This window comes from Petromyzon marinus, unplaced genomic scaffold (assembly GCF_048934315.1).
Source record: "Petromyzon marinus isolate PM22_M1 ecotype Great Lakes invasive population unplaced genomic scaffold, UKy_Petmar_22M1.pri1.0 PM_G_Scaffold_37, whole genome shotgun sequence".
Classification (NCBI taxonomy): domain Eukaryota; kingdom Metazoa; phylum Chordata; class Hyperoartia; order Petromyzontiformes; family Petromyzontidae; genus Petromyzon; species Petromyzon marinus.
The window spans coordinates 1,096,956-1,167,755 of NW_027422950.1; the positions used below are offsets into that span (position 1 = coordinate 1,096,956).

The 70,800-nt window shown below is 50.6% G+C and overlaps 3 protein-coding genes and 1 pseudogene across 5 annotated transcripts; all 4 read right to left on the reverse strand.

The window, feature by feature from the left end:
* Window positions 1-6,165: 6,165 nt before the first annotated feature.
* On the reverse strand, window positions 6,166-9,166 carry LOC142915925 (lysophosphatidic acid receptor 1-A-like; annotated as a pseudogene).
* Window positions 9,167-23,127: 13,961 nt separating this feature from the next.
* On the reverse strand, window positions 23,128-25,333 carry LOC142915955 (lysophosphatidic acid receptor 1-A-like). Its single transcript, XM_076061589.1, has 2 exons — window positions 24,565-25,333; window positions 23,128-23,610 (listed from the first exon to the last, which is right to left on the reverse strand). Exons 1-2 carry the CDS (start codon window positions 25,298-25,300, stop codon window positions 23,279-23,281), a joined length of 1,068 nt encoding a protein of 355 aa, XP_075917704.1. The 5' UTR covers window positions 25,301-25,333; the 3' UTR covers window positions 23,128-23,278.
* Window positions 25,334-29,471: 4,138 nt separating this feature from the next.
* On the reverse strand, window positions 29,472-38,282 carry LOC142915956 (lysophosphatidic acid receptor 1-A-like). The gene is made up of 3 exons (XM_076061590.1): window positions 38,164-38,282; window positions 30,907-31,679; window positions 29,472-29,952 (listed from the first exon to the last, which is right to left on the reverse strand). The coding sequence occupies exons 2-3, from the start codon at window positions 31,640-31,642 to the stop codon at window positions 29,621-29,623; spliced, it is 1,068 nt and encodes a 355-aa protein (XP_075917705.1). The 5' UTR covers window positions 31,643-31,679; window positions 38,164-38,282; the 3' UTR covers window positions 29,472-29,620.
* A 7,262-nt stretch (window positions 38,283-45,544) lies between these two features.
* On the reverse strand, window positions 45,545-54,483 carry LOC142915957 (uncharacterized). Of its 3 annotated transcripts, none has more exons than XM_076061592.1 (8): window positions 54,293-54,483; window positions 51,476-51,612; window positions 51,255-51,332; window positions 50,030-50,122; window positions 49,748-49,853; window positions 48,834-49,000; window positions 48,134-48,373; window positions 45,545-46,293 (listed from the first exon to the last, which is right to left on the reverse strand). In XM_076061592.1, the coding sequence occupies exons 2-8, from the start codon at window positions 51,564-51,566 to the stop codon at window positions 46,133-46,135; spliced, it is 936 nt and encodes a 311-aa protein (XP_075917707.1). In that variant the 5' UTR covers window positions 51,567-51,612; window positions 54,293-54,483; the 3' UTR covers window positions 45,545-46,132. The 3 variants fall into 3 exon arrangements, with proteins under 3 accessions (XP_075917707.1, XP_075917706.1, XP_075917708.1); XM_076061591.1 differs by having other exon boundaries at window positions 51,243-51,332; XM_076061593.1 differs by lacking the exon at window positions 51,476-51,612 and having other exon boundaries at window positions 51,243-51,332.
* Window positions 54,484-70,800: the final 16,317 nt, after the last annotated feature.

Consider the following 70,800-nt stretch of genomic DNA (forward strand, 5'->3'; position numbering starts at 1 on the left):
AAAACATGAATAGTGAGTCCAACTGAGTGGCAGATGTTGTCTTTAGGAGCAACACTTTCATTAAACTATTAACACAACATACCCTAGGGTGGTGACCACCCGACTAACAACGCTACGGCGAACCACCCATATAGGTTTGCGATCGCGTTCCGTACCACGAGCTGGGTCCCGTACCACTTGGCTGGAGGCTTCTTTAGCTTGACGTGGATCTCCTGCCTCTCCAACAGTAAGAACCCCGCGCTCCTCTCAGGGGAACCCCCTTATATTGGGCAGGGCTGGGGCTGCCTCCGCCTCTCTCTCGCCCTTACCCGAAGGCTCTCGAAAGCTCTTCCCGGACCATGTGACCACCTACTGGCCCCCTCCACTGGTGGCCCCCCTCCAGTATCATCCGGTCACGTGTCCCCAAGTCAGCCAGAGTATCACCACCGATCGTAACCTTGGCTGACTCTCGCTCCCTCAACGGGAGCCCGCACCGCACGCCGTGCGTGGTGTCCCCATGCTTAACCAGCGCTCGCCCAAGCCCCCACTAGGGCTGGTACTACACCCCGTATCTGTGGTGTCCACAACAACAATGTAACATCTGCCGTGGCCTCGCAGGCTCGGCACCACACAGCGATATTCTCAGTCACTACACAGGTAACATTCATGGTATGAGACGTATTCCCTAAGGATTTTTAAGACGGAGAGATATTTATATGGGGAGTTGGGGGGGGGGGACAATCGTGACGCTAGCACGTTGATGTTAGAGGTTTGATATTTGTGTGTACACTTATTTGTTAATGGTTTAATAATAAATAGTTATTGGCAGTTTGCAGTGTTAATATTGTTAAACTCACCTTTTGCCCGTCCAAGGACAGGTGTATTGCAGTAAATCTGAAACATACAAGCGAAAGGCATATCGCGGCGTCTTATTAATTGCATCAATTCGTGTGCAATTTGTGAGGCCGCAGTGACACAGACCTGTTTCACGTCAAGGTTATAATCCCTTGTTTATCGTGACCACCTTTTTACTTTGATGTCTCAACAACAACGTTACGGAGATCGCGTGATGTGATGAGGGTTCTGCCTTTGTAGTGAGGGTTGTAAGTTGACGCTGAGGAGGGATGAGGCGTCTCCCCCCCCCCCCCCCCCCCATGTGGAGTGACGTCAGCTGCTCGTGACTTTACCTATCCACGTGATTTTAACGAGAGACCCAACAATGTCGTTGATGCCGTCGTCACCAAAGTTTTAAGTCGACATTTATCGTCGGTATGTTTGGCTGCCACAATTGAGGCCTATATGCTTATTGGTTGCTTACAGTTCGGGATGAACTTTCATCTTAAGGCCTCGATCTGCTCGGCAATGTATCGTCACATTCCCGAACACAGCACGAGGTTGAGTTTCCTTACTGGGCCAACTAATCGCTCGGATGTGGACAAAGCAGTCGCAGGTGGTGACTATGACGAAGTCGCGTGATTTTCGAGAGCATTTCAATTGCAAGATTGATCTCCGTTATGTGTGTGTGTGTGGGACCCGGGTTTATGTTTGAGTCTCTAAGGCAGGGGTGGGGAACGTTCGGCCCGTGGGCCGCATGAGGCCCGCAAAATCATTTGGGTCTGGCCCTGCCAAGGCAACCGCAGGCTGGACTCAAAATTAAATACATCTAGGAGCAAACCTGGAAAAGCAGTTGCGAGTAGCAGCAACATCAATACCAGCTAACATCATCACACGCCTCACCAAAGAGAAGCAGTCCCAGCCATCGCATTATGGGCAAGTTAATAAAATGTATGACCAAATATGACGGGCAAATTTTTAAGTGGATGATTTTGTATGGCACGCGAAAAATGTTATATAAATATCCAAATGGCCCTTGGCAGAAAAAAGGTTCCTCACCCTTGCTCTAAGGCTTCCAGTGATTTCTTTTCAACCGACATTGCTTCAAGGAAGGCAAGAGGGCAGCTTTACAAGAGGCACTTAGCATAACAAGCTGCAACAATAACCTGCTATACCAGCTGGGTTGTGATGAGTGTTGTCATGGTGTCATTGTGCATGGTACGATACCAGTTCTCGCTTTTAGGTACGACGATTGTCGCGATATATGAACGTTCCGTCAAGGGAGACTATCAGAAACCACAGACTCGGTATTGATATCCGTTATTAACGTTTTAATGTTCGGTTTTGTACGACTGCAACAGACGTCAAAAAAACTTTACCATCAAAATATGCGAAATGTATAAACACTTGAACACGTGGTAGTAGTAGGAAGCTTTTGCGACCAATTTTATCCATGAGGGGGTTTTTTGGGGGGGGTTAGATCACTTAAATGTCGTGAAACCCGCCACTACCCGACAGCCAATGAGGAAGGTTTGTCACGTGAACAAGACGTGCCATTTCGTTACGAGTGCAGCATGACACCGGTTGTGTGTTGGGGAGCCAAATCTGGCTGTCGCCTGATGATGCCGGCTGTAATTACTGGTGAAACAGCGTCCTCAAATAGTAAATGTTGTGGATTTACCCTCAAACTCACCGGTGTGCTGTACTATTAAAGAATTAGCCACGTTCTAATTACCCTCAAACACACTGGTGTGCTGTACTAGTAAAGAATTGGCCACGTTCTATTTACCCTCAAACGCACCGGTGTGCTGTACTAGTAAAGAATTGGCCACGTTCTATTTACCCTCAAACACACCGGTGTGCTGTACTAGTTTTGAGGTGCAACTGACGACACGGACACGGTTCTTTAGTAGGGGCTGATGCCAAGGTTTATTAAGGGCTACTGCCGGTAACTTATTAAAGGCTTACGCCCAACAGGTGACAACCCTAATATCTCCCCAGGGGAAAGGGTACTGGGAGGTCCCCAGCTCCCCACAGGCTATACGTGATCTCCCCCCCCCAGCACCGACTGAGGGATCACCCAACTCGGTCGGCCGAGTGAAGTATCACACTCGCCTGGCGCTGATTCCCCCTACCCTGGATCCCGACCCCCCAACTCTCTCCGTTCCTGGCCCTTCACGACGACCCCCTCTACGTCACGGGTTCCCCCTTATATACCCCCCATAACTTCTGACGTCATCCCTTTTCACCCCCCTGCGTGACATGACGTCCTCCACTACTCCTCTACATTACCCCCCCCCCCCCGTGAAAAAAACCCAGCCGACCCATCTGCAACAATTATGCGAACCCCAAGGACGCATGCGTATAGAGACAACCCCGGCTGCTAGTAGAACACAACACTAGGGCAGCACGGGATCAGAAAAGTCTGGACAGTCACCACCCGGCAACGTAAGTGGCGACATGGCAGGGGATCGAAGTAGACGACTTCGCGGGCCGTCAGTGTATGCGCACGCCCCTTGAGTGCGTGCCCGCCGCCTGCCCGCTCCCCCATGTGTTGTCGGCCGCCTGAGGCAACGGTGCGCCGGCCAAAGCCGAGCCAGCCGGCACGTAGCCGAGCTGAGGCGTCGCCGGCGGCACCACTGGCAGGGGCTCAGCTGGCGCCTCTAACGGCGGCCCACTGATCCCTGTGGCGTCGGTGTCTGAACCGGGCGGTGGCCTGGAGGCCGGGTCGCCGCCGGGACACCCCCCAGACGGCCCGCTGTTGGCGGCGTCACTGTCGGTGGCTCTGCGGGCATACACAAGGGCAGGACATCGCTCGCATTTCCACAACCCCCGCGGCCCGGCTCGTCGGACACAGCAATCGCCGACCGCTCCAAAAATGGGGATGAATCAGGGAGCCCCGGTGGCATCACCCGCTTGAGCCGCGACGGGTGCACAGTCCAGTGACGACGGCCCCACCGGATACGGACACATTGCGAACGGCGGACCTCCGCGACCTCGACAGGGCCCTGCCATGGGCGATGTAATTTAGGAGACGTACCCACCGGCACTTGGGGGCAGTGCAGCCACGCCAACTGGCCCTTTTCCCACGGGCGGCCGACAGCCTGGTGTTTGGGCAGACGCTCGGAGGCCGCCTGTCGGCTGGCCGAATTATCTAACGCCGCCTACTGCGCCTCGCGCAGCTGATCGAGCGCGATCCTCATCTGGATGGGAACAGGCAAACCCTTTTTGGCAGGCCCGAGGTCCAGTTGGACGTGCATCAGGGGTTCGGGTTCTCTCCCATACATGAGGCAAAATGGTGAGAACCCCGTCGAGGCATGAGGAGCTAACCTGTACGCAGCCAGCACCCCCGGGATGAACAGGTCCCAGTCCGATTGGGACGTGCTCACATGATGACACAGCATGGACGTGAGTGTGCGGTTTAATCGCTCTACCATCCCGTCGGACTGGGGGTGGTAGGGCGAGGTGCGGACCTTCGTCCCAAGGAGGTTACAGACCTCCTTGAGCAAACGGGAAGAAAAATTCTGCCCCTGATCCGTCAAGAGCTGTTCTGGCGCCCTTTGTCAAGGACGTACCCCTGAACAAACGCCTCAGTGATGGACGAGGCCGATTGGTCCACCAGAGGCCACGCCATAGGCCAACGTGTGAGATATTCCACGCCCACCAAGAGGTACCTATGGCCCCGTTGGGATGCAGGGAATGGCCCCAGAATGTCGAGTGCCACGAGCTCATTGACATGAGAAACCCGGATGGACTGCAGCGGCGCCCGATCCTGACCAACAGGGGCCTTCCGCCGCGCACAGTCGTGGCAACCTTTCAAAATCAGAGCCACATTATCCTCCACACCCAGCCAATAGTAATCCCGTTTAAGGGTCAACAAGGTCTTATGGTAGCCGAAGTGCATAAGTTTCTCATGAATGACCAGGGTCAATTTTCCTCGTAAGCCAATGGGCACCACCACACAATAGCGTTCCAACTGGGCATCCCAACGCATGAAGAGGCCGTCATGTACGACGATCACCGGGGCCACCGACGGAGCCGAGCTACGGGCCTTTGACCCAACCCGGCGTCGCAGCCTCAGCAGAGAGGAATCCTCCATCTGCAACTTGGAGCATACCTCCCGGGGGAGTCCCAGGCCAAAATCAACAGGCAATGCAATGCCACACCCGGAGGGGGTGCCGCTTCGGCCGATGCGACCAACTGGGCCGCAGTGTTCACTGGGGCCTTACAGCGGCTGGAACCCAGGGCACAAGCGCACCCGCTGTCCGGGGGCAGCCTGGAAAGGCCGTCTGCATTCCCATGCCGAGTCCCCTTCCTATGGATGACATCGAAGGGGTACTCCTGGAGCGCCTCGAGCCAGTGGGACAGCTGACCCGAGGGCTGGTCAATTCACAGGGAATACTGCAGGGCTGCATGGTCAGTCCGGACGGTGAACCGGCGATCATACAAATACGGCCGGTACAGCTGGACAAAAAAAACAAAAGCCAGCAGCTCCCTCCTGGTGACGCAGTACCGCTGCTCACTGGGAGACAATAGGCCACCACCTGTTCCACCCCATCGATCACCTGGGCCAAGACGGCTCCAATGCCCGTGTTACTGGCGTCGGTGTCAAGAAAGGTTTAGAGAAATCGGGATACCCCAAGGGCGGCGCATCCGCCAGGGCCGTGCGAAGCGCCATAAAGGCGTTTTCCTCCTCCATCCCCCAGCGAAATTTTGTACCTTTGGCCGAAAGTGTGTGCAGTGGCTTCGCAAGTCGCAAAATCGCGAACGAAACCGACGATAGTATGATGCTAAGCCGGTTCCGGCGTCGCGCCAACAATGGCGGCCGGTTCCTGCATTGCAGCGACACTGGCGGCTGGATCCGGCGGCGCATAAAAAATGGCGCCCGATTGCTGCGGCGCACCTGGCGGCGCGTTGGCGGGAATTATGGTTTTGGCGGGATTCGCGATGTCGGCGATCCCGCGGTTTTGGCGAAAATCACCGCCCGCCGAGTGTACGCGGTCCCCCACCTCTGCCAAAGCGACGGCGAGCTGCGCCATCGTGAGCTGCAGCGTCTCCAGCCTGGCCGCGATGGCGCACCACTCGTCCGACGGCGGCGCGGCAGCTCCCCCGACCGCCGCCTCTTCTGGCCCCGACTGGACCATCTCCACGGGGAACATCACCGGGCCCCCGGTCTCCGGGATCGTCGCCAGCTCGCCGACGTCCTTGTCGCCCTGGTGCACCCTAGGCGTAGTCTTTCGTTTCGCGCTGGATCTAGGCATTGTGGCGCGGAACGAAACCACTTCTGGCACCAGTTGTTGAGGTGCAACTGACGACACGGACACGGTTCTTTAGTAGTGGCTGATACCAAGGTTTATTAAGGGCTACTGCCGGTAACTTATTAAAGGCTTACGCCCAACAGGTGACAACCCTAATATCTCCCCAGGGGAAAGGGTACTGGGAGGCCCCTAGCTCCATCCAGGCTATACGTGATCTCCCCCCCGCAGCACCAACCGAGGGATCACCCAACTCGGTCGGCCGGGTGAAGTATCACACTCGCCTGGCGCTGATTCCCCCTAACCTGGATCCCGACTCCCCAACTCTCTCCGTTCCTGGCCCTTCGCGACAACCCCCTCTACGTCACGGGTTCCCCCTTATATATCCCCCGTAACTTCTGGCATCATCCCTTTTCACCCCCCTGAGTGACATGACGTCCTCCACTACTCCTCTACACTAGGAAAGAATTGGCCACGTCTATTTACCCTCAAACAAATCGGTGTGCTGTACTAGTAAAGAATTGGCCACGTCTATTTACTCTCAAACACATTGGTGTGCTGTACTAATAAAGAATTGGCCACGTTCTATTTACCCTCAAACGCACCGGTGTGCTGTACTAGTAAGGAATTGGCCACGTTCTATTTACCCTCAAACATACCGGTGTGCTGTACTAGTAAGGAATTGGCCACGTTCTATTTACATGACACCATACCAATTGGTTGGCGGGTTTAACGACACTTATATTGAAGTGATCTCACCCAGAAAATAAAACCGTATGGATATATAACTGTCTTGGTACGAAGCGTACCAAATGCCACTAGGTTTGTATTTAAATTCTAGTATGCATTATCTCCACAAGGGTGCACACACACACATACATTGTACCCAGGTTCAATGAAATCTTATCGCAAAGAGAAACATACTCTTTGGTTCTTTTTGTAAAGTCACGTAGGTAATAAAATAAAATAAATCACGACGTTTCGATTGCAACACAAGCAATCATCATCATCAGGTTGGAAAACCATGCATCGTTAGCCCAATTAGATATTAGACGACAAACTGATTCATCTTCATCGCACTTGTGGTGGTCAAGTGACTGATAGGCGTGACCAGGTTGTGATTCGCCGTGGACGTTGATTTATTGGAGACGTTATCGGAGCCATTGGTGATGATGGCTTCTGCCTTTTGGCAGTACAGGATTCGCTGCAAAGTGGCGACCATCTCTTTGTCCCGAATCGAGTAGATGATGGGGTTCATGGCGGAGTTGAGCTCCGCTATGAGCAAGAAGTACTTATCAAAGGCCAGGACATTGCAGTCCGAGCAGAACGAATCCAGCAGCAGAATCACCAGGCCTGGCGTCCAGCACACGATGAAGGCTCCTGAGAGGCGACGGCACGAGACACACGAGTCAGGCATTTTGATAGCAACGTGTGGAACAAGATCAGCGTTGTTCCCTGAAACCCGTGGAAGGTCAAGGCACAACCCTGCAATGGCTTGCTCCACGACTGCTGCAAGGAGGGCCCCTCCACTAGAGGAGAACTGTGGAGAGGCCCTTTAGAGGGTTCTTTTCCCACCTGCTTTTCCACCGTTGGCCAGACGAGGAACCACACTTTACCTCGCTACACCCAGACCTGCCGATCGACAAACTGTGGCTAGACCCCTACGTACTGCCGGGTGGACAGAGGCGGTGGGGGGGGGAGATAAAAAAAAACTTTGCCCCGTTGTTTCAACCGCTGTGCTAGAATAGTCGTCGTACGAATGATAATTCGCAGGCCTTCGTCAATCCTCTGCGTACTTCAACCTAGCCGGTGCAGTTTGGTGAAACGACTGGGGAGGTGCCGCACCTGGTGCCGATAACGACTCGCCACCGTTAGCCGTGGTTCGAAATCGAACAGCAGTCGCTGGGTTCATAGCGCCAGTACGCTAACCACTGGGCCACTGTTTCCCCTGAAGCTGTTCGGCATGCGATATGAGCCATGAATGTTGCCCACAACCAAAATCACCCAGAGAACATTCACCAAATCCGATCAGAAGCTGAGCAGAGTGTTGAGCCAAGACGGTGCTTGGTTAGGCGACTGTCACGCACGTCAGATTGATGTAGCCTGCCCCAGAGGCTACATGGTGGCCAGTGCAACAATCTCCATTGTTGTACTACACTTTCTATGCTCCCACGTCTATTTACCCCACCTTTACACAACCCACACTACAAAATGACTCCCTACACATGCACCGGATCGACACAAGGGGCTGTACACACACACACACGCTCGAAGACGAATGTGAATCGTGTTGTCGAATATGAGCACCTGCTGCCCAGACCTACAACACTTACCCAACATGATGGTGACCGTTATGAGCAAGCTCATGGTGGCCTTTTTCCTCTGGGTGGACCTGGAGGTATTCTGCGGCACGGGTATCGTGTTTCTCCACACGTGCACGAAGATGTGACTGTAGAGTCCCACCATGATCAGGAATGTGGAGAGATTGGAGCCGGCCCAGAAGATGACGTAGCTGGTGCTGTACAGGGGCGCCATGGTGGAGCACGTGCTGATGTTGCAGATGCAGTTCCAGCCCATGCTGGGAATGGCACCGGTGATGATGGACATGAGCCAGATGATCGCAATGACGACCGCGACGCGCCGCTCGCTCATCCGCGAATGCATCTGCATCCGGAACACCGTGATGTGCCGCTCTATGGCTATGGCCAGAAGGCTGGCAACGGAGGCCGTGAGGCTCGTGTTGATCAGCCCCTGGCGTAGCATCCAGGTCGGCAGCGACAGCTTGTGAGTGTTGGGTCCCGTGTTGAACATCAGGTAGACGTACGCCGCTCCCGCAAAGAAATCCGCCACGGCCAGTTGGCCATGAGGAAGTAGATGGGGTGGTGGCGTTTCTTGTTGATGTATACGGCGAGCATGACGAGGACGTTGGCCAGCATGATGAAGAGGCACATGGTGATGCCGAGCACCATGACCAGCACGCTGGTGACAGACCACTCGTCGTACAGTGGCCTTTTGATGTTGTTGTAGAAGAAGGTGATCGTCTCATTGTGGTGGCAGCTGCCGTCCATCTCGTTCTCGCGTTTTGTTTCCCACGCCGACACCCACCTGCAAAGCGAAGATTCATTAAAGTTAAGAGAAACGTTACACTCTTGTCCCGAACCAAATGTTTTTAAATGGACCGATTTATATTAAAAAAAGGCGAATTGAGTATTGTTTTTTGCCGTGTAGTCAAGTTACAAGGTAATTTATGAGGCGGCTATATTGTGCTATGATAGACGACTGTTGCCTGAAACATCGCCTGTTAGATGTTTTTTCCGTTTTTAAGGTCCACGGTGTTATTGTGACCCACTACAGCCTATACAGTATACAGTGTTTACACACAGTATACACTACAGAATAATAGTATATATACATACTGTGTACACTACAGTATACACTACAGCCTATATATATACACGTGTACCAAGGCCGTGTGAGTCTGTGGGTCTCTGTGTGAGTGTGTGGGTCTATGTGTGAGTCTGTGGGGCTCTGTGAGTCTTTGTGTGAGCCTGTGGATCCTTGTATGAGTCGGTGGGTCTCTGTGTGAGTCTGTGGGTCTCTGTGTGAATGTGTGGGTCTCTTTGTGTGTGGGTCTCTGTACGAGTCTCTAGGTCTCTGTGTGAGTGTGTGATGTTTTTGTGTGAGTCTCCGGGTCTCTGTGTGAGTCTCTGTGTGAGTCTGTGGGTCTCTGTGTGAGTCTGTGGGTCTCTGTGTGAGTCTGTGGGTTCGTGTAAGTCTCTGTGTGAGTGTGCGGGTCTCTGTGTGAGTCTTTGTGTGAGTCTGTGGATCCATGTGTGCGTCTGTGGGTCTCTGTGTGAGTCTGTGGGTCTCTGTGTCAATGTGTGGGACTCTGTGTGTGTGGGTCTCTGTACGAGTGTGTTGGTCTCTGTGTGAGTGTGTGGTGTTTTTGTGTGAGTCTCCGGGTCTCTGTGTGAGTCTCTGTGTGAGTCTGTGGGTCTCTGTGTGAGTCTGTAGGTACTCTGTGTGAGTCTGTGGATCTCTATGTGAGTCTGTGGGTCTCTGTGTGAGTTTGTGGGTTCGTGTGAGTCTCTGTGTGAGTGTGCAAGTCTCTGTGTGAGTCTGTGGGTCTCTGTGTGAGCCTGTGGGTCTCTGTGTGAGTCTTTGGGTCTCTGTGTGAGTCTGTGGGTTCGTGTAAGTCTCTATGTGAGTGTGCGGGTCTCTGTTTGAGTCTGTGGATCCATGTGTGAGTCTGTGGGTATCTGTGTGAGTCTGTGGGTATCTGTGTGAATGTGTGGGTCTCTCTGTGTGTGGGTCTCTGTACGAGTCTGTAGGTCTCTGTGTGAGTGCGTGGTGTTTTTGTGTGAGTCTCCGGGTCTCTGTGTGAGTCTTTGGGTGTCTGTGTGAGTCTGTGGGTCTCTGTGTGAGTCTGTGGGTTTCTGTGTGAGTCTGTGGGTCTCTGTGTGAGGCTGTGGATCTCTGTGTGAGTCTGTGGGTCTCTGTGTGAGTCTTTGGGTTATTGTGAGTCTGTGGGTCTCTGTGTGAGTCTGCGGGTCTCTGTGAGTCTGTGGGTCTCTGTGTGAGTCTGTAGATCCATGTATGAGTCTGTGGGTGTCTGTGTGAGTATGTGGGTCTATGTGTGAGTCTGTGGGTCTCTGTGTGAGTATCTGTGTGAGTCTGTGAATCCATGTTTGAGTCTTACATCGACATGCTAATCTCTCACGATACAATGGCCACCCTCACTGCTTCGTCTATCAAGATTTCTCCGAGCTTACATTTACATGCAAATTTCATCTCTAGCCCCGCCCACTGACCCTTAGGCCACACCCATCTCAAACCGTCATAACTCCCTGCCTTAGCAGGTGAGAGCTGCTGATGACGATTGCTTGTGTTGCGATCGAAACGTCGTGATATTGTGATTTTTTTAAATTATTTTTTCTATCTACGTGGCTTTACCGAGAGACCCAAAGAATATTAATTCCTGCAGTCACGAAAGCTTTAAGTCAAGATCTGTTCTATACATGATATGTATAAGTTATTTACTTTAAAACAAGTGTTGTGGGGGTTACATGGCTTCTTTTTATGAATGTTGTCTTGAAAACAGATTCCACTGAGGAATTCCGGAATGTCATGGAGATCACGTGTCCCAGATGTAGTGGGAATTGAAGCATTCGGAGAGCACAGAAATGTAATCAAGTGTTATTTGCGGGGATTTATGGAGTGTGTTGATGGCTGCCTTAAACATCTAACGGGCTTAATATGAGTGCTAAAGCCTATTTTATATATGTAGTTATGTACTCTAGTTTTGGTCATCAGTGAGCATGCTACAACCAAGAAATCACTTGCGAGTGTTGTTTAAAAAGAGCCACAGATTACTTGAGAATTTGGTTCAATCATAAAAGGCTTCAATCTGGATTGTAATTTCCGAATCTCAGTGCTCTGGCGGCTCGGGCCATTATTATTATGAGAACCTTGACCACCTCAAGGATGAAGAGAGCTTTTGCGTTATGGCAGAATCAACAAACGTTCTCCCACACAGAGATGCACAGCGATGCAAAGGCCATTAGCTGAGACACCTTGAGATACCCAGTAAAAAAAAACCCAGCACATAAGACCTCTCGCGGCTGTAGCAGGCGATCGTTTGCTATTAATGCTCGTATCCCCACAGCACGGTTAAGGATCTGCATTATGCTCGCTAATTTAACGTGGATAAACAGAACGTGTTCCTTTGCTGGAGTCGAAAGGAGCTGTAACCGAACAACATAATTCCCCATGTGCTCACCCATAACCTTTACGCTTGTTTTTTTTATTCTTTTGTTAAACTGCCGGCTACGCCAACATTATTTTTTGAAATTGCCAATTAAAATGAAATGTCGGGGTTTTTCATTTTTTTATGAAACGTTTCCCTAGCATTTAAAATAGCGAGAGCCCTGGTTATATATTTTTGGTTCTTTCGGTAAAGTCACGTAGAAGGGAAACAATAAAATAATACAAATATAAAACAATAAAATTCTCCCTTCTACGTGACTTTACCGAAAGAACCAAGAATATGAATCCCTGCAGTCACGAAAGCTTTAAATCAAAAGCCCTGGTTATATTAGTTATGTTCTTTTTATCATTTCCGCCAAGCTGTGAATTTGGTTGTACGTCTCACTACGGTGAGTTTCTCGAGTTGAATTTTCAATGTGGTTTAGAATCAGGGCGTTGCACGAGATGTGCGTTTTTAAAAAAATCATTTCATATTGGCTTGAACTGTGAATGTTTGTTGTTTGTGGGTAATGACAGAGGATGGGATACTGTAGCTGTGGTACAAGTAATTGCTCTGGAATTAGTTTGTGGTAATTGAAATTGCACTGTGCATATCTCTAATATAATTCACTAATGAGCCATAATAATAATAAAAAATGACTGATTCTATAAACCAATAGGTTTATTAACCAATAGGTTTATGGAATTGTAACGCACTAAGTTATAATTTCTATTTTGTTTGGACCATGGGAACACGTGAGAGATACGAAAGAGAGGGTGGATGTATATTTTAAATGCAGCTCTCACAGCTGAGCCAAATGGGTTCATGTGTGTACGTGTATGTGTGTACGTGTATGTTTGTGTACGTGTGTGTGTATGTGTGGAAGCACATTTGCGTGGGAGTGTATGTCAGTGTGTATGTATGCATGCAGGGAGCGGTAGTGTCGCAGTTAGTACGATGCACTACGAACCCGCCGATTCGGGTGGTAGCCCGATGGCTTGCAAAGAACCTCTGTCTTGGAGAAGTCAATGTCATGTGAGCCTACTGAATTATAACAGTGATCTGCCACGGCCGAGGTGTTGGTTCTACCGTGTTTAAGGTCTGCTTTGTGTTCACGAATGCGGTCTGAGACATGTCGATTGGTTTCTCCAATGTAACTACTACCACAGAGGCAACTTAGTTTGTAGACACCAGGGTACTGTATGTCCGGAATCACATCTTTTACAGACAGAACCAGATCATGGATTTTATGTTATGTGTTGAAACAGACCTGGATCTTGTGTTTATTCAAGATTTTGGAGATCTTTTTTTGTGATCCTCGCAATGTAGGGTAAAGTAATGGTTTTGAAAGGCTTCTCAAGAGGGTCCTTCTTCATGGTTTGAGTGATAGCTTTGCGGATCGCATAGTCGGAGTAACCATTAGCCTTAAGAGCTTGGTGTACGTGCTTGAGTTCACTGCCTATGTGTTCCTGATCGGATATGCATTGGGCTCTATGGTGCAGAGTCTTGATGAGAGAATTCTTCTGTGATGGATGGTGGTGGGAATCCGGTTTCAGATAAGCATCCGTATGGGTAGCTTTGTGTGAGTAGCTTTGTGTGAGTAGTCTATTGGTCTATTGGTCTCTGTGTGAGTAGTCTATGGGTCTCCGTGTGAGTACTCTGTGGGTCTCTCTGTGAGTAGTCTATGGGTCTGTGTGTGAGTAGTCTATGGGTCTTTGTGTGGGTAGTCTGTAGGTCTCTGTGTGAGTAGTCTGTGGGTATATGTCAGTAGTCTATGGGTCTCTGTGTGAGTAGTCTATGGGTCTCCGTGTGAGTAGTCTGTGGGTCTCTCTGTAAGTAGTCTATGGGTCTCTGTGTGAGTAGTCTATGGGTCTCTGTGTGAGTAGTCTATGGGTCTCTGTGTGAATAGTGTGTGGGTCTCTGTGTGAGTCGTGTGTGGTTCTCTGTGTGAGTAATCTGTGGGTCTCTATGAGTAGTCTATGGGTCTCTATGAGTGGTGTATGGGTTTCTGTGTGGTCTCCCCGCCCAGGCCCTCCCGTGGGTGTCATGACGGAGGGTCAGGCCTCGGCGGCTATCGGCCAGAACGTGGCGCTGCTGCACTGCCACCTGCGGGGTGCGGCCGCGGTGACGTTGACGCAGGTGAATTGGCTGAAGGTCGCCGGCGGTGATGACGACGGAAGAGGGCCAGCTTGGCGGTGCTCAATCCACGACACAGCATGGCGTAGCCAAACTCTCCCCTCATGGGCCGTGGCGACTTCTCGCTGGAGCTGCTGGACGTGCGGCACGGCGACGGGGGCCTCTTCCTCTGCCACGTGGCCACCTTCCCCGCCGGCAACTTCGAGGGAAGCGTCAACCTCTCCGTCGTCGGTGAGAATCGGCGCTCTCCATTGTCTCTCTTCGCCGGCACTGTGGCCACAACTTTGCCACAACTTTTTTCGTCGGACGAATAAAGTTGTGGCAAAATTGTTGTTGCGGTCGTTGTTGTTGTGGTCGTTGTGCCACACAGAGAAGCCGACGGTGGCATCGGCGTCAGCGGCGTTTACGGCCGGCCTGGTCTGCCGGGCCCCCCGGCCCGGTCAGGCCGGCAGGTCCTGCTGGGCCAGTCGTCACCGTGGGCCTCGCCCTCGCGGCAGCGCTGCTCTACCGCCGCCGGCTCCAAGTGGCCGCGTGAGTCGCCCACATCGTCACCTTCCCCGCCACCTCACCTCCTCGCTGAGCCTCTCACCTTTAACCACCGCGGCAAGTGCACCACCCCCTTCCGCTGCCCGCTTCCCCGCTCGTCCCGATGTCAGTGGAATGTCGCTCGAACGTCAGCGGCGCCCCCCGCGGGCTTCCTCGTGCGACGAATCACTGCTGTGCATCCCGCCCACCCCCCCCCCCCCCCCCGGCGCGTGTGTAGGGAAGAGGCCCGTGCCTCCCGCAAGCCACCACCAAGTGGCAAGGAGGACGACCGTGGCCACGTGAGTGGGGGGAGGGGGGCGCGCGGGATCGGAGCACGCGAGATCGGAGCAAGCGGGATCGGAGCACGCGGGATCGGAGCACGCGGGATCGGAGCAAGCGGGATCGGAGCACGCGGGATCGGAGCACGTGGGATCGGAGTACGCGGGATCGGAGAAAGTGGGATTGGAGCACTCGCTGCTCGTGCGTGTTGTGATGATGCTCCGTAGGTTTGCGACAACGACCACGACGTTGACAACGTCGACGACAAGGAGGAGGGAGAAGAGGAGCGGCGGGGGATGCTGTCCCCCGAGGAGAGACAGTGCGCCAAGTTGCCGGGGAGCGGCGCCACGGGTGGCCTCACGAGCAGACGAGCCCCGTGTACGACGAGCTGGCCCCTAGCGGAGACATTTTCACACCTGATGATGATTGCTTGTGTTGCAGTCAAAACGTCGTGAGAATTTTATTGTTTTATATTTTTATTATTTTATTGTTTCCCTTCTACATGACTTTACCGAAAGAACCAAGAATATCATCAACATCATCAATATCATCATCGTCATCAACATCATGAACATCAATATCATCGTCATCAACATCATCATCGTCATCATCAACGTCATCAATGTCATCAACATCATCAACATCATCAACTTCACCAACATCATCAACACGACATCATAATCATTCTGCTGGTCTAGCCTAAGGGGGCACCCCCAGAGTAAGATGGCGTTTTTGTCAACCTGAGTAAGATGGCGTTTTTGTTAACCTGAGTAAGATGGCGTTTTTGTTAACCTGAGTAAGATGGCGTCTTTATTAACCTGAGTAAGATGACGTCACGGTGAATGTTGGCTCTCGGCTGAGGATAAATAGGCGGTACTTTAGGCCATGCCCTTCATTGGACGAGGAGAGTTTGCTTGAAAATTTTAGCTATAAAATATAATCTTTAGCCATCCTTGTTATTAAAATAATCATTGATGCGTTTATGTTTTATAAAATGTATTTGATGTTCGTGAACTTGTAACAGTAGTTAACTCTTGAATTTTTGTAAATATTTTAACATCAATTAAAACATGAATAGTGAGTCCAACTGAGTGGCAGATGTTGTCTTTAGGAGCAACACTTTCATTAAACTATTAACACAACATACCCTAGGGTGGTGACCACCCGACTAACAACGCTACGGCGAACCACCCATATAGGTTTGCGATCGCGTTCCGTACCACGAGCTGGGTCCCGTACCACTTGGCTGGAGGCTTCTTTAGCTTGACGTGGATCTCCTGCCTCTCCAACAGTAAGAACCCCGCGCTCCTCTCAGGGGAACCCCCTTATATTGGGCAGGGCTGGGGCTGCCTCCGCCTCTCTCTCGCCCTTACCCGAAGGCTCTCGAAAGCTCTTCCCGGACCATGTGACCACCTACTGGCCCCCTCCACTGGTGGCCCCCCTCCAGTATCATCCGGTCACGTGTCCCCAAGTCAGCCAGAGTATCACCACCGATCGTAACCTTGGCTGACTCTCGCTCCCTCAACGGGAGCCCGCACCGCACGCCGTGCGTGGTGTCCCCATGCTTAACCAGCGCTCGCCCAAGCCCCCACTAGGGCTGGTACTACACCCCGTATCTGTGGTGTCCACAACAACAATGTAACATCTGCCGTGGCCTCGCAGGCTCGGCACCACACAGCGATATTCTCAGTCACTACACAGGTAACATTCATGGTATGAGACGTATTCCCTAAGGATTTTTAAGACGGAGAGATATTTATATGGGGAGTTGGGGGGGGGGACAATCGTGACGCTAGCACGTTGATGTTAGAGGTTTGATATTTGTGTGTACACTTATTTGTTAATGGTTTAATAATAAATAGTTATTGGCAGTTTGCAGTGTTAATATTGTTAAACTCACCTTTTGCCCGTCCAAGGACAGGTGTATTGCAGTAAATCTGAAACATACAAGCGAAAGGCATATCGCGGCGTCTTATTAATTGCATCAATTCGTGTGCAATTTGTGAGGCCGCAGTGACACAGACCTGTTTCACGTCAAGGTTATAATCCCTTGTTTATCGTGACCACCTTTTTACTTTGATGTCTCAACAACAACGTTACGGAGATCGCGTGATGTGATGAGGGTTCTGCCTTTGTAGTGAGGGTTGTAAGTTGACGCTGAGGAGGGATGAGGCGTCTCCCCCCCCCCCCCCCCCCCCCATGTGGAGTGACGTCAGCTGCTCGTGACTTTACCTATCCACGTGATTTTAACGAGAGACCCAACAATGTCGTTGATGCCGTCGTCACCAAAGTTTTAAGTCGACATTTATCGTCGGTATGTTTGGCTGCCACAATTGAGGCCTATATGCTTATTGGTTGCTTACAGTTCGGGATGAACTTTCATCTTAAGGCCTCGATCTGCTCGGCAATGTATCGTCACATTCCCGAACACAGCACGAGGTTGAGTTTCCTTACTGGGCCAACTAATCGCTCGGATGTGGACAAAGCAGTCGCAGGTGGTGACTATGACGAAGTCGCGTGATTTTCGAGAGCATTTCAATTGCAAGATTGATCTCCGTTATGTGTGTGTGTGTGGGACCCGGGTTTATGTTTGAGTCTCTAAGGCAGGGGTGGGGAACGTTCGGCCCGTGGGCCGCATGAGGCCCGCAAAATCATTTGGGTCTGGCCCTGCCAAGGCAACCGCAGGCTGGACTCAAAATTAAATACATCTAGGAGCAAACCTGGAAAAGCAGTTGCGAGTAGCAGCAACATCAATACCAGCTAACATCATCACACGCCCCACCAAAGAGAAGCAGTCCCAGCCATCGCATTATGGGCAAGTTAATAAAATGTATGACCAAATATGACGGGCAAATTTTTAAGTGGATGATTTTGTATGGCACGCGAAAAATGTTATATAAATATCCAAATGGCCCTTGGCAGAAAAAAGGTTCCTCACCCTTGCTCTAAGGCTTCCAGTGATTTCTTTTCAACCGACATTGCTTCAAGGAAGGCAAGAGGGCAGCTTTACAAGAGGCACTTAGCATAACAAGCTGCAACAATAACCTGCTATACCAGCTGGGTTGTGATGAGTGTTGTCATGGTGTCATTGTGCATGGTACGATACCAGTTCTCGCTTTTAGGTACGACGATTGTCGCGATAACCACAGACTCGGTATTGATATCCGTTATTAACGTTTTAATGTTCGGTTTTGTACGACTGCAACAGACGTCAAAAAAACTTTACCATCAAAATATGCGAAATGTATAAACACTTGAACACGTGGTAGTAGTAGGAAGCTTTTGCGACCAATTTTATCCATGAGGGGGTTTTTTGGGGGGGGTTAGATCACTTAAATGTCGTGAAACCCGCCACTACCCGACAGCCAATGAGGAAGGTTTGTCACGTGAACAAGACGTGCCATTTCGTTACGAGTGCAGCATGACACCGGTTGTGTGTTGGGGAGCCAAATCTGGCTGTCGCCTGATGATGCCGGCTGTAATTACTGGTGAAACAGCGTCCTCAAATAGTAAATGTTGTGGATTTACCCTCAAACTCACCGGTGTGCTGTACTATTAAAGAATTAGCCACGTTCTAATTACCCTCAAACACACTGGTGTGCTGTACTAGTAAAGAATTGGCCACGTTCTATTTACCCTCAAACGCACCGGTGTGCTGTACTAGTAAAGAATTGGCCACGTTCTATTTACCCTCAAACACACCGGTGTGCTGTACTAGTTTTGAGGTGCAACTGACGACACGGACACGGTTCTTTAGTAGGGGCTGATGCCAAGGTTTATTAAGGGCTACTGCCGGTAACTTATTAAAGGCTTACGCCCAACAGGTGACAACCCTAATATCTCCCCAGGGGAAAGGGTACTGGGAGGTCCCCAGCTCCCCACAGGCTATACGTGATCTCCCCCCCCCAGCACCGACTGAGGGATCACCCAACTCGGTCGGCCGAGTGAAGTATCACACTCGCCTGGCGCTGATTCCCCCTACCCTGGATCCCGACCCCCCAACTCTCTCCGTTCCTGGCCCTTCACGACGACCCCCTCTACGTCACGGGTTCCCCCTTATATACCCCCCATAACTTCTGACGTCATCCCTTTTCACCCCCCTGCGTGACATGACGTCCTCCACTACTCCTCTACATTACCCCCCCCCCCCCGTGAAAAAAACCCAGCCGACCCATCTGCAACAATTATGCGAACCCCAAGGACGCATGCGTATAGAGACAACCCCGGCTGCTAGTAGAACACAACACTAGGGCAGCACGGGATCAGAAAAGTCTGGACAGTCACCACCCGGCAACGTAAGTGGCGACATGGCAGGGGATCGAAGTAGACGACTTCGCGGGCCGTCAGTGTATGCGCACGCCCCTTGAGTGCGTGCCCGCCGCCTGCCCGCTCCCCCATGTGTTGTCGGCCGCCTGAGGCAACGGTGCGCCGGCCAAAGCCGAGCCAGCCGGCACGTAGCCGAGCTGAGGCGTCGCCGGCGGCACCACTGGCAGGGGCTCAGCTGGCGCCTCTAACGGCGGCCCACTGCTCCCTGTGGCGTCGGTGTCCGGACCGGGCGGTGGCCTGGAGGGAGGCAGGGTCGCCGCCGGGACACCCCCCGGACGGCCCGCTGTTGGCGGCGTCACTGTCGGTGGCTCTGCGGGCATACACAAGGGCAGGGCATCGCTCGCATTTCCATGACCCCTGCGGCCCGGCTCGTCGGACGCAGCAATCGCCGACCGCTCCAAAAATGGGGATGAATCAGGGAGCCCCGGCGGCACCACCCGCTTGAGCTGCGACGGGTGCACGGTCCAGTGACGACGGCCCCACCGGATGCGGACACATTGCGGACAGCGGACCTCCACGACCTCGACAGGGCCCTGCCATGGGCGATGTAATTTAGGAGACGTACCCACCGGCACTTGGGGGCAGTGCAGCCACGCCAACTGGCCCTTTTCCCACGGGCGGCCGACAGCCTGGTGTTTGGGCAGACGCTCGGAGGCCGCCTATCGGCTGGCCGAATTATCTAACGCCGCCAACCGCGCCTCGCGCAGCCGATCGAGCGCAATCCTCATCTGGATGGGAACAGGCGAACCCTTTTTGGCAGGCCCGAGGTCCAGTTGGATGTGCATCAGGGGTTCGGGTTCTCTTCCATACATGAGGTAAAATGGTGAGAACCCCGTCGAGGCATGAGGAGCTAACCTGTACGTGGCCAGCACCCCCAGGATGAACAGGTCCCAGTCCAATTTGGACGTGCTCACATGATGACACAGCATGGACGTGAGCGTGCGGTTTAATCGCTCTACCATCCCGTCGGACTGGGGGTGGTAGGGCGAGGTGTGGACCTTCTTCGTCCCAAGGAGGTCACAGACCTTCTTGAGCAAACGGGAAGAAAAATTCCGCCCCTGATCCGCCAAGAGCTGTTCTGGCGCCCCTTTGTCAAGGACGTACCCCTGAACAACGCCTCAGTGATGGACGAGGCCGATTGGTCCACCAGAGGCCACGCCATAGGCCAACGTGTGAGATACTCCACGCCCACCAAGAGGTACCTATGGCCCCGATGGGATGCAGGGAATGGCCCCAGAATGTCGAGTGCCACGAGCTCATTGACACGAGAAACCCGGATGGACTGCAGCGGCGCCCGATCCTGACCAACAGGGGCCTTCCTCCGCGCACAGTCGTGGCAACCTTTCAAAATCAGAGCCACATCATCCTCCACACCCGGCCAATAGTAATTCCGTTTAAGGGTCAACAAGGTCGTATGGTAGCCGAAGTGCATAAGTTTTTCATGAATAACCCGGGTCAATTTTCCTCGTAAGCCAATGGGCACCACCACACAATAGCATTCCAACTGGGCATCCCAACACATGAGGAGGCCGTCATGTACTACGATCACCGGGGCCGCCGACGGAACCGAGCTACGGGCCTTTGACCCAACCCGGCGTCGCAGCCTCAGCAGAGAGGAATCCTCCATCTGCAACTTGGACCATACCTCCCGGGGGAGTCCCAGGCCAAAATCAACAGGCAATGCAATGCCACACCCGGAGGGGGTGCCGCTTCGGGCCGATGCGACCAACTGGGCCGCAGTGTTCACTGGGGCCTTACAGCGGCTGGAACCCAGGGCACAAGCGCACCCGCTGTCCGGGGGCAGCCTGGAAAGGCCGTCCGCATTCCCATGCCGAGTCCCCTTCCTGTGGATGACATCGAAGGGGTACTCCTGGAGCGCCTCGAGCCAGCGGGACAGCTGACCCGAGGGCTGGTCAATTCACAGGGAATACTGCAGGGCTGCATGGTCAGTCCGGACGGTGAACCGGCGACCATACAAATACGGCCGGTACAGCTGGACAAAAAAAACAAAAGCCAGCAGCTCCCTCCTGGTGACGCAGTACCGCTGCTCAGTGGGAGACAATAGGCCACCACCTGTTCCACCCCATCGATCACCTGGGCCAAGACGGCTCCAATGCCCGTGTCACTGGCGTCGGTGTCGAGAAGGGTTTAGAGAAATCGGGATACCCCAAGGGCGGCGCATCCGCCAGGGCCGTGCGAAGCGCCACAAAGGCGTTTTCCTCCTCCATCCCCCAGCGAAATGTTGTACCTTTGGCCGAGAGGGCGTGCAGTGGCTTCGCAATAGTCGCAAAATCGCGAACGAAACCGACGATAGTATGATGCGAAGCCGGTTCCGGCGTCGCGCCAACAATGGCGGCCGGTTCCTGCATCGCAGCGACAATGGCGGCTGGATCCGGCGGCGCATAAAAAATGGCGCCCGATTGCCGCGGCACACCCGGCAGCGCGTTGGCGGGAATTATGGTTTTGGCAGGATTCGCGATGTCGGCGATCCCGCGGTTTTGGCAAAAATCACCGCCCGCCGAGTGTACGCGGTCCCCCACCTCTGCCAAAGCGACGGCGAGCTGCGCCATCGTGAGCTGCAGCGTCTCCAGCCTGGCCGCGATGGCGCACCACTCGTCCGACGGCGGCGCGGCAGCTCCCCCGACCGCCGCCTCTTCTGGCCCCGACTGGACCATCTCCACGGGGAACATCACCGGGCCCCCGGTCTCCGGGATCATCGCCAGCTCGCCGACGTCCTTGTCGCCCTGGTGCACCCTAGGCGTAGTCTTTCGTTTCGCGCCGGATCTAGGCATTGCGGCGCGGAACGAAACCACTTCTGGCACCAGTTGTTGAGGTGCAATTGACGACACGGACACGGTTCTTTAGTAGTGGCTGATACCAAGTTTTATTAAGGGCTACTGCCAGTAACTTATTAAAGGCTTACGCCCAACAGGTGACAACCCTAATTTCTCCCCAGGGGAAAGGGTACCGGGAGGCCCCTAGCTCCACCCAGGCTATACGTGATCTCCCCCCCCCCAGCACCAACCGAGGGATCACCCAACTCGGTCGGCCGGGTGAAGTAGCACACTCGCCTGGCGCTGATTCCCCCTAACCTGGATCCCAACTCCACAACTCTCTCCGTTCCTGGCCCTTCGCGACAACCCCCTCTACATCACGGGTTCCCCCTTATATATCCCCCGTAACTTCTGACATCATCCCTTTTCACCCCCCTGAGTGACATGACGTCCTCCACTACTCCTCTACACTAGGAAAGAATTGGCAACGTCTATTTACCCTCAAACAAATCGGTGTGCTGTACTAGTAAAGAATTGGCCACGTCTATTTACTCTCAAACACATCGGTGTGCTGTACTAATAAAGAATTGGCCACGTTCTATTTACCCTCAAACGCACCGGTGTGCTGTACTAGTAAGGAATTGGCCACGTTCTATTTACCCTCAAACATACCGGTGTGCTGTACTAGTAAGGAATTGGCCACGTTCTATTTACATGACACCATACCAATTGGTTGGCGGGTTTAACGACACTTATATTGAAGTGATCTCACCCAGAAAATAAAACCGTATGGATATATAACTGTCTTGGTACGAAGCGTACCAAATGCCACTAGGTTTGTATTTAAATTCTAGTATGCATTATCTCCACAAGGGTGCACACACACATACATTGTACCCAGGTTCAATGAAATCTTATCGCAAAGAGAAACATACTCTTTGGTTCTTTTTGTAAAGTCACGTAGGTAATACAATAAAATAAATCACGACGTTTCGATTGCAACACAAGCAATCATCATCATCAGGTAGGAAAACCATGCATCGTTAGCCCAATTAGTTATTAGACGACAAACTGATTCATATTCTTAGTTTTTTCGGTAAAGTCACGTTGAAGAGAAACAACAAAATAACAAAATATATATAAAACAATAAAAAATTCTCACGACGTTTCGACCATAACTCAAACGGTCATCATCAGGTGTGTCGGTTTGCATAAATTATTTTTTAAAACGGCACATTTATTTATTTATAAAAAATAATTTATGCAAACCGACACACCTGATGATGACCGTTTGAGTTATGGTCGAAACGTCGTGAGAATTTTTTATTGTTTTATATATATTTTGTTATTTTGTTGTTTCTCTTCAACGTGACTTTACCGAAAAAACTAAGAATATGAATTACTGCAGTCACGAAAGCTTTAAATCAAAATTTAAACTGATTCATCTTCATCGCACTTGTGGTGGTCACGTGACTGATAGGCGTGACCAGGTTGTGATTCGCCGTGGACGTTGATTTATTGGAGACGTTATCGGAGCCATTGGTGATGATGGCTTCTGCCTTTTGGCAGTACAGGATTCGCTGCAAAGTGGCGACAATCTCTTTGACCCGAATCGAGTAGATGATGGGGTTCATGGCGGAGTTGAGCTCCGCTATGAGCAAGAAGTACTTATCAAAGGCCAGGACATTGCAGTCCGAGCAGAACGAATCCAGCAGCAGAATCACCAGGCCTGGCGTCCAGCACACGATGAAGGCTCCTGAGAGGCGACGGCACGAGACACACGAGTCAGGCATTTTGATAGCAACGTGTGGAACAAGATCAGCGTTGTTCCCTGAAACCCGTGGAAGGTCAAGGCACAACCCTGCAATGGCTTGCTCCATGACTGCTGCAAGGAGGGCCCCTCCACTAGAGGAGAACTGTGGAGAGGCCCTTTAGAGGCTTCTTTTCCCACCTGCTTTTCCACCGTTGGCCAGACAAGGAACCACACTTTACCTCGCTACACCCAGACCTGCCGATCGACAAACTGTGGCTAGACCCCTACGTACTGCCGGGTGGACAGAGGCGGTGGGGGGGGGAGATAAAAAAAAAACTTTGCCCCGTTGTTTCAACCGCTGTGCTAGAATAGTCGTCGTACGAATGATAATTCACAGGCCTTCGTCAATCCTCTGCGTACTTCAACCTAGCCGGTGCAGTTTGGTGAAACGACTGGGGAGGTGCCGCACCTGGTGCCGATAACGACTCGCCACCGTTAGCCGTGGTTCGAAATCGAACAGCAGTCGCTGGGTTCATAGCGCCAGTACGCTAACCACTGGGCCACTGTTTCCCCTAAAGCTGTTCGGCATGCGATATGAGCCATGAATGTTGCCCACAACCAAAATCACCCAGAGAACATTCACCAAATCCGATCAGAAGCTGAGCAGAGTGTTGAGCCAAGACGGTGCTTGGTTAGGCGACTGTCACGCACGTCAGATTGATGTAGCCTGCCCCGGAGGCTACATGGTGGCCAGTGCAACAATCTCCATTGTTGTGCTACACTTTCTATGCTCCCACGTCTATTTACCCCACCTTTACACAACCCACACTACAAAATGACTCCCTACACATGCACCGGATCGACACAAGGGGCTGTACACATGCACACACGCTCGAAGACGAATGTGAATCGTGTTGTCGAATATGAGCACCTGCTGCCCAGACCCACAACACTTACCCAACATGATGGTGACCGTTATGAGCAAGCTCATGGTGGCCTTTTTCCTCTGGGTGGACCTGGAGGTATTCTGCGGCACGGGTATCGTGTTCCTCCACACGTGCACGAAGATGTGACTGTAGAGTCCCACCATGATCAGGAATGTGGAGAGATTGGAGCCGGCCCAGAAGATGACGTAGCTGGTGCTGTACAGGGGCGCCATGGTGGAGCACGTGCTGATGTTGCAGATGCAGTTCCAGCCCATGCTGGGAATGGCACCGGTGATGATGGACACGAGCCAGATGATCGCAATGACGACCGCGACGCGCCGCTCGCTCATCCGCGAATGCATCTGCATCCGGAACACCGTGATGTGCCGCTCTATGGCTATGGCCAGGAGGCTGGCAACGGAGGCCGTGAGGCTCGTGTTGATCAGCCCCTGGCGTAGCATCCAGGTCGGCAGCGACAGCTTGTGAGTGTTGGGTCCCGTGTTGAACATCAGGTAGACGTACGCCGCTCCCGCAAAGAAATCCGCCACGGCCAGGTTGGCCATGAGGAAGTAGATGGGGTGGTGGCGTTTCTTGTTGATGTATACGGCGAGCATGACGAGGACGTTGGCCAGCATGATGAAGAGGCACATGGTGATGCCGAGCACCATGACCAGCACGCTGGTGACAGACCACTCGTCGTACAGTGGCCTTTTGATGTTGTTGTAGAAGAAGGTGATCGTCTCATTGTGGTGGCAGCTGCCGTCCATCTCGTTCTCGCGTTTTGTTTCCCACGCCGACACCCACCTGCAAAGCGAAGATTCATTAAAGTTAAGAGAAACGTTACACTCTTGTCCCGAACCAAATGTTTTTAAATGGACCGATTTATATTAAAAAAAGGCGAATTGAGTATTGTTTTTTGCCGTGTAGTCAAGTTACAAGGTAATTTATGAGGCGGCTATATTGTGCTGTGATAGACGACTGTTGCCTGAAACATCGCCTGTTAGATGTTTTGTCCGTTTTTAAGGTCCACGGTGTTATTGTGACCCACTACAGCCTATACAGTATACAGTGTTTACACTACAGTATACACTACAGAATAATAGTATATATACATACTGTGTACACTACAGTATACACTACAGCCTATATATATACACGTGTACCAAGGCCGTGTGAGTCTGTGGGTCTCTGTGTGAGTGTGTTGGTCTATGTGTGAGTCTGTGGGGCTCTGTGAGTCTTTGTGTGAACCTGTGGATCCTTGTGTGAGTCGGTGGGTCTCTGTGTGAGTCTGTGGGTCTCTGTGTGAATGTGTGGGTCTCTTTGTGTGTGGGTCTCTGTACGAGTCTGTAGGTCTCTGTGTGAGTGTGTGATGTTTTTGTGTGAGTCTCCGGGTCTCTGTGTGAGTCTCTGTGTGAGTCTGTGGGTCTCTGTGTGAGTCTGTGGGTCTCTGTGTGAGTCTGTGGGTTCGTGTAAGTCTCTGTGTGAGTGTGCGGGTCTCTGTGTGAGTCTTTGTGTGAGTCTGTGGATCCATGTGTGCGTCTGTGGGTCTCTGTGTGAGTCTGTGGGTCTCTGTGTGAATGTGTGGGACTCTGTGTGTGTGGGTCTCTGTACGAGTGTGTTGGTCTCTGTGTGAGTGTGTGGTGTTTTTGTGTGAGTCTCCGGGTCTCTGTGTGAGTCTCTGTGTGAGTCTGTGGGTCTCTGTGTGAGTCTGTGGGTACTCTGTGTGAGTCTGTGGATCTCTATGTGAGTCTGTGGGTCTCTGTGTGAGTTTGTGGGTTCGTGTGAGTCTCTGTGTGAGTGTGCAAGTCTCTGTGTGAGTCTGTGGGTCTCTGTGTGAGCCTGTGGGTCTCTGTGTGAGTCTTTGGGTCTCTGTGTGAGTCTGTGGGTTCGTGTAAGTCTCTATGTGAGTGTGCGGGTCTCTGTTTGAGTCTGTGGATCCATGTGTGAGTCTGTGGGTATCTGTGTGAGTCTGTGGGTATCTGTGTGAATGTGTGGGTCTCTCTGTGTGTGGGTCTCTGTACGAGTCTGTAGGTCTCTGTGTGAGTGCGTGGTGTTTTTGTGTGAGTCTCCGGGTCTCTGTGTGAGTCTTTGGGTGTCTGTGTGAGTCTGTGGGTCTCTGTGTGAGTCTGTAGGTTTCTGTGTGAGTCTGTGGGTCTCTGTGTGAGGCTGTGGGTCTCTGTGTGAGTCTGTGGGTGTCTGTGTGAGTCTTTGGGTTATTGTGAGTCTGTGGGTCTCTGTGTGAGTCTGCGGGTCTCTGTGAGTCTGTGGGTCTCTGTGTGAGTCTGTAGATCCATGTATGAGTCTGTGGGTGTCTGTGTGAGTATGTGGGTCTATGTGTGAGTCTGTGGGTCTCTGTGTGAGTATCTGTGTGAGTCTGTGAATCCATGTTTGAGTCTGTGGGTGTCTGTGTGAGTCTGTGAATCCATGTTTGAGTCTGTGGGTGTCTGTATGAGTCTGTGTGAGTGTGGGTCTCTGTGTGAGTCTGTGGGTCTTTGTGTGAGTCTGTGGGTCTCTGTGTGAGGCTGTGGGTCTCTGTGTGAGTCTGTGGGTCTCTGTGTGAGTCTGCGGGTTCTTGTGAGTCTGTGGGTCTCTGTGTGAGTCTGTGGGTTCGTGTGAGTCTCTGTGAGTGTGTGGGTCTCTGTGTGAGTCTGTGGGTCTCTGTGTGAGTCTGTGGGTTCGTGTGAGTCTCTATGTGAGTGTGTGGTTCTCTGTGTGCGTCTGTGGGTCTCTGTGTGAGTCTGTAGATTCATGTTTGAGGCTGTGGGTCTCTGTGGAAGTCTGTGGGTCTCTGTGTGAGTCGGTGGGTCTCTGTGTGAGTGTGTGGGTCTATTTGTGAGTCTGTGGGTCTCTGTGAGAGTCTCTGTGTGAGTCTGTGGATCCATGTGTGAGTCAGTGGGTGTCTGTGTGAGTCTGTGGGTCTCTGTGTGAGTCTCCGGGTCTCTGTGTGAGTCTGTGGGTCTCTGTATGAGTCTGTGGGTTCGTGTGAGTCTCCGGGTCTCTGTGTGAGTCTGTGGGTCTCTGTGCGTCTCTGTGTGAGTCTGTGGGTCTATGTGTGAGTCTATGGGTCTCTGTGTGAGTGAGTCTGTGGGTCTTTGTGTGAGTCCATGGGTCTCTGTGTGAGTATGTGGGTCTCTGTGTGAGTCTCCGGGCCTCTGTGTGAGTCTGTGGGTCTCTGTGCGTCTCTGTGTGAGTCTGTGGGTCTATGTGTGAGTCTGTGGGTCTCTGTGTGAGTGAGTCTGTGGGTCTCTGTGTGAGTCCATGGGTCTCTGTGTGAGTGTGTGGGCCTCTGTGTGAGTCTCCGGGTCTCTGTGTGAGTCTCTGTGCGTCTCTGTGTGAGTCCGTGGGTCTTTGTGTGAGTGTGTGAGTGCATACTCTTTGGTTCTATTGGGTAAAGTCACGTAGGTGAAAATAAAATAACAAAAAATCACGACGTTTCGGCCACAACACAAGCAGCCTTCATCAGGTGAAGGGACGAGACTGTCTGGAGGACAGCGCTGGAGTGAGAGAAGCCACACTTAGATCACGACCTTTAAGCTGTGTGAGAAGAAAAACACAAAGCGCCTTGACAAAGGAATTAGCATATAATTTAGCATTGAAATGGCTCATTGAAATAGCTAAGTTAAAGTATACACATCGGCAGAGGTACCCCTTGACAAAGGAATTAGCATAGAATTTAGCATTGAAATAACTGAGTGATTAGCTTGTAACTGGTCACAGAAATAGCTATGTTAAAGTCAGAGCATATACATTCACCGAGGCACCTAGTACTCATCAAACAGGAGAATTTAGCGAAACACAACCACGCTCAGACAGCGGACCTTTAAACTGTGTGCGAGCAAACAAGGTGTTCTGACGAAGAAATTAGCATAAAAATTAGCATTTGATTGGCGGATTTTAGGAAAGAGGTGGTGTACGTGCCGGTGGACTTGCCGTTTGGCGCGGGGGGGGGGGGAGTTTACCTATTGATGGTATACAAGCACGCACACACACACGTGGGTCGGTAGTGGGGGTGGGTAGGTGGGTCGGTGGTGGGGTTGGGTAGGTGGGTGGGTGGTGGGGGTGGGTGGGGGGGCCACTCCGCCTACCGCGTACTTCATAGACGCCGCGCACTCACACACGCTGACCAACCCACCCACCCCCACCCACCACCACGACCACCTAACCACAACCAACCCACCTACCCACCACCTACCCATCTACCCACCCCCACCACCCACCCACCTACCCACCCCCACCACCTACCCACCCACCCTCACCACCGACCCACTACACAGCACCCACCCACCTACCCCCACCACCGACGCACCCTCACCACCTACCCACCCACCCCCACCACCCACCCACTACACAGCACCCACCCACCTACCCACCCCCACCACCGACGCACCCCCACCACCTACCCACCCACCCCCACAACCGACCCACCTACCCACCCCCACCACCCACCCACCTACCCACCCCACTACCGACCCACCTACCCACCCCCCACCACCTAACCACCCACCTAACCCACCCACACCACCTACCCACCCCCACCACCGACCCACCACCGAACCACCCCCACCACCGACCCACCTACCCACCCACCTACCCACCTACCTACCCACCCACCTACCCACCTACCACCCCCACCACCCACCCACCTACCCACCCATCTACCCACCCCCACCACCTACCCACCCCACCACCTACTCACCCCCACCACCCACCCACCTACCCACCTACCCACCCCCACCACACACCCACCACCTACCCACCCCACCACCCACCCACCTACCCACCCCCACCACCTACCCACCCACCTACCCACCCCCACCACCCACCCACCTACCCACCCCCACCACCTACCCACCCCCACCACCTACCCACCCCCACCAGGCTGACCCCCTCAACGGCACATTTATTTATTTATAAAAAATAATTTATGCAAACCGACACACCTGATGATGACCGTTTGAGTTATGGTCGAAACGTCGTGAGAATTTTTTATTGTTTTATATATATTTTGTTATTTTGTTGTTTCTCTTCAACGTGACTTTACCGAAAAAACTAAGAATATGAATTACTGCAGTCACGAAAGCTTTAAATCAAAATTTAAACTGATTCATCTTCATCGCACTTGTGGTGGTCACGTGACTGATAGGCGTGACCAGGTTGTGATTCGCCGTGGACGTTGATTTATTGGAGACGTTATCGGAGCCATTGGTGATGATGGCTTCTGCCTTTTGGCAGTACAGGATTCGCTGCAAAGTGGCGACAATCTCTTTGTCCCGAATCGAGTAGATGATGGGGTTCATGGCGGAGTTGAGCTCCGCTATGAGCAAGAAGTACTTATCAAAGGCCAGGACATTGCAGTCCGAGCAGAACGAATCCAGCAGCAGAATCACCAGGCCTGGCGTCCAGCACACGATGAAGGCTCCTGAGAGGCGACGGCACGAGACACACGAGTCAGGCATTTTGATAGCAACGTGTGGAACAAGATCAGCGTTGTTCCCTGAAACCCGTGGAAGGTCAAGGCACAACCCTGCAATGGCTTGCTCCATGACTGCTGCAAGGAGGGCCCCTCCACTAGAGGAGAACTGTGGAGAGGCCCTTTAGAGGCTTCTTTTCCCACCTGCTTTTCCACCGTTGGCCAGACAAGGAACCACACTTTACCTCGCTACACCCAGACCTGCCGATCGACAAACTGTGGCTAGACCCCTACGTACTGCCGGGTGGACAGAGGCGGTGGGGGGGGGAGATAAAAAAAAAACTTTGCCCCGTTGTTTCAACCGCTGTGCTAGAATAGTCGTCGTACGAATGATAATTCACAGGCCTTCGTCAATCCTCTGCGTACTTCAACCTAGCCGGTGCAGTTTGGTGAAACGACTGGGGAGGTGCCGCACCTGGTGCCGATAACGACTCGCCACCGTTAGCCGTGGTTCGAAATCGAACAGCAGTCGCTGGGTTCATAGCGCCAGTACGCTAACCACTGGGCCACTGTTTCCCCTAAAGCTGTTCGGCATGCGATATGAGCCATGAATGTTGCCCACAACCAAAATCACCCAGAGAACATTCACCAAATCCGATCAGAAGCTGAGCAGAGTGTTGAGCCAAGACGGTGCTTGGTTAGGCGACTGTCACGCACGTCAGATTGATGTAGCCTGCCCCGGAGGCTACATGGTGGCCAGTGCAACAATCTCCATTGTTGTGCTACACTTTCTATGCTCCCACGTCTATTTACCCCACCTTTACACAACCCACACTACAAAATGACTCCCTACACATGCACCGGATCGACACAAGGGGCTGTACACATGCACACACGCTCGAAGACGAATGTGAATCGTGTTGTCGAATATGAGCACCTGCTGCCCAGACCCACAACACTTACCCAACATGATGGTGACCGTTATGAGCAAGCTCATGGTGGCCTTTTTCCTCTGGGTGGACCTGGAGGTATTCTGCGGCACGGGTATCGTGTTCCTCCACACGTGCACGAAGATGTGACTGTAGAGTCCCACCATGATCAGGAATGTGGAGAGATTGGAGCCGGCCCAGAAGATGACGTAGCTGGTGCTGTACAGGGGCGCCATGGTGGAGCACGTGCTGATGTTGCAGATGCAGTTCCAGCCCATGCTGGGAATGGCACCGGTGATGATGGACACGAGCCAGATGATCGCAATGACGACCGCGACGCGCCGCTCGCTCATCCGCGAATGCATCTGCATCCGGAACACCGTGATGTGCCGCTCTATGGCTATGGCCAGGAGGCTGGCAACGGAGGCCGTGAGGCTCGTGTTGATCAGCCCCTGGCGTAGCATCCAGGTCGGCAGCGACAGCTTGTGAGTGTTGGGTCCCGTGTTGAACATCAGGTAGACGTACGCCGCTCCCGCAAAGAAATCCGCCACGGCCAGGTTGGCCATGAGGAAGTAGATGGGGTGGTGGCGTTTCTTGTTGATGTATACGGCGAGCATGACGAGGACGTTGGCCAGCATGATGAAGAGGCACATGGTGATGCCGAGCACCATGACCAGCACGCTGGTGACAGACCACTCGTCGTACAGTGGCCTTTTGATGTTGTTGTAGAAGAAGGTGATCGTCTCATTGTGGTGGCAGCTGCCGTCCATCTCGTTCTCGCGTTTTGTTTCCCACGCCGACACCCACCTGCAAAGCGAAGATTCATTAAAGTTAAGAGAAACGTTACACTCTTGTCCCGAACCAAATGTTTTTAAATGGACCGATTTATATTAAAAAAAGGCGAATTGAGTATTGTTTTTTGCCGTGTAGTCAAGTTACAAGGTAATTTATGAGGCGGCTATATTGTGCTGTGATAGACGACTGTTGCCTGAAACATCGCCTGTTAGATGTTTTGTCCGTTTTTAAGGTCCACGGTGTTATTGTGACCCACTACAGCCTATACAGTATACAGTGTTTACACTACAGTATACACTACAGAATAATAGTATATATACATACTGTGTACACTACAGTATACACTACAGCCTATATATATACACGTGTACCAAGGCCGTGTGAGTCTGTGGGTCTCTGTGTGAGTGTGTTGGTCTATGTGTGAGTCTGTGGGGCTCTGTGAGTCTTTGTGTGAACCTGTGGATCCTTGTGTGAGTCGGTGGGTCTCTGTGTGAGTCTGTGGGTCTCTGTGTGAATGTGTGGGTCTCTTTGTGTGTGGGTCTCTGTACGAGTCTGTAGGTCTCTGTGTGAGTGTGTGATGTTTTTGTGTGAGTCTCCGGGTCTCTGTGTGAGTCTCTGTGTGAGTCTGTGGGTCTCTGTGTGAGTCTGTGGGTCTCTGTGTGAGTCTGTGGGTTCGTGTAAGTCTCTGTGTGAGTGTGCGGGTCTCTGTGTGAGTCTTTGTGTGAGTCTGTGGATCCATGTGTGCGTCTGTGGGTCTCTGTGTGAGTCTGTGGGTCTCTGTGTGAATGTGTGGGACTCTGTGTGTGTGGGTCTCTGTACGAGTGTGTTGGTCTCTGTGTGAGTGTGTGGTGTTTTTGTGTGAGTCTCCGGGTCTCTGTGTGAGTCTCTGTGTGAGTCTGTGGGTCTCTGTGTGAGTCTGTGGGTACTCTGTGTGAGTCTGTGGATCTCTATGTGAGTCTGTGGGTCTCTGTGTGAGTTTGTGGGTTCGTGTGAGTCTCTGTGTGAGTGTGCAAGTCTCTGTGTGAGTCTGTGGGTCTCTGTGTGAGCCTGTGGGTCTCTGTGTGAGTCTTTGGGTCTCTGTGTGAGTCTGTGGGTTCGTGTAAGTCTCTATGTGAGTGTGCGGGTCTCTGTTTGAGTCTGTGGATCCATGTGTGAGTCTGTGGGTATCTGTGTGAGTCTGTGGGTATCTGTGTGAATGTGTGGGTCTCTCTGTGTGTGGGTCTCTGTACGAGTCTGTAGGTCTCTGTGTGAGTGCGTGGTGTTTTTGTGTGAGTCTCCGGGTCTCTGTGTGAGTCTTTGGGTGTCTGTGTGAGTCTGTGGGTCTCTGTGTGAGTCTGTAGGTTTCTGTGTGAGTCTGTGGGTCTCTGTGTGAGGCTGTGGGTCTCTGTGTGAGTCTGTGGGTGTCTGTGTGAGTCTTTGGGTTATTGTGAGTCTGTGGGTCTCTGTGTGAGTCTGCGGGTCTCTGTGAGTCTGTGGGTCTCTGTGTGAGTCTGTAGATCCATGTATGAGTCTGTGGGTGTCTGTGTGAGTATGTGGGTCTATGTGTGAGTCTGTGGGTCTCTGTGTGAGTATCTGTGTGAGTCTGTGAATCCATGTTTGAGTCTGTGGGTGTCTGTGTGAGTCTGTGAATCCATGTTTGAGTCTGTGGGTGTCTGTATGAGTCTGTGTGAGTGTGGGTCTCTGTGTGAGTCTGTGGGTCTTTGTGTGAGTCTGTGGGTCTCTGTGTGAGGCTGTGGGTCTCTGTGTGAGTCTGTGGGTCTCTGTGTGAGTCTGCGGGTTCTTGTGAGTCTGTGGGTCTCTGTGTGAGTCTGTGGGTTCGTGTGAGTCTCTGTGAGTGTGTGGGTCTCTGTGTGAGTCTGTGGGTCTCTGTGTGAGTCTGTGGGTTCGTGTGAGTCTCTATGTGAGTGTGTGGTTCTCTGTGTGCGTCTGTGGGTCTCTGTGTGAGTCTGTAGATTCATGTTTGAGGCTGTGGGTCTCTGTGGAAGTCTGTGGGTCTCTGTGTGAGTCGGTGGGTCTCTGTGTGAGTGTGTGGGTCTATTTGTGAGTCTGTGGGTCTCTGTGAGAGTCTCTGTGTGAGTCTGTGGATCCATGTGTGAGTCAGTGGGTGTCTGTGTGAGTCTGTGGGTCTCTGTGTGAGTCTCCGGGTCTCTGTGTGAGTCTGTGGGTCTCTGTATGAGTCTGTGGGTTCGTGTGAGTCTCCGGGTCTCTGTGTGAGTCTGTGGGTCTCTGTGCGTCTCTGTGTGAGTCTGTGGGTCTATGTGTGAGTCTATGGGTCTCTGTGTGAGTGAGTCTGTGGGTCTTTGTGTGAGTCCATGGGTCTCTGTGTGAGTATGTGGGTCTCTGTGTGAGTCTCCGGGCCTCTGTGTGAGTCTGTGGGTCTCTGTGCGTCTCTGTGTGAGTCTGTGGGTCTATGTGTGAGTCTGTGGGTCTCTGTGTGAGTGAGTCTGTGGGTCTCTGTGTGAGTCCATGGGTCTCTGTGTGAGTGTGTGGGCCTCTGTGTGAGTCTCCGGGTCTCTGTGTGAGTCTCTGTGCGTCTCTGTGTGAGTCCGTGGGTCTTTGTGTGAGTGTGTGAGTGCATACTCTTTGGTTCTATTGGGTAAAGTCACGTAGGTGAAAATAAAATAACAAAAAATCACGACGTTTCGGCCACAACACAAGCAGCCTTCATCAGGTGAAGGGACGAGACTGTCTGGAGGACAGCGCTGGAGTGAGAGAAGCCACACTTAGATCACGACCTTTAAGCTGTGTGAGAAGAAAAACACAAAGCGCCTTGACAAAGGAATTAGCATATAATTTAGCATTGAAATGGCTCATTGAAATAGCTAAGTTAAAGTATACACATCGGCAGAGGTACCCCTTGACAAAGGAATTAGCATAGAATTTAGCATTGAAATAACTGAGTGATTAGCTTGTAACTGGTCACAGAAATAGCTATGTTAAAGTCAGAGCATATACATTCACCGAGGCACCTAGTACTCATCAAACAGGAGAATTTAGCGAAACACAACCACGCTCAGACAGCGGACCTTTAAACTGTGTGCGAGCAAACAAGGTGTTCTGACGAAGAAATTAGCATAAAAATTAGCATTTGATTGGCGGATTTTAGGAAAGAGGTGGTGTACGTGCCGGTGGACTTGCCGTTTGGCGCGGGGGGGGGGGGGAGTTTACCTATTGATGGTATACAAGCACGCACACACACACGTGGGTCGGTAGTGGGGGTGGGTAGGTGGGTCGGTGGTGGGGTTGGGTAGGTGGGTGGGTGGTGGGGGTGGGTGGGGGGGCCACTCCGCCTACCGCGTACTTCATAGACGCCGCGCACTCACACACGCTGACCAACCCACCCACCCCCACCCACCACCACGACCACCTAACCACAACCAACCCACCTACCCACCACCTACCCATCTACCCACCCCCACCACCCACCCACCTACCCACCCCCACCACCTACCCACCCACCCTCACCACCGACCCACTACACAGCACCCACCCACCTACCCCCACCACCGACGCACCCTCACCACCTACCCACCCACCCCCACCACCCACCCACTACACAGCACCCACCCACCTACCCACCCCCACCACCGACGCACCCCCACCACCTACCCACCCACCCCCACAACCGACCCACCTACCCACCCCCACCACCCACCCACCTACCCACCCCACTACCGACCCACCTACCCACCCCCCACCACCTAACCACCCACCTAACCCACCCACACCACCTACCCACCCCCACCACCGACCCACCACCGACCCACCCCCACCACCGACCCACCTACCCACCCACCTACCCACCTACCTACCCACCCACCTACCCACCTACCACCCCCACCACCCACCCACCTACCCACCCATCTACCCACCCCCACCACCTACCCACCCCACCACCTACTCACCCCCACCACCCACCCACCTACCCACCTACCCACCCCCACCACACACCCACCACCTACCCACCCCACCACCCACCCACCTACCCACCCCCACCACCTACCCACCCACCTACCCACCCCCACCACCCACCCACCTACCCACCCCCACCACCTACCCACCCCCACCACCTACCCACCCCCACCAGGCTGACCCCCCCATAGTCTTCGCTGTTACAAACTGCTTCACCACGCTGTCGCTAAACAACGCGCACTGCTACTTAAGAGGCTGTACAAAGCTACAACACCGTGCTGCTTTGTACACCACGCAGCCCCGAAACACCGCGCACTCAGAGAGGCTGACCACCCGAGTCCTCGCGATGCAGAGTCTCACGATCTGTATGTAGACTGCAGGAGGAGGAATCCGAGGAGCTATGAAGCTCTTTTCCACACACGTCCAGTAGGGGGGTCACAGGGGTCAGTAAGCGACTACAAACTTCAGCAAACTGATAACCGTGCTCTTACCAAAAGGCTCCACAAACGCCGCGCACTCGCTAATCGCACTCGCCCGATTAATTATTTTTTATTGCCCAGAGCATCATCCTCTGCATAGACGAAGCACACCTCTCACCCCTCCCCCAAACGCTCCCGAAGCAACACGAAAATTCCCACTTGCCGCTATCAGCTCTGGAATTCCCTCCCGTCCCCTCTTCTCCTCATCCCCACAAGTTCTTGATGACAACGACCTCGGCTCAATTCAAGACACATCGAACCCTAACTACATTCTAACTACATTTTGACATTTGCCGTTAGTTGCTGACCGCTCGTTTGACTTTTGTGCCTATGCTCAGCAACTGTTTAACAACAAAGTACCCGAAACTAACTCCTACGTATACACACACGTGTACACACACGCGTGTACACACACGTATACACACACACGCGTGTACACACACACGCGTGTACACACACACGTGTGTACACACACACGTGTACACACACGCACGCATGTACACACACACACGTGTACACACACGCGTGTACACACACGTGTACACACACAGGTGTACACACACGTGTAAACATACACGTGCGTGTACACACACACACGCGTGTACACACACACGTGTACACGCACACACGTAGACACACAACAACATAGACACACAACAACCGCCATTCGCCACTAAGTGGCGGTGACGTCACCACGACGCTTGTGCCAGGCCATGTGCACCTTGAGGCTGCAGTCACGGGAAGTGGGAAGGACGTCTTGGACGAGTGTGATCCTTCTACAGATGTCTCTGCATTTTTCGAAGCGATTTTTTTCTTCGGATATCTCGGGATTTTGTTTGACTCTCCAGATTTCTCAGGAGTTTCGCAGACTGTATCCAAGACATTTCAGATATAGTCTCTAGATTTACCAATATATTTTTTTACAAAGCTCTCCGATTTTCTGCAGATTTCTCTTTGCCGTACTATCTCCAGATTTCTCGATTAACAAACAAAAAAATATTCTCAAGAATTGCCAGTTACTTTTGCATCCAGATTTCACAGATTTTCGAAAGTTAATCCACAGCTGAAAAAAAACATGTAGCAGGAACGCTTAGTAAACGTCACAACGTTTATGCTCTCGTGGGGGCTGACGCCCCGCTCCCCGTGAGAGGGCGGGATGCCCCCCCCCCCAGCTGCTAAGCCCTTGTGTCAACACGGCGACCGCCCTCGAGTGGTTATTTATTAACTCGCTGGCAGCTGCAGAAACTCCGCAGCTGTACGGATACTCATTAGTTTGCGCTCTCGGGATAACCACCCAGTTTCAGTTTCATTTATTTGGTGTATAGCCCTGTGAGCCATTCGGCTCTTGAATCGGGTGCAACCGCAACAAACAAAAACGCGAACAAGAAAACATCTTAAAGTGACTTTGTGACTTTGTGGAAACAGAAAATCCAGGAAAAAATCCTGAAAAAGCACCGTACACCAACGCTGTGTGCAAAAATCCCATCAGTCTAACTCCGTACTACAACAAACATGGCCAAACCAAACCCACTAATTTATATCACCCACACACGGCAGTGTGCCAATCGCTGTTCCACCACTCTTCACACACACATGCACAACGCGTCGACCATCAATCTTGTACCAAGGTTTTATTCCCGGCGTGAATAGTGAACCCCTGTTTATGCCCCCCCCCCCCCCAGCGAACACTCCACGGATCTCGCCTAGCCTCTTATTTCCCACCCTTCGCGATGTGCGACTGTTCTCAGGCTAGGGCTAACGGCTAACAGGGCTGAATTGAAGCAATTGGCAGGACCCCGGGGGTCTCATCACTGCCCCGGGGTGGGAAAAAACGCGTAGCGACACGAGTCTTGCCTTACCGACAGCAAAACTAGTGGTCAATCGATTGGCCTCGTTGAGAGCTACTCGGGGAACTAAGTTTCGTAAAAAGTTGAAAAATTACATAAACACGTTAAATTCACTGCGGGCGCGGGCTCGCCTTGGCATAGAAGCTGAGGATCGATGGCTGACCGGAGGGCGGACTGAAAAATAATAATTATTGACCTGATTTTTTCGGGACCCCGGGGTCACGCCAAATGAAATTGACCAACTGAACGATCACTCACCTCGCACGGTGGAAGTTGGGGAGGACGCTGGGCAGCGAAGACTCTGCCTGGGCAATGGTTCGCAGCTGCACTCAACGGGCGTCAGGCGGACGCTGAGGGCGGCTGGGATTCAGCGCGGCTCCAGGTGAACTCTGAATTCAATTTGCTCTCTCCCTCCCCTCTTATCTTCTCAAAGCCTGTTAATCCCCGGGTGACATGATGTCATCTTGCACGTCCAATCGAGTTCTTTTTACGTGTCCCACCCATCACTACCTCTTCCTACCAACCCCCCAGTTGCTAAACCTCGATCCTCCACTCTGCTCACAGACATACACACATTCTTTGTGCTTTCAAGACAAAATACCAAGATCCCCCGTGTAGCCTGCAACAGACTGCCGGGGCAAGTGCTGTTAGAGAGCACCTATGAAGGTCAGTACGGCACACGAGCCGGTTGGGTGGCCAACACCACGCCCGGCCGCCTTTGTCTCCCCAGTGGTGATGTTTACGACACACCGCACCAGGTACTCATTTGAGGCTGAGTCTATCTAAGGGAGGACCCAGGATCGGTGCAGATAATTCGTCACTGATGTTGGCGGAATCGAACTCCGGTTGCCTGGGATCGTGGCTAAGTGCGCTAACCACTGCGCCATCACTCCCCCACATGTAAATAGACAGAGGTCCCCCGTGTAACATGTAACAGACTTTTGATTTAAAGCTTTCGTGACTGCAGTAATTCATATTCTTAGTTTTTTCGGTAAAGTCACGTTGAAGAGAAACAACAAAATAATAAAATATATATAAAACAATAAAAAATTCTCACGACGTTTCGACCATAACTCAAACGGTCATCTTCAGGTGTGTTGTGTGTTGGTTTGCATATTGTTTTATATATATTTTATAATTTTGTTGTTTCTCTTCAACGTGACTTTACCGAAAAAACTAAGAATATGTAACAGACTGTAGGGGCAAATGCTGTTAGCGAGTAGCAGCAGCAATGTCTATGAAGGAGACAAAGATCCCCCGTGTAGCCTGTAACATACTGTAGAGGCAAGTGCTGTTAGTGAGAAGCACCTATGAAGGTCGGAACAGCACACGAGGAGGGGGGGGGGGTAGGTGGACAGCCTTTGTTTCACACGCACACACACACCACCACTCTGTAACGTTTGCCGGTTTGAACATTTGGCTCCGCTTTTAATGCTCCTATTATTCTTCACAGAGTCTTTGAAGAAGAGCACACGCGTGTGTGGGTGTCTGTGCGTGTATCTGTGTGTGTGTCTGTGTGTGTGGGTGTCTGTGTGTGCCCTGTGTGTGTGTGTGCGTGTGTGTCTGTGTGTGGGGAGCGATAGTGTAGCGGTTAGCGCGCTGCGCTATGAACCTGGCGACCCGGGTTCAATTCCCGCTCACGGCCAACACCAGTGACGATTATCTGAACCGGTCCTGGGCCTCCCCTAGGTCGACTCAGCCTCAAATGAGTACCTGGTGTGGTGTGTAAACATCGCCACTAGGGAGACAAAGACGGTCGGGCGTGGTGCTGGCCACCCACCCCCTCGTGTACCGTTCCGGCCTTCATAGGTGCTCGCTAACAGCACTTGCCCCTACAGTCTGTTACAGGCTATATGGGGGATCTTTGTCTTTGTCTGTGTGTGTGTGTGGGGGGCCTTAGAAGAGCCACACCCTGTTGTTTGGCAGTCTGCTGCCCTGAGTAGAGAACTGTCCACCCCTCATGGTGGCAGGAGCCAGAACCGGTCCACCGGACCTCCTGAATGCAACAGAGATCCAGGCGGTACCGGTTCAGCTCCCGACAGAGGAATGGCAGCTCTTCTCCGCAGTGAGTGTTCGAACATTCCACGTGGCCATCCGTAGTGGCTTTTCCTTGTTTCTGGAGGAGCCCCGAGGATAGAGATTCAATCTCCTGGCTCCGCCAATTGGGGTTTGGCCAGGAGATGTCATAGACGCCTGTCCCCCCAGGGCCTCCGGCACAAGCTTATTAGTTACATATTTCAGTTTAACTCGTGGTTTAGTGGTAATTAATTGAAGGTGGAGGGGTTACCAGCCCCTCGCACCCGTCCAGAGCCCCCATTTAGCCACTGTGCTGGACACAGACGCCTTGAGGGGAGGAGCCAATCGGAATTGGCCCTCCCCCCACAGCACTGTCCACGACAGAGTTGCCCGTCCGGCACCGCGAGGAGATAGGGGGCGTGGGAGCGTGGCGGTGAGGTGTGGGAAGCTGTAAGCCCAAGGCTACTTTGGGCTCGCCTTCCCATCAACCGGAGGTGAGGAGTGGTGGTCGTGGTTATTTATGCCCCCACCAAAGACGAACATCCGTGGAGGGATGCAGGCAAAGCCGATGAGTCAGATGCCTTCTATGACCTCCTGTCACAGGTGCTGGCTAAAGCGGCACCTCGGGATAGTGTCATTATGTTGGGTGACTTCAATGCCCGAGTTGGCCATGATGCTGGCACCTGGGCTGGAGTGATTGGAGGGCATGGGCCAGATAAGCTCAATAACAATGGTAGGAGGCTGCTAGATTTTTGTGCAGCCCATGGGCTTGTAATTACCAACACGCTGTTCCGGCATCGGGGGCGTGGGAGCGTGGCGGTGAGGTGTGGGAAGCTGTAAGCCCAAGGCTACTTTGGGCTCGCCTTCCCATCAACCGGAGGTGAGGAGTGGTGGTCGTGGTTATTTATGCCCCCACCGAAGACGAACATCCGTGGAGGGATGCAGGCAAAGCCGATGAGTCAGATGCCTTCTATGACCTCCTGTCACAGGTGCTGGCTAAAGCGGCACCTCGGGATAGTGTCATTATGTTGGGTGACTTCAATGCCCGAGTTGGCCATGATGCTGGCACCTGGGCTGGAGTGATTGGAGGGCATGGGCCAGATAAGCTCAATAACAATGGTAGGAGGCTGCTAGATTTTTGTGCAGCCCATGGGCTTGTAATTACCAACACGCTGTTCCGGCATCGGCGCATCCACACAATGTCATGGATGCATGCCGGGTCCAAGCAAGAACATCTGCTGGACTACATAGTGATGGACCAGCGGATGCGAGCCCATGTCCTTGACACCAGGACCGACCGTGGAGCTGATCTGCCCTCTGACCATCGACTAGTCATCTGTCAGATGCGCCTACCATTCTTCCACTCCGGTGGTGGGTGTACACCCAGGACCCCATTCCAACCTAAAGTGGTATGGTCTCAGTTATCTGATGAAAGTTGCAAGCGAGAATTTCATCATCGCGTGTGGCTGGGATTGGCATTGTCCCCGAGTCTTCCTGATGTCGAGGGTAAATGGGCGACGTTTAGGACTGTGACTCATGCAGCTGCAATGGCTGCTTTGGGTACGCGTTCCAGACCTCCCAAGAGACCCTGGCTGACAGAAGAGGTGTTCAGGATGGTTGAGAAACAGCGACAAGCCCACTGTTATTGGCAACAGAATTCCACGTCAGAGAATGAGGAGGCTTACCGCAGCCTTCCCTCGGAGGTTCGGAGAGCCGTGAGGCGCTGCAAGGATGGGTGGTGGTCGCGGGTTGCTGAGGAGATGAAGTCTGCCTTAGTGGCCCGCGATCACAAATCTCTATTTAACTCCATCAAAAAAGTAACCTGCAGGGCCACACCTATTACCATCATTAGGGGAAAAACGGTGATCCAATCTTCGACCCCCAGGAACAGGTTTGTAGATTTTCTGAGCATTTCTGTGAGGTCCTGGGGGAGGGAAAATGTGGGGGCTACCGTCCCCCGCCATCACTGAATTGTCGGGGCCGTTGCCCACCGACTCCCCCATTCCACTCATACCGCTACCCCCCGGCTGCTCTGTCAGGTCCAGACTACCGACCCCTAATGCCTCGCCCCCCTGTACCTCTGTCTGGGATGTCGACCGCGTTTGCGTAGCTTAATTAGCGGCTCGTACGCTTTACGCTCGCGATGCGCTACCCTGTTCAACGGCGGCGTGTCGCGGTAAGCGCGCTCGCAAAGTAAAACCCTGTCCTGCACGGGAATAAACAAGCGCGGCGCGCCCCCGTGGGATTCCCTCCCACCCACGCTCCACGCACTTAAGCAAAAACAAACACGCCGCGATTACTTTGCTCCGATTTAACGGGCTGTTTACACAGCTGCGTATTCGCGCACACCAGGCGCTTGATTCGCTATTAGACAATCGTGCGAGTGCACGCCCGCCACCCCGCCACCCCGCCACCCCGTCAGACAGGCGCGCGAGCACAAAGCGCTACTGTAGGCTATTGCGCAGGTACGCGAGCACTGGGCACCACCGAAAATATTCGTGTAGGTACGCGCACGCTGAACAATACTGTAAACGATCGTACAGGTACGGACACTAGGCACATTCTACTCCCTTATTCGCTGCAAACAGCCGCGTATGCGCGCGAACACAAAACACTCTGTACACACTCATACCGGTATGCGAACACCAAACACTCCGTCTCCCTCCTCGCACTCACAGTGACCACGACACAGCTTTATCCTATTAGTGGTTTTATTCCCCGCGAGTATCGAACTAGACTGTGTGTGTCAGTACGGACCAGCAGGACAGGTCTAACCTATCTCGCTACTGCCAGATACTTAATGGACCTGTCTGCCCTCTATTTTCTCTCCGAATTTCGTCCCTTTGTCTTACCTCTCTCCCTCGTACTTACGGTCCGACCTCGCAGCGATGGAGGTCGCGGATAGATGATGCTGTAACCAGCATCTGGCTGTTCTCTGCCCCGTCTCACGGACGTGCGAGTAACAGTCAGGTGACGGCTCCGCGATCCCTCCCTCCTGTTGATCTCCAAATAAAAAAATGGCCCCGTGCTTCCCCAAAGCATCCCTTTTTATCCTCCTTTCAAAGCCCTCGCACCGCCCATCCGCGGTCCATCACGGGTCCAGCCGGTAATCCGCGGTGCATCATGGGTAGAGACGCTAGCCCGCGGTGCACCATGGGCAGAGACGCTTAACCCGCGCTGCCCCGCTCCCCACCTGGCTGCTGGTCCGCGTGTGTCTTGGGCATCTCCTCACTGCGGTTCTCAGCGAGTTCTCCGTGGTCATTTAATTCTAAGTTAAACCACGGCGCCGCAGTGCCATTTGGCCTGGGGGGGGTGGAGGGGGGGGGTGCCTGCCAATCCCCTGACCCTGAGAAACCGTGGAGCACCCCCACGAGGGGGCCTCTCGGGTAAAAACTCAGGGCAGGTGCTCCCCCCTCCCCATGAGGCCCTACTTGAGTGTGTGTTTAGGTGGGGGGGGGGGGGCAGGGGAAGTGCTGTGATGGGAGCCGGGTGGCTTCTCGGTCGCAGCAGCACAGCGACGGCCCCGGTTTCGACGGAGCGGCTTCTCTGTTGTGGCACCACAATGGCAATTGTCATCCCGGCCGAGGGGCGCCTGACAGCGAGGGACATCCGTTGCTTAATTACCGAGAACTTCCCCTTCTACCAGAACAATGACAAGAAGCGGGGAAACTCTGTCCGTCGCTGCCTCACGTTTGGAGACTGCTTCGTTAAAGTGCCCAGAAGGCCGGGCCGGCCGGGCAGAAGCAATCACTGGGTCGTGGACCCGGCGGCTGCGAACATCTTTGATGATGTCTCGTATCAGCGCAGGAGGAAGAGGTTCAAACGGTACGGTGTGGTGTGGGGAGGGTGAGTGGGCGAATGACTGGATGGGTAGATGGGTGGGTGGGTAGGTGAGTGAGTGGGTAGGTGAGTGGGTGGGTAGGTGAGTGGGTGGGTAGGTGAGTGGGCGAATGACTGGATGGGTAGATGAGTGGGTGGGTAGGTGAGTGGGTGGGTAGGTGAGTGAGTGGGTAGGTGAGTGAGTGGGTAGGTAGATGAGTGGATGGGTGAGTGAGTGGGTAGGTGAGTGAGTGGGTAGGTGAGTGGGTGGGTAGGTGAGTGGATGGGTAGGTGAGTGGGCGAATGACTGGATGGGTAGATGAGTGGGTGGGTAGGTGAGTGAGTGGGTAGGTGAGTGGGTGGGTAGGTGAGTGGGTAGGTGAGTAAGTGGGTAGGTGAGTGAGTAGGTAGGTGAGTGGGTAGGTGAGTGGATGGGTAGGTGAGTGAGTGGGCGAATGACTGGATGGGTAGATGAGTGGGTGGGTAGGTGAGTGGATGGGTAGGTGAGTGGGTGGGTAGGTGAGTGGGTGGGTAGGTGAGTGGGTGGGTAGGTGAGTGAGTGGGTAGGTGAGTGGGTAGGTAGGTGAGTGGGTAGGTGGGTGGGCAGGTGAGTGGGCGAATGACTGGATGTGTAGATGAGTGGGTGGGTAGGCGAGTGGGCAAACGACTGGATGGGTAGATGAGTGGGTGGGTAATTGAGTGAAAGGGTGGGTGAATCGGTCGGCGGGTGAGTGGGAGGGTGGGTGTGGATGTGTACTGTGATGCATCTGCCAATTGTCTCAGTCAACCCATGGCATCTGGGTCTGTCCCGTGACCTGTCAGCGAACTTGGCCTAAGCTCCGTGGTGATCTCACGGGCGGTGTTTGAATGGCTTCTCAGGCTGTGGAGGTGGTCGGGGCATTTAAACTGGAGCATGATGTGTTTATTTTGTTCCCCATAGAATGTGGAGATTTAACGTGGTAACAACTTCTTTAAACACCACCGAGGCGTCGTTATGCGTCTCTTTCAAACCGTGATAGTTTGCGAACGGTAGTTTCCCTTATCTCCATATACTGTATATAAAAGGCAAAGTTGTGAATGTGTGTGTCTGTTCAAAATGTTTAGCGTACTTCCCGACATGCAATACACTTGAAATTTGCCATGTGGGTACTTTCCAGACTGTACACCGTGCAAACATTATACAAAAACACTTTTGTGTTTTTTTACGGTGGGGGGGGGGGAGCTCAGTAATGTATAGATTTTTTGCATGGCAAGTGAGCTGTGACGTCAAATCTGTCACGTGACCCTCGCATGTGGAAGCGTAACGCATTGTAGTGTAGCGGTTAGCGTTGTCTGTGTGTGTGTCTGTGTGTCTGTGGGTGTGTGTCTGTGTGTGTGTCTGTGTGTGTGTCTCTGTGTGTGTGTCTGTGTGTGTGTCTGTCTGTGTGTGTGTGTGTGGGGGGGGGGGGGGAGCGGTAGTGCAGCGGTTAGCGTTGTCTGTGTGTGTCTGTGTGCCTGTGTTTGTGTCTGTGTGTTTGTGTCTGTGTGTCTGTGTGTGTGTCTGTGTGTGTCTGTGTGTGTGTGGAAGCGTAACGCATTGTAGTGTAGCGGTTAGCGCTACGCTGCGCTACGAACCTGGCGACCTGAGTTCGATTCCCGCTCACGGCCACCACCGGTGACGATTATTTCAACCGGTCCTGGGCCTCCCCTAGGTCGACTCAGCCTCAAACGAGTAAATGTTGTGGTGTGAACATCGGGAGACAAAGGCGGCCGGGCGTGGTGAATCCAAGTCCCGGGCGAAGCCGGGTAGTTAAAGCTCGTGCTGTTATATTCATAATCAGATGTTTTTTATTTCGACTCGAGGAAAATCGGTGAAATCGAAGCCAAACGATAGGCCCCAGTTGTGGGCCCTTCTTAACCTGGTAACAAAATATTATTCTTCGTGAGTGATGTCCTCACCTAAGCGTGTGAGACGAGACGGACGCACAAGACTCTAGTCTCCCTTTGCTGTACATCACTCAAAGAGCACCACAGCGCTCCCCCCCAGATCCACAACAGCGTTCGCCCCGCAAGACTCTGGCACCTTCTCCCTGCCTCAGCTGGACCAACAACAACGGCAACATTTTTGTCAACAACAGCAGCAACAGCTAACTTTGCGCCTTTATGATTACGTCTTCAGCACGGCAGCAGCAGCACGGAACAACTTCAGGGCATGACTCAGTCGCAACTCGCGTTTAAAATCGTCACGCAAGACGGCTCTCCGCGAGACGTCGCGGGCACACGGCGCGTTACTTTTTTCCCCGAATAAAACTCGGGACAACGTGAATGCGTGGAAACGAGAAACGATGTCGGAACGCAACGGGGCATCGCAAATCGTAAAGATTTTGCGAGAGCGAGAAAGAAAAGCTTCCTTCTAGACGTCGCCGCCGCGCGCCAACGAGGGCACCAGCGTGAGCAGAAGCGCCGTGGGCCAAGCGGCACCGGGGCAGCAAGACGCCTTGCTGGTGGCGGACGCCCGCCCCGCTGACGTCGTCACCGCTGACGTCGTCGCCGCTGCTGATGACGTCGTCGCCGCTGCAAAGGGGCAAGCGGAGAAACGAGACGTCAGTCGCCATCGCTACGATGAGAGCGATGTACGAGTACCGGGGGGGCCTCCTACAACCCTCCGCCTCCTCCTCCATTTCCACCACCACCAACAACACCAACACCACCAACACCACCACCAACATCACCACAAACACCACCACCAACACCACCAACATCATCACCAACACCACCAACATCACCACCAACACCACCAACACCACCAACATCACCACCAACACCACCACCAACACCACCAACACCACCACCAACACCACCACCAACACCACCAACACCACCAACACCAACACCACCAACACCACTAACACCACCACCGCCACCACCTCCTAGGGGATGGAAGATTTGTTGGAAGTTGTTGGTAGTTGAGACTGAAACCTCTTCCTCACTTGTTCACTCAGCCACTCACCCACCCACCCAATCACTCATTCAGAGAGACAATCCATCACATTACGGTTAAAACTATTTGGTAAATTAAAACGCCGACAGTCACATCATCGACGTCGGGTGGTCCACCGCTCACCGCTCTGCGGTGAGCGACCACCACCACCGCCACCACCCCCCACGTGTCAACAACGCTCTTTGCCAAAACAGCAAACCCCTGCCCAGAGTTGCGATGCTGAGAATCTTTTTATTGTCAAAGCGTTCTGTTATCTCCGTTTGACCGCAAATTGGTTGACTGCCCTCGATGTGTGCACCTCCGTGAGTCTATGGGAGCCTTTAACATTGAAGTCTATGGGAGCCTTTAACAGTGAAGTCTATGGGAGGCTTTAACATTGAAGTCTATGGGAGCCTGTAACATTGAAGTCTATGGAAGCCTTTCACATTGAAGTCTATGGGAGCCTGTAACATTGAAGTCTATGGGAGCCTGTAACATTGAAGTCTATGGGAGCCTTTAACAGTGAAGTCTATGGGAGCCTGTAACATTGAAGTATATGGGAGCCTTTAACATTGAAGTCTATGGGAGCCTTTAACAGTGAAGTCTATGGGAGCCTGTAACATTGAAGTCTATGGGAGCCTTTAACATTGAAGTCTATGGGAGCCTTTAACATTGAAGTCTATGGGAGCCTTTAACATTGAAGTCTATGGGAGCCTTTAACATTAAAGTCTATGGGAGCCTTTAACATTGAAGTCTATGTGAGCCTTTAACATTGAAGTCTATGGGAGCCTTTAACATTGAAGTCTATGGGAGCCTTTAACATTGAAGTCTATGGGAGCCTTTAACATTGAAGTCTATGGGAGCCTTTAACATTGAAGTCTATGGGAGCCTTTAACATTGAAGTCTATGGGAGTCTTTACCATTGAAGTCTATGGGAGCCTTTAACATTGAAGTCTATGGGAGCCGTTAACATTGAAGTCTATGGGAGCCTTTAACATTGAAGTCTATGGGAGCCTTTAACATTGAAGTCTATGGGAGCCTTTAACATTGAAGTCTATGGGAGCCTTTAACATTGAAGTCTATGGGAGCCTTTCACATTGAAGTCTATGAAAGCCTTTAACATTGAAGTCTATGGAAGCCTGTAACATTGAAGTCTATGGGAATCTTTAACATTGAAGTCTATGGGAGCCTTTAACATTGAAGTCTATGGGAGCCTTTAACATTGAAGTCAATGGGAGCCTTTAACATTGAATCCAAGCATGAATGGGGCAAGCATTTGGGAACCCGAGCAGCCAATGGAGATTCACGGAGTGGCCAGAAACCCAGTTTTTTTAAAACCCAGGACTTTCCGCGCCGCCGACCTCATTGGGCTGACCACGGCCATTTGCATCGTCAGGGTGGTGAGACGATCCAAGCCGCCGCCCTCCCGCGTACCTGGCGAGGTAGCTAACAGCTCGTCGTCGTCATCCTCGCCCTCGTCAGCACCGCCGTCACGGCCGCTACCGGCGTTGGGGGCCGATGGCGAGGACGTAGAGGCCTCCTTGCCATCGTCCTGGCCCTCCTCCTCGTCCTCCTCGTCCTCCTCCTCGTCCTCCTCGTCCTCCTCTTCGTCCTCCTCCTCGTCCGCCTCGTCCTCGTCCTCCTCCTCGTCCTCCTCCTCACCGCCCGGCGCCACTGTGGGGGTGGTTGTGGGGGTGATAGTGGTGGTAGTTAATGGTGGCGGTGGTGGCGGCGGCGGGTGTAGCGGTCTACGCCGCGCTACGCCGCGCTACGAACCCGGCGAACCCGAGTTCGATTCCCGCTCACGGCCACCAACACGCGGTGACGATTATCTGAACCGGTCTTGGGCCTCCCCTAGGTCGACTCGGCCTCAAACGAGCACCCGGCGCGGTGTGTGGCGAACATCGCCAGCACCGGGGAGACAAAGGCGGTCGGGCGTGGCGCCGGCCACCCACCCCCTCGTGCGCCGTGCCGGCCTTCACAGGCGCCGCTCGCTAACGGCCCTCGCCCCCGCGGCCTGTTGAGGCTACACGGCGGGGGATCTTCGTCTTCGACGGTGGCGGTTAACGGCTCGGCGCCGGATCGGAGAGGGATTCCGGCCGGCGGGTTTGTTGTCGGCGGCGACTTTGCTCACCTTCGACGGAGAGGTGCGCCCGCAGCTGGTCTGTGTTCAGGTTGTTGGTGGCGAAGCAGGTGTAAGTGTCCGAGTCCTCGCGCCGCAAGTCCACGATGTGAAGGGTGCCGTTCTCGAAGATCTGGAAGCGCTCGCCCTTAACTTTCAACCTCCGGTAGTTCCTGAACCTGGCAGGCGGGGGGCGTGAACCGTTGAGGTTTGACGGCGATGCCGTCGGGGGTTTTGAGATCCGGGGTCGGCGGCTTCGGGAGACGCGGAAGCGAACGTCCCGGGGGACGTTGGAGCGGCGAGGTTCACGCGGCCCTCCGCCGCGTTGAGTGCCCCTCTCTCGCTCTGAGCCACGTCCGCGTGGTGGCCATCGACAGTCGCCCTACCCCGCCCCCGCGTGCGCGAAATTATAAATGTTAGCCTATGGGAGCCTTTAACATTGAAGCCTATGGGAGCCTTTAACATTGAAGTCTATGGGAGCCTTTAATATTGAAGTCTATGGGAGCCTTTAACATTGAAGTCTATGGGAGCCTTTAACATTGAAGTCTATGGGAGTGTTCTATGTTGAACTTCTTTCGCTCCGTACGTGGCCAGCCATGCAAACCCGCTGGCGGCATTCACAAAACAGACTCAGCTCCCGTACCTCTGATTAGCACGGTTGGCCACGTAGGGTGCGAAAGAAGTTCAGGGCACGTACAGTCCTCGCGACAGGGAGCGTCGAAGCGCGATGACGGCGTGCCGAATGAACGAGGAGCCTCTTCGTTGTCAGGGCTGTCGTTTGCGACATGGCTGGGTAGCTTCTGAAAAACAGCTGCACGGCTCGGTGGGCATCAGGCGGTGAAATAAACAAAAAGAGTCTCCAGCGAGTGGAGAGCGAGAGGAGAGGCGGAGAGGGACGGACGCTCAGGCGCGGCGTTCGGTCTCACCACAGGATGGTGGCGGGTGGCCACACCGAGCACTCCATGTACACCGCCTCTCCCTCTCTCGCCCTGTACATCCTGTCTTGCTCCGACAGCATCGACGGGGGGTTGGCTGTGTGAGGCGGTGGTGGGGGGGGGGCAGAGACAGCAAGCGGGCAGAGGTCGCTCCCGAGGGTGGGGGGGGGGTCGCTCCGGGCCGAGCAAGTACTTGCAGTGCTGCACCTTAACAAACTGCGTACTCAACTGGGCCCTGTACGTGTGTGTGTGTGTGATGTCGCAACCGTGCACCTTTCCGTCGTGTGTCCGGAGGTTGCTGCTTTGCTGCATACACCTGATGTGAGCTTCTTTGGTACCGTACGTGGCCAGAGATGATAACCGCAGCTGCGGGCGAAAATACAGCAGAGTGTTAGTAGGGTCTCTGTGTGAGTAGTGTGTGGGTCTCTGTGTGAGTAGTGTGTGTGTCTCTCTGTGTGAGTAGACTGTGGGTCTCTCTGTGAGTAGTGTGTGGGTCTCTCTGTGAGTAGTCTGTGGGTCTCTATGTGAGTAGTGTCTGGGTCTCTATGTGAGTAGTGTGTGGGTCTCTGTGTGAGTAGTGTGTGGGTCTCTCTGTGTGAGTAGTGTGTGGGTCTCTCTGTGTGAGTAGTGTGTGGGTCTCTGTGTGAGTAGTGTGTGGGTCTCTGTGTGAGTAGTGTGAGGGTCTCTGTGTGTGAGTAGTGTGTGGGTCTCTGAGTGAGTAGTGTGTGAGTCTCTGTGTGAGTAGTCTGTGTGTCTCTGTGTGAGTAGTGTGTGGGTCTCTGTGTGAGTAGTCTGTGTGTCTCTGTGTGAGTAGTGTGTGAGTCTCTCTCTGAGTAGTGTGTGGGTCTCTCTGTGAGTAGTGTGTGGGTCTCTCTGTGAGTAGTGTGTGTGTCTCTGTGTGAGTAGTGTGTGGGTATCTCTGTGAGTAGTGTGTGGGTCTCTCTGTGAGTAGTGTGTGGGTCTCTCTGTGAGTAGTGTGTGTGTCTCTGTGTGAGTAGTGTGTGGGTATCTCTGTGAGTAGTGTGTGGGTCTCTCTGTGAGTAGTGTGTGGGTCTCTCTGTGAGTGAGTAGTCTGTGGGTCTCTGAGTGAGTAGTCTGTGGGTCTCTGTGTGAGTAGTGTGTGGGTCTCTGAGTGAGTAGTGTCTGGGTCTCTATGTGAGTAGTGTGAGGGTCTCTGTGTGAGTAGTGTGTGGGTCTCTGAGTGAGTAGTGTGTGGGTCTCTCTGTGAGTAGTGTGTGTGTCTCTGTGTGAGTAGTGTGTGGGTATCTCTGTGAGTAGTGGGTGGGTCTCTCTGTGAGTAGTGTATGGGTCTCTCTGTGAGTAGTCTGTGGGTCTCTGTGTGAGTAGTCTGTGTGTCTCTGTGTGAGACCCACAGATACCCACACACTACTCACAGAGAGACCCACACACTACTCACACAGATACCCACACACTACTCACACAGATACCCACACACTACTCACACAGAGACCCACACACTACTCACACAGATACCCACAAGTGTTTCGAGTACTCGGCCCCGCTTGAACGTCGAAGTGCTTCGTTGAAGCCATCATTTGCAGGAGCCGGGGCGCTTCTGAAAAAAAAAAGAGCCACGAAGCTCAGTGGGCATTGCCTGGTGAAGTCAAAAGAGTCGAGTTTAGTCGATGGCCTTTAGTGGGAGTAGCGTTGAGAGGGGGCATCGTCTCAAGTGGGGTAGCGGCGCTGTTTGCTACTCACGGTCAAGGGGCAGGGCGAAGGGGTTGTGACGGTCGCTCAGCACAACGACCAGCAAGGCCACTAAACGGGTGGTGGTGGGGAAAGCCTCCATTGGGGGGAGGTGGCAGATGGTCGGCCTGGCGGCTTCCTTCACTTGGCTAGGAGGGGTGAAGGGGAGGGAGTAGGAGGAGCAGTGGGAATGATATTTATTTAGACTGCAAGAGGAGGAATCCAAAGCGCTATGAAGCTCTTTTTTTCACAGATGTCCAACTGTGGCACTGGGTCAGAAACATGACGACAAACACAAAACAAAAACACGGCGTGAGTGCAGAGTTACAGGAAGAGTAAAACAAATCACTTTAAAAATATATATATACTAATAAAACTAACCAATGTTTAATCTTGCCACGCGAAGCACACCACCGTGCTACATAGCTCTTTTTAAGAAGAGACATTGGCCCATAAACGGTGGGCTGATATCAAGTGGACATTCAGGGCAAAATACTCTAAACGCGTGGCGTTTCTGAATGTGGAGGGGAAAAAACCGGAGGACTCTGGGAGAGAAATCCACACGGCCGCGGGGAGCGAGAAACGTCAACTCCAAAGATAGAGCAGGGAGTGTCAGGGTCGGTATCAAACCCCACGACCTCCTGTACACCAGGTGACAACCATGCCGGGTTAAAGACCTCCTCCTTCACAACGGGACAATTGGATGCATGCCTAAGGCTCCCTCACTGATGGACACGTTCCTCCTGTGTTGAGCAAAATGTTTAGGTTCTCATCGTTTCGCAGAGGCTGCATTTTTTGCCACCGCAGAAAACGAACGTTGGGGGAAACGCCTCCTCGCATCGGACTCTTTGTTTTTTTTGCTAAAGTCACGTAGGTAAAAAAAAATCTATACAATAAATAAATGAAAAAAACAACTCAATTAAAATCACGACGTTTCGGAGGCAGCAGCACAAGCTTCCGTCTTGAGGTGGAAACCGTCACGGCAAAATTACTGCATCAGGTGAAGAGAACTCTAAGACACCCGAGATTGTATACAGGTTAAGGGGGGGGGGATAAGAAGGGCCGTGGGGGGGGGGGGCTAAGTTAAGCCGCCTTCTGTTATGCTGCAGGGGGTTGGGGGGGACGGAGAGATGGCCGTGTGCAGGTTGAAGAGCGTTACACACGTGAACCGGAGGCAGGAGGCAGTAGTTAAGCTGACAAACTGGTTGTCTTGCAGAGCATACTGCTGTAAACTATAAGGCTGCTAAAGTTTAACTTGGGTTTAACTTTATTTTTTTTACCTCCGCGGCTTTACCGAAAAAAATCCAAAGAGTATGAATCCTTGCACATCGCGAAAGCTTCAAATCTAGCGCCTCACATCGTGTTAGTTTGGCACCGATGTTCGTGCTGATTGTTTTAAACTAGATCAATAAAACAACATTGATTACAGCCCCAGCTCAGGTTTTTTTCCCATCAATGAAACAGCCCCTGAAGTGAGAGCACCTCCCAGGGTATAAACCAACACTGCCGCACGTCTGTCCAAGAGCTGTGTAAAAAAACAATTGAGTTGAAAAAAATGTCAAGCCGACAGGGAAAGGGGCTCCTGGCAACTGTGACCGCCAGCCAGGTCGATGTGTTGGTAATGAGAATGTGCAATTTTTTTGTCCTTGGAAACACGGACTATGAATAAAACGAGATATTCTTAACTCTTTCGGTAAAGTCACGTTGAAGGGAAACAATAAAATAATAAAATATATATAAAACAATAAAAATTCTCACGACGTTTCGACCATAACACAAACGGTCGTCATCAGGTCGAAACGTCGTGAGAATTTTCAATTGTTTTATATATTTTTTATTTTATTGTTTCCCTTCAACGTGACTTTACCGAAAGAGCTAAGAATATGAATTACTGCAGTCACGAAAGCTTCACATCAAGATTCAAAACGAGATACTCGCAGAGTTTACGCTTCTGAATGTGCACTTGTTCAAGCGATTCACTCGGGTCTAAGAGGCAGACGCACGGTAAATTATTGGGTGGCACTTTGTAAGCTCATAAGGTAGACAAATCGAGCTTGAACACGACGCGCTCGAGTGAAGTCTTTGAGCGACGCATAGTTCATAGTTCATTTATTTGGTATAGCCCTGTGAGCCATTCGGCTCTTGAATCGGGTGCAACCGCAACAAACAAAAAACACATGAACAAGAAAACATCTTAAAGTGATTATGTGACTGTGCAAACAGAAAATACAGGAAAAAATATCAAAATATTCCTGAAATAGCACCGTACACCAACGCTGTGTGCAAAAATCCCAGTGGGATGCAAGTCAAATAACAACCACAAGACAACTAAGATTAAAGCCATCAGTCTAACTCCGTACTACAATAAACAAAAACATGGCCAAAACAAAAAAAACTTTTCTAAATCACCAAAATAAAAGCCATAAATCCAATGTAACAGTGATCATAGGGACTGTGACCGAATTTTTAACAATAAACTACATAAAAAAATTATAACACCAAAATCTAGAGCCATAATTTAGGCCACTGAATAGCAGTGGCAGCTAGGGTTGTACAACTCCTCTAGAGCACATTGACACGCGTGCATTGCAAATAATTCAAGTTTAAAACACGCAGCAAAGATTCGTTACAAAAGCCGAGCGGCAGCCTTCACGCATCCTTTGGAAGCTTGCTAGCCCACAACATAACCTAGAGACCATCTTCCAGGTCTCTATGGAGGCCATCGCATGACAGCGGCATCTGTAGCCGGCCAAAGTGCCGCCTCGGTCGGCTGGGCAATCTAGCCGAGACCGGTGACACTCCCGGAATAGGCCTCAACACGGCACTCACCAGCGCAACGCTGCGTAGGTGTCTGGGGAGGGGGTCTTGAGCTATATCCTCCTTCGTGGTGAGGTTACAAACAAAACAATGTCCTCGTGTGGTCGTGGTGGAGGAGGAGATTCGACGTTCCGTGCCTCGAATCACGGGCAGGCGACTCGGCGGGGCTGTTATCACGTGAGGCCTTAGCAGGGCGCTTTTATAAACCGTAGTGCGGATAGGCGAATACGCAGTGCGAGCGAGGCTCAGATTCTGTAGAATTGATAAACACTGCCCATAGACTAAGCACTGCCCATAGACTCAACACTGCCCATAGACTCAGCACTGCCCATAGACTCAACACTGTCCATAGACTCAACACTGCCCATAGACTCAACACTGCACCATAGACTCAACACTGCACCATAATAGACTCAGCACTGCCCGTAGACTCAACACTGCCCGTAGACTCAACATTGCCCATAGACTCAACACTGCACCATATACTCAACACTGCACCATAGACTCAACACTGCCCGTAGACTCAACACTGCCCATAGACTCAACACTGCCCATAGACTCAACACTGCCCCATAGACTCACCACTGTGATCTCTACATTGGGTCAAACTTAACATCTCTTAATGTTCGACGGCTTGTGCACCAGATCTTATTTATTCACGATGTACTTACAAAAAATTCCGCAGACTACCTACTGGATCTCCTCTCTGTTTCAAAGAACAAATTTGACCTCAGGTCTTCGCTCATTTACCAGCTTCACATTCCCTATTGCCGTACAAAAACTGGAGGAAGGGCCTTTGCTATTCATGACCCCAGGGTCTGGAATGCTATTGCCAATAAACTGCAACTTGAATCACCACCTATGAGATCTTCACTCAAAACTGCTCTAGAGGAGTTGTACACCCCTAGCTGCCACTGCTATTTAGTGGCCTGAAATATGGCTCTAGATTTTGGTGTTATAATTTATTTATGTAGTTTATTGTAAAAAATTCGGTCACACTCCCTATGATCACTGTTACATTGCATTTATGGCTTTTATTTTGGTGATTTCGAAAAGTTTTTTTGGTTTAGGCCATGTTAATGTTTATTGTAGTACGGAGTTAGACTGATGGCCTTAATCTGAGTTATCTACATAATGACACCTTGCCGATATTAACTATGTTAACCTATTTGTATTTTTTATTTTTTTATTATATCTTAAAGCTATTTTATATTCGATATTTATTCAATTTTATATACTTCAGCCCCTTGGTGTTAGACTTTTAACCCTTATTATTATAGTAAGACTTGTTTAAAACTTATTTAAGATTTTAGATTCCTATATGTTGAATGTATGCACCATCCTGCCAAAGTAAATTCCGTGTCGGTGTGAACTTTCATAGCGAATAAAACCCTTTCTGATTCTGATTCTATTGTGGTTGTTGTTGTTGTTATTTGACTTGCATCCCACTGGGATTTTTGCACACAGAGTTGGTGTACGGTGCTATTTCAGGAATATTTTGATATTTTTTTCCTGTATTTTCTGTTTGCACAGTCACATAATCATTTTAAGATGTTTTCTTGTTCATGTTTTTTGTTTGTTGCGGTTGCACCCGATTCAAGAGCCGAATGGCTCACAGGGCTATACCAAATAAATGAACAAATGAACTAAAATGAACTAATATCGAAAGGTACATTAACATAATTTGTTCATACTCTAATTTATTTATTTACGGAGAAGCTCATTGTGGGAGGAGCGTGTCCCGTTCCCCGGAAGTGACGTCTTGTCACCTGCTGCCGCGTGACGTCACGAGATAACAGGAAGCTATCGCTTCCTGCACTGAAATCCGAGGTGAGAAATTCTCATTGTGGTTGTGGTTGTTGTGGTGGTGGTTGTGGTGGTTGTTGTTGTTTACCAAGGTAGAGCCTCGCTCTCTCTCGTAGGGATGTCAGTTGAGTAGCAGCGAGCCGGGGAATCGATGTCCAGGTTGGAACTTTACAACGCGGGGCCTAGCCACGCGGGGCCTTGCCTCCTGCCCTCGCCTGATTGCATTTACTTTAATTATCTCGCTTAAGTTTAATTTGTCTTCACCCGGCTCGCTACTTTGTAACTTTGTTTTATTGTAAATATTCACGCAGTTTTTATTTTCTTTTGTTACCAGGCCAAGCCCGCTTGAGCTGCTATACCGCTCTTGTTATCAGAAGCGACCTGCCCACAACAACACAAGGTGAGGCTTTGTCAACGTGTGTGAATGTTTTGACTTAAAACTTTGGTGACTGCAGGAATTAATATTCTTGGTTCTTTCGGTAAAGTCACGTAGATAGAAAATAAAATTAAAATAAATAAAAATAAATTGTAAATAAAGCAAAAAAACTCACGTTTTGATCGCAACACAAGTGGTCTTTATTTAATGTAATTGTATTATCTGTTATTGTTATTTTCTATCTACGTAACTTTACCGAAATCAACAAGAATACGTGTGTCAATGTCTATCGGTCAAAGACGCTAAACGGAGTGACGTGCAAACTCCAAATATACAGCAGGCGTCAGGGTCGGGATCGAACCCACGACTTCCTGTAGACCAGGTGAGGTAGTTAACATCTCACCACGGAGAGACACACGCAAACTCCAGTTAGCCTCGGTTATGTTCGTTGATCCTCAATTAATTACTTGGTGGAGTGAGAAAGCATTCATGCCAAGCAGATGAAGGTGGCCAGGCATGATTCTAGACACGCCACCGCCTGTTTACCCAGTGACAGCGTACAGTTTGTGTTTGCAGTAACGTCTATTAACTCTGTTGAACACGGAGGTTATAGCGTAACAATAGTTTACTTTTGTTTTCCTCTGGAACTCTTCATAAGAATGGAAACAGGAAGTTAACACAGCACACACATTCAGCTGAAGTCGGAACTGTTCATCCCAGCATTTAAGGACATCTTAGCCTAGATTTGCACCTCTAAGTTGCGATTGAACATTAATTTATGAATTTCTGCATAACACAAATAGTATTGTTTTCAACACCCTTTGCTATGTCAGCTGAATTTAGCTCTCATAAATATTCCTTTTGTAGCCAGACAGCTGAAATTGTGTGCTCGGAGTTTTTGGTGAACATTCATTTTGAAGATACGAGGGCTTCCAGGCATGTTTATGACCATTTGCCCTCTCATTGTGTGCCATAACAGCCCGTGTGATAAATTTGGAAAACGTTTTTACTACATCATGAATATATGAATATAGACGTGTAAGTCACATGTGACTATATATGCATTCCTCTGTGCCTCGATACTGACGTGTAGATGGTGTGGATATTATTTTTTTCTGTCTGCAGCTGACGCTTCCTCTGCAGAATTGGTCTGATGGAGCAAATGCACTCAGCGCAGCTCGGTATGACAAGTCAACAATGCGACCAGCGTGCATACAGCACGGATCGGACTGGAAATTTGACACGGCACCAGAGAACTCACACAGGAGAGAAACCCTTCAAGTGCAGTGTGTGTGGGAAGGCATTTTCACGGTCATCTGTTGTTAAAAAACACCAGAGAACACACACAGGAGAGAAACCCTTCAAGTGCACTGTGTGTGGGAAGGCATTTGCATGGCTATCAGTTTTTCAGACCCACCAGATAACTCACACAGGAGAGAAACCCTTCAAGTGCACTGTGTGTGGGAAGGCATTTGCACATTCATCAAATCTGCAAAGACACCAGAGAACACACACGGGAGTGAAACCCTTCAGGTGCAGTGTGTGTGGGAAGGCGTTTGCACAGTCATCAAGTCTGCAAAGACACCAGAGTACACACACGGGAGAGAAACCCTTCAAGTGCACTGTGTGTGGGAAGGCATTTTCACAGTCAACTGTTCTTAGAAATACACCAGAGAACACACAGGAGAGAAACCATTCAAGTGCACTGTGTGTGGGAAGGCATTTTCACTGTCATCTATTCTTAAAAAACACCAGAGAACACACACAGGAGAGAAACCCTTCAGGTGCATTTTGTGCGGGATGATGTTTGCACGGTCATCAAATCTTCAAGTACACGAGAGAACACACGGGAGAGAAACCCTTCAAGTGCACTCTGTGCGGCAAGGCGTTTTCACAGTCACATCTTAAAGTACACCAGAGAACACACACGGGAGAGAAACCCTTGAGGTGCGCTCTGTGTGGGATGATGTTTTCACAGTCATCACATCTTAAAGTACACCAGAGAACACACAGGAGAGAAACCCTTCAGGTGCACTCTGCAGGAAGGCGTTTGCACATTCATAAAATCTTCAAGTACACCAGAGAACACGGAAGCATCTGAAGATCCACAAGGAGTGGAGTCTGAAATCAGCTTGTGAAAGTCAAAAGTGCCGCAATAAGCCCATCCCTCATGAAACAAGAACCGAAAGAAAATCCCAGCTTGGACACTTTTAAAGGTATCGAGGTGACATATGAAGAGGTGATGGTGAAGAGGGAAGAGGTGATGGTGAAGAGCGAAAAAGTGAAGGTGAAATGTGAAGAAGTGAAGGTGAAGAGCGAAGAAGTGAAGGTGAAATGTGAAGATGAAGATTCAACTCCAAAATGGGACCTTCACATAAATGGAGGCAACGTGAAGCAGGAGGAGAATTCTGACTGTGAGGCAGAGCGAGGCAACTCCCGGCGGTTTGTGGAAGTGGAGGTGTGGGTGGACTTGCTTCTAGACAATACAAAGTCAAATGGAGACCCGGTAGATGTGTAAGCCAGAGACAATGTCGCTCCAATAGATGCACCTTTGTCACAATCCTTTAATGACAAGAATGTGAAGTTGAACACTCAGCTCCTAGGTTCAACCTGCAGAGTAAGAACGGCCAGTCTTTGTGGACCTGTGGGTTGGGTCAATCTCTCACCAGGAGCGAGAGACAATAAGCTCCCAAGCATTCACTATGTTATAATAATTGCTTTTATGCGTTGCTTGCTTAATCGCCTCAGCAACTCAGAGTTTTGTATCTCGTCTGAAGCACTCGAAGAGCATCCCCAAGTAGCAGCTGCCCCTGTGTGGCACAAGGTGGTGGCCCTGCACCGGCCTGCATGTGGACAAGAGCCTGTCAGTAGGGGGCGATGATTGATGCGTCATCTCAGTTGTGTAGTTTGTAGGCAATCTTGATTCGAAGCTTTCGTGACTGCAGGAATCCACACTCTTGAGTTATTTCGGTAAAGTCACCACGTGGGTAGAAACATAACAGATCACGGCGTTTAGATCGCAACACGAACAATCGTCATCAGGTGGGACAACCACAGCAAGAGAAACTGCTGAAGTAGTAGGCGCCTACTCCAGTTTCTTCTTCTTGCTGCTGTGCTTGTCCCACCTGATGACGATTGCTTGTGTTGCCATCGAAACGCCGTGACTTATTATTTGTAGCGTAATGTTTTGAATTTGCTACATTTTGACCCAGACGCCAGCATGCAACGGCCTACTCGTTTTGAATGACGCAACAATAGTACGTTGTACATACACGGTTAAGCAGACGGTGCGTATTTGTAAAATAACTTCTTGTTAATACGATGTAACGTGATGCAGTCAATTTCGCTGCAGTAATTCAATGTTGTTAATATGCCCGTCAATGATTTAGAATGAATACGTGTCTGATTGTGCGCGTGCGTGTCACATTTTGTCTGAGGGTCAAACATTGAATAAGTGATGTTAGGACAAAGTGTGTGTGTGTGTTTGGAAGTAACCTGTACAGATCACTCGGGTGAGACCCGTTCTTGTGATACAGGTCAAAGGGTATTTTTGTGTTTCACGAAGCGTCTGCCTCTGGAGAAACTCATTGTCTTTGAAATAGGGAGCACGCTCGGATCATTCATCAGTTACAAGGCATACCGCTTGAAAGTTACACGTATAGGAGGAGGTACATTCTCTACAACACGAATTGTACTTTTGTCTTACGTGTTGACGTAGATTTTGTCTAACTGGGACTAGAAATGCTCCTTGCTGATTCACGTCTGGATGTTCGTACCTATCGGTTGAAGCAAACCCCACTGCTGTTGTTGAGACGCTGGGCACCAATAAGGGTCCAACACATTGACGGCCTTCAGGCCAGGAAAGTCACAACATTTGCACACGAAGGACGCATTCACGCAAGTGCCCCATGCTCCGTTTTTGAAGTTTTAAAATGAAACATCTTTGAATTGTGTTGTGTTTTGAATTAGATGATTTTATTTCTTCATTAAAAGCTTGTATCAATTTACATCTGGAAGACTTCATTGAAAAGGACATTTCGTGTGAATTTCTCTCGTCATTAAGTAGACGGTCTTGCCGGGGGTTCGGTTCGATGCGGACACAAACAGTGTACACACACAGTGTACACACACACAGTGTACACACACACAGTGTACACACACACAGTGTACACACACAGTGTATACACACAGTGTACACACAGTGTACACACACTGTACATACAGTGTACACACAGTCTATACACACAGTGTACACACACAGAGTGTACACAAACAGTGTACACACAGTGTACACACTGTACACACACAGTGTACACACACACTGTATACACAGTGTACACACACACAGTGTACACACACAGTGTACATACACAGTGTACACACACACAGTGTACACACAGTGTACACACACACAGTGTACACAGTGTACACACAGTGTACACACACAGTGTATACACACAGGTAGACGCACACACAGGTAGACACACACACTGTACACACACACACAGTGTATACACACAGCGACACAGTGTACACACACAGTGTACACACACACACAGTGTATACACAATAATGTCCACGTTGTTGTTGCTGAGCTCACACACCCAAGGGAGGGAGCAATGGAAAATTAATCTAAATCAACTTAAACTCCAACTCTGTGACGTCACCACTCTTAATTACCTCATCGGCGTGAAACGCCAGGGTGAGGTGTACCTAGCTAGTGACGTCATGTCACTAAGGTATTCATCCCTCCCCTGTCCACCGCGCTCTTGAGTGTGACGTCATCTCCGTTTGGAGATCATTGGAGATCGTCATCTCCAGTGGCAATCCTTATTTGGGCAAAGCTACGCCCGGTGACTGGTAGCTCATTAACATAATGTGTTCGTTAAAGCCGTCGCGAGTTTATTGCGACGGGTTCAGCGCCCACGCCCCCATCCCTCAACATATAGGCTGGCTTCATTAACATAATTTATTCAGGTAGAGAGCCGCTCGTGGGAGGGAAGTGACGTCATACTACTCCCTGCTGTCGCGAGGCAACAGGATGCTGCCGTGTGCGCGCTTGCACTGAAATCCGAGGTGAGAAATTCTCATCGTTGTGGTGGTGGTGGTTGTGGTGGTGGTTGTTGTTGTTGTTTACCAAGGTAGAGCCTCTCTCTCGTAGGGATGTCAGTTGAGTAGCAGCGAGCATTGGAATCGATGTCCAGGTTGGAACTTTACAACGCGGGGCCTAGCCACGCGGGGCCTTGCCTCCTGCCCTCGCCTGATTGCGTTTACTTTAATGATCTCGCTTAAGTTTAATTTGTCTTCACCCGGCTCGCCACTTTGTAACTTTGTTTTATTGTAAATATTCACGCAGTTTTTATTTTCTTTTGTTAGCAGGCCAAGCCCGCTTGAGCTGCTATACCGCTCTTGTTATCAGAAGCGACCTGCCCACAACAACACAAGGTGAGGCTTTGTCAACGTGTGTGAATGTTTTGACTTAAAACTTTGGTGACTGCAGGAATTAATATTCTTGGTTCTTGCGGTAAAGTCACGTAGATAGAAAGTTAAAAAAATAACAATACAAATAAATAAAATATTGTAAATAAAGCAAAAAAACTCACGTCGTTTTGATCGCAACACAAGTAGTCTTTATTTAATGTAATTGTATTATCTGTTATTGTTATTTTCTATCTACGTAACTTTACCGAAAGAAACAAGAATACGTGTGGCAATGTCTATCGGTCAAAGACACTCAGCGGAGAGATGCGCAAACTCCAAATATGCAGCAGGCGTCAGGGTCGGGATCGAACCCACGATTTCCTGTATACCAGGTGAGGTAGTTAACATCTCACCACGGAGAGAGACACGCAAACTCCAGTTAGCCTCGGATATGTTCGTTGATCCTCAATTAATTACTTGGTGGAGTGAGGAAGCATTCATGCCAAGCAGATGAAGGTGGCCAGGCATGATTCTAGACACGCCACCGCCTGTTTACCCAGTGACAGTGTACAGTTTGTGTTTGCAGTAACGTCTATTAACTCTGTTGAACACGGAGGTTATATCAAAACAATAGTTTACTTTTGTTTTCCTCTGGAACTCTTTATAAGAATGGAAACAGGAAGTTAACACAGCACACACGTGCAGCTGAAGTCGGAACTGTTCATCCCAGCATTTAAGGACATTGAGCCTGGATTCACACCTCTAAGTTGCGATTGAACGTTAATTTATGCATAACACAAACAGTATTGTTTTCAACACCCTTTGCTATGTCAGCTGAATTTAGCTCTCATAAATATTCCTTTTGTAGCCAGACAGCCGAAATTGTGTGCTCGGAGTTTTTGGTGAACATTCATTTTGAAGATACGAGGGCTTCCAGGCATGTTTTTAACCATTTGCCCTCTTATTGTGTGCCATAACAGCCCGTGTGATGAATTTGGGAAACGTTTTTACTACATCATGAATATATGAATAAGTATAGACGTGTAAGTCACATGTGACTATATATGCATTCCTCTGTGCCTCGATACTGTCGTGTAGATGGTGTGGATATTATTTTTTTCTGTCTGCAGCTGACGTTTCCTCTGACGCTTCCTCTGCAGAATTGGTCTGATGGAGCATATGCACTCAGCGCAGCTCGGTATGACAAGTCAACAATGTGACCAGCGTGCATACAGCACGGATCGGACTGGAAATTTGACACAGCACCAGAGAACACACACAGGAGAGAAACCCTTCAAGTGCAGTGTGTGTAACAAGGCATTTGCACGGTCATTTGCTCTTAAAATACACCAGAGAACACACACGGGAGAGAAACCCTTCAAGTGCACTGTGTGTGGGAAGGCGTTTGCACGTTCATCTACTCTTGTAATACACCAGAGAACACACACGGGAGAAAAACCCTTCATGTGCAGTGTGTGTGGGAAGGCGTTTCCACATTCATCTACTCTTGTAGAACACCAGAGAACACACACGGGAGAGAAACCCTTCAAGTGCAGTGTGTGCGTGAAGGCGTTTGCACAGTCATATGCTCTTGTAAAACACCAGAGAACACACACAGGAGAGAAACCCTTCAAGTGTACTCTGTGTGGGAAGCCGTTTGCAGATTCATCAAATCTTCAAGTACACCAGAAAACACAGAAGCATCAGAAAATCCACAAGGAGTGGAGTCTGAAATCAGCTTGTGAAAGTCAAAGTGCCGCAATGAGCCCATCCCTCATGAAACACGAACCGGAAGAAAATCCCAGCTTGGACACTTTTAAAGGTATCGAGGTGAAATTTGAAGAGGTGATGGTGAAATATGAAGAAGTGATGGTGAAATGCGAAGAGGTGAAGGTAAAATGTAAAGGTGAAGATTCAACTCCAAAATGGGACCTTCACAACGTGAAGCAGGAGGAGAATTCTGACTGTGAGGCAGAGCGAGGCAACTCCCAGCAGTTTGTGGAAGTGGAGGTGTGGGTGGACTTCCTCCGAGACAATACAAAGTCAAGTGGAGACCCGGTAGATGTGTAAGCTTGAGACGATGTCGCTCCAATAGATGCATCTTTGTCACAGGCCTTTAATGACAAGAATGTGAAGTTGAACACTCAATTCCTAGGTTCAACCTGCAGAGTAAGAGCGAGCGGCCAGTCTTTGTGGACCTGTGGATTTGGGAGATCTCTGCCCAGGAGTGAGAGCCAAGAAGCCTCCAAGCATTCACTATGTTATAATAATTGCATTTACTCGGTGCTTGTTTAATTGCCTCGGCAACTCGGAGTTTTGTATCTTGTCTGAAACACTCGAAGAGCATCCCCAAGTAGCAGCTGCCCCTGTGTGGCACAGGGTGATGGCCCTGCACCGGCCTGCATGTATTTTGTTTTCCGCCTGAGGATGACCGCTTGTGTTACGATCGAAACGTCGTGATATATTATTATTTTTTCTACCTACGTGACTTTACTGAAAGAATCAAAGAGTATGTGAAGAAGAGGCTGTCAGTAGGGGGCGATGATTGATGTTTCATCTCAGTTGTGTCATTTGTCTCTAATGTTTAGAATTCGCCAGCATGCAATGGCCTACTCGTTTTGAATGACACAATAGTATGTTTTACATCCACTGTTAAGCAGTTGATGCATATTTTTTTAAATAGCTTTTTAATCAGATGTTATCTGATGCAGTAGATTTCTCTGCAGTAATTAAATTTTGTTAAAATTCCTGTCAATAATTTAGAATGAACATCTTCTTTGGTTCTTTCGGTAAAGTCACATAGAATGAGAATAAAATAATAAAATAACAATAAAATTCTCACGACGTTTCGGCCACAACACAAGTGGCCTTCAGGTGAAAGGAACAAACCTGTCGGGACGACAGAGCTTCAATGAACGTTGTTAAGATTCGTAGCGTCTTTTAAGCTGGTTTAGAGAAGTGAGGCACCTTGACAAAGGGGTTTACATATAAAACAGGAGAATTTAGCATTGAAATAGCTGAGTGATTAGCTTGTGACTGGTCATAGAAATAGACTGGTCATAGAAATTGCTTTATTGTGTTATTTTATTAATTTATTATTTTATTCTCATTCTACGTGACTTAAGATGAATCCTTGCAGTCACGAAAGCTTTAAATCGAAATTTAGAATGAACACTTGTCTGATTTTGTGTGTACATGCATCACTTTATTTTTTATAAGGGTCAAACATTGAATAAGTGATGTTAGGACAAAGTGCGTGTGTTTTTGGAAGTAACCTGTACAGTTAACTCAGGTGAGACCCGTTGTTCTTGTGATACAGGTCAAAGGGTACTTTTGTGTTTCAGGAAGCATCTGGAGCAACTCATTGTCTTTGAAATAGGAAGCACACTCGGATCATTCATCAGTTACAAGGCATACCACCTTAAAGTTACACGTAGAGGAGATACATTCTCTACAACACGAATTATAATTTTGTCTTACGTGTTGACGTAGATTTTGTCGAACTTGGACTATAAATGCTCCTTGCTGATTAACGTCTGGATGTTCACGACCATGGCTTGAAGCAAGCCCCACTGCTGTTGAGACATTGTCCACCAAAACCGGTCCACAGTTGGCTTGCACTGAAGCAATGCTGCAGTAATTATGGACTCGCACGAAGGCCGTGGGATTTATATTTCGTGTTCAACATTCCTTTGTTTAGTGGAGATACCGATTAAATTAAAGACATCTTGTCTGCTGATCTTGTTCATATCTGTGTACATCGATATCCCACATTGCTTGCACGTACACACCACACGCAATTAGATCAATAAAAATAAGAACGACTTCCGGGCATTGCGAAGATCGAGGAATCTCTTTCAATGGAGCGAGTTCAGTGTGTTCGATTCAACATCTCTCTGTCTCTGTCCGTCTGTGTCATCTGTTTGCCTCTGTGTTTCTTTCTGCCTGTGTCTCTCTGTCGTCTCTGTGTTCCTCTTGTCTGTGTCTGTCCGCCTGTCTTGTCTGTGTGTGTGTCTCTCTATCAGCGTCTATCCAACCGTATTCAACGACTGTCAGTAGCAACACGCGCCCGGTCAACTTCCACGGCCCGCGACTCAAACTTGTTTATCTGTAACTTTCGCACCGTACGTAGCCAACCGTGTTAATCCATGGGACTCTGTGTGTGTATATAACTTATTTCGCACCATACCTAGCCGTGTTAATCTATGGGTCTCTGTGTGAGTCTGTGTGTGTGTATCTGTGCGAGTCTCTTGTGTTTGTATCTGTGTGAGTGTGTGTGTATCTGTGTGAGTCTCTGTGTGTGTATCTGTGTGAGTCTCTGTGTGTGTGTATCTGTGTGAGTCTCTGTGTGTGTATCTGTGTGTATCTGTGTGTGTATCTGTGTGAGTCTCTGTGTGTGTATCTGTGTGAGTCTCTCTGTGTGTATCTGGAACTTATTTCGCACCGTACGTAACCGAACCTGCCCAGGAGGAGCGGCTGGTATCTGTGGAGCTGTGGGCTGGGTAAATCTGTGAGCAGGAGCGAGAGACAAGCTCCCAAGCATTCACTACGTTATAAACATATTTGCACTCATAAGTCGCTTGCCTAATTACACTCAGCAACTCAGTGTTTCGTATCGAACCTCATCTCAAATAATCGAAGGGCGCCCCCTAGTGGCAGCTGCCCCTGTGTGGCACAAGGTGGCCCTGCACCGGCCTGCACGTGGACATGAGTCTGTCGGTAGGGGGCGATCATTGACGCGTAATCTCCCTTGTGGAGTTTCTGGATAGTGTTACTGGAATTGCCACAATTTTGACCGTGACACCAACATGCAATGTGCGTTGTGAGTGACACAGTGGTTTGTTTGACATCCGCTGTTAAGCAGACTGCACATATTGTGGTGAATGTTACTGGGGTAGCCAGATATGCCTGTCGGATTTGAACCTCGGCAACGAATAGAGAATGCGCTACCATATTCCTGGTTCTTTCGGTAAAGTCACAGATAGAACAATAAAAGATACAAAGAATAAGTAAACATTTTAATAATAAAATAATAACAAATTAAAATAATAAATTGAAAATAAATTGATGAAAAGATGCCATGGGTCGACTGAGATGACTGGTGAATGCACCACCTGTGCCCCCCACTATACACACAGTGTACACACACACAGTGTACACACACACATTGTGTACACAGTGTACACACACACAGTGTACACACACACAGTGTACGCACACACAGTACACACACAGTGTATACACACAGTGTACACACAGTGTACACACACACATTGTGTACACACACAGTGTAAACACACACAGTGTACACACACACAGTGTACACACACAGTGTACACACACACAGTGTACACACACACACAGTGTACACACACACAGTGTATACACACACACAGTGTACACACACATAGTGTACACACAATAATGTCCACGTTGTTGTAGCTGAGCTCACACACCCAAGGGAGGGGGCAATGGAAAATGAATCTAAATCAACTTAAACTCCAACCCCGCTCTGTGACGTCACAACTCTTCATTACCTCATCGGCGTTAAACGCCAGGGTGAGGTGTATCTCGCTAGTGACGTCATGTCACCAAGGTATTCACCCCACCCCCGTCCACCGCGCTCTTGAGGATGACGTCCCCTCCGCTCAGGTCACTGCCAATATCTGTCCAGTGGCAATCCTAATTTGGGCAAAGCTACACCCAGTGACTGGTGGCTCATTAACATAATGTGTTCGTTAAAGCCGTCGCGATTTTATTGCGACGGGTTCAGCGCCCACGCTCCCATCCCTCGACATATGGGCCGGCCTCATTAACATAATTTATTCAGTTACTGAGCCGCTCGTTGTGGGAGAGGCGTGTCTCTTACCCTGAAAATGACGTCATGTTACCTGCTTACCCGCGTAACGTCGCGAGGTAACAGGAAGCTGCCGATCCGCGCTTGCACTGAAATCCGAGGTGAGAAATTCTCATGGTGGTGGTTGTGGTGGTTGTTGTTGTTGTTTACCAAGGTAGATCCTCGCTCTCTCTCGTAGGGATGTCAGTTGAATAGCAGCGAGCATGGGAATCGATGTCCAGGTTGGAACTTTACAACGCGGGGCCTAGCCACGCGGGGCCTTGCCTCCTGCCCTCGCCTGATTGCATTCACTTTAATTATCTCGCTTAAGTTTAATTTGTCTTCACCCGGCTCGCCACTTTGTAACTTTGTTTTATTGTAAATATTCACGCAGTTTTATTTTTTTTGTTAGCAGGCCAAGCCCGCTTGAGCCGCAATATCACTCTTGTTATCAGAAGCGACCTGCCCACAACAACACAAGGTGAGGCTTTGTCAACGTGTGTGAATGTTTCGACTTAAAACTTTGGTGACTGCAGGAATTAATAGTCTTGGTTCTTTCGGTAAAGTCACGTAGATAGAAAATTAAATAACAGAAAAAAATTAAAAAAATGTTTTTTTTTAAATAAAGCAAAAAACCCACGACGTTTCGATCGCAACACAAGTGGTCTTTATCTTATTAAATTTAATCTGTTATTTTTATTTTCTATCTACGTGACTTTACTGAAAGAACCAACAATACGTGTGTCAATGTATCTATCGATCAAAGATGCTAAGCGTGTGCCGCTGTTGACTCTGAATGTGTGGAGGGGAACACCTTCACCACGGGGAGAGAGAGACACGGATAGCCTCGGCTATGTTGATTGATCCTCGATTCATTACTTGGTGGAGTGAGGAAGAATTAATGCTGAGCAGATGAAGGTGGCCAGGCATGGTGCTGGTCACACCACCACCTGTTTACCCATGGCAGTGTGTGACAGTGTGAAGTTTGTGTTTGCAGTAAAGTCTATTCACTCTGTTGAACACGGAGGTTATATCAAAACAATAGTTTATTTTTGTTTTCCTCTGGAACTCTTCATAAGAATGGAAACAGGAGGTGAACACAGCACACACATACAGCTGAAGTCGGAACTGTTCATCCCAGCATTCAAGGAAATCTGAGCCTGGATTCACACCTCTAAGTTGCGATTGAACATTAATTTCTGCATATCACAAATAGTATTGTTTTCAACACCCTTTGCTATGTCAGCTGAATTTTGCTTTCATAAATATTCCTTTTGTAGTCAGACAGCCGAAATTGTGTGCTTAGAGTTTTGGGTTAACATTCATCTTGAAGATATGAAGCCTTCCAGGCATATTAATGACATCTGCCCTCTCATTGTGTGCCCTAACAGCCCGTGGAGAGAAACCCTTCAGGTGCACTCTGTGCGTGAAGGCGTTTGCACGTTCATCAAATCTGATGAATTTGGGAAACTTTTTCACATCATGAATATATTAATAAGTATAGACGTGTAAGTCACGTGTGCATTCCTCTGTGCCTGACGTGTAGATGGTGTGGATATTATTTTTTTCTGTCTGCAGCTGACGCTTCCTCTGCAGAATTGGTCTGATGGAGCAAAGGCACTCAGTGGAGCTCGGTACGACAAGTGAACAATGCGACCAGCGTGCATACAGCACGGACTGGAAATTTGACACGGCACCAGAGAACTCGCACAGGAGAGAAACCCTTCAAATGTACTGTGTGTAACAAGGCATTTGCATGGCCATCAGTTCTTCAGACCCACCAGAGAACACACACGGGAGAGAAACCCTTCAGGTGCACGATGTGCGGGATGGCGTTTGCACAGTCATGTAATCTTGTAAAACACCAGAGAACACACACGGGAGAGAAACCCTTCAAGTGCAGTGTGTGTGGGAAGGCATTTTCACATTTATCTATTCTTAAAAAACACCAGAGAACACACACAGGAGAGAAACCCTTCAAGTGCAGTGCGTGTGGGAAGACATTTTCAGATTTATCTACTCTTAAAACACACCAGAGAACACACACGGGAGAGAAACCCTTCAAGTGCAGTGTGTGTGGGAAGGCATTTTCACAGTCATCTGATCTTGTAAAACACCAGAGAACACACACGGGAGAGAAACCCTTCAGGTGCACGATGTGCGGGATGGCGTTTGCACAGTCATGTAATCTTGTAACACACCAGAGAACACACACGGGAGAGAAACCCTTCAATTGCACTGTGTGTGGGAAGACATTTTCATATTCATCTCATCTTCAAAGACACCAGAGAACACACACGGGAGAGAAACCCTTCAAGTGCAGTGTGTGTGGGAAGACATTTGCAGATTCATTTGCTCTTAAAACACACCAGAGAACACACACGGGAGAGAAACCCTTCCAGTGCAGTGTGTGTGGGAAGGCATTTTCACATTTATCTACTCTTAAAAAACACCAGAGAACACACACAGGAGAGAAACCCTTCAAGTGCAGTGTGTGTGGGAAGACATTTTCAGATTTATCTACTCTTAAAAAACACCAGAGAACACACACAGGAGAGAAACCCTTCAAGTGCAGTGTGTGCGTGAAGGCATTTGCACAGTCATCTGATCTTGTAAAACACCAGAGAACACACAGGAGAGAAACCCTTCAGGTGCAGGATGGCGTTTGCACAGTCATGTAATCTTGTAACACACCAGAGAACACACACAGGAGAGAAACCCTTCAGTTGCACTGTGTGTGGGAAGACATTTTCATATTCATCTCATCTTCAAAGACACCAGAGAACACACGGGAGAGAAACCCTTCAAGTGCAGTGTGTGTGGGAAGACATTTGCAGATTCATTTGCTCTTAAAACACACCAGAGAACACACACGGGAGAGAAACCCTTCAAGTGCAGTGTGTGGGAAGGCATTTTCACATTTATCTACTCTTAAAAAACACCAGAGAACACACAGGAGAGAAACCCTTCAAGTGCAGTGTGTGTGGGAAGACATTTTCAGATTTATCTAATCTTAAAAAAGACCAGAGATCACACACAGGAGAGAAACCCTTCAAGTGCAGTGTGTGCGTGAAGGCATTT

Excerpts from the sequence above, each read along its gene's own strand:
- LOC142915955 (XM_076061589.1), bottom strand. The coding sequence starts at position 25,300 with ATGGACGGCAGCTGCCACCACAATGAGACGATCACCTTCTTCTACAAC. Across the intron at positions 23,611-24,564 it reads AACGGTCACCATCATGTTGG|GAGCCTTCATCGTGTGCTGG; the intron begins GTAAGTGTTGTG and ends GTCGCCTCTCAG.
- LOC142915956 (XM_076061590.1), bottom strand. The coding sequence starts at position 31,642 with ATGGACGGCAGCTGCCACCACAATGAGACGATCACCTTCTTCTACAAC. Across the intron at positions 29,953-30,906 it reads AACGGTCACCATCATGTTGG|GAGCCTTCATCGTGTGCTGG; the intron begins GTAAGTGTTGTG and ends GTCGCCTCTCAG.
- LOC142915957 (XM_076061591.1), bottom strand. The coding sequence starts at position 51,566 with ATGGAGGCTTTCCCCACCACCACCCGTTTAGTGGCCTTGCTGGTCGTT. Across the intron at positions 49,001-49,747 it reads CCACCCGCCACCATCCTGTG|GTTCAGGAACTACCGGAGGT; the intron begins GTGAGACCGAAC and ends CCCGCCTGCCAG. Across the intron at positions 48,374-48,833 it reads GGCGCACCTCTCCGTCGAAG|TGGCGCCGGGCGGTGAGGAG; the intron begins GTGAGCAAAGTC and ends CCACCCCCACAG.